The sequence below is a fragment of the Heterocephalus glaber genome, unplaced genomic scaffold (genome assembly GCF_053883595.1).
Source record: "Heterocephalus glaber isolate CG9 unplaced genomic scaffold, H.glaber_assembly_v1.0 deba00001150, whole genome shotgun sequence".
In the NCBI taxonomy this organism is placed as follows: domain Eukaryota; kingdom Metazoa; phylum Chordata; class Mammalia; order Rodentia; family Bathyergidae; genus Heterocephalus; species Heterocephalus glaber.
This window is the reverse complement of record NW_028258204.1, coordinates 2,513,684-2,585,772: the sequence shown is the minus strand read 5'-3', so window position 1 is coordinate 2,585,772 and position 72,089 is coordinate 2,513,684.

The following is a 72,089-nucleotide window of genomic DNA, read 5'->3' as shown; positions in this document are numbered from 1 at the left end:
AGATGTTAGGGGCCGGGGATTTAGCTCAGTTGTTTCTCCACCTGCTGCGCAAGTGCAAGAACCCAAGTTCAATCCCTGGTACCAAAAAAAAAAAAAAAGATATAGATGTTATTCTAGGTTCTATATGTTTTAAAATGTCTCTAAATCTTGGACCTTACATGAGTGGTTTGTGGAATTAAATATAATTTCAGAGTTGCAATTTGTGTGTCAGTTTACAGAGGAGGAAACTGAAGCTGGGGACGGGAAGCAGCAGCCACCTGGACTGAACCCCAAACCTGGGGGAGCTGAGATGAGAACCCAGGAGTCTCTCTCCAGACCATGCCCTCACAAATGTGACTGGCAGGATCACTGGGGGAGGGGGATCTTTGAAAGACACTGACCCTGACTCCACCACAGACACTCTGAATTAATTGCTCTGAGGTGAAGACAGGGCAGTGGGAAATCCCTGACAAATGCCCCTCCTGGCCCCATGCTCCTGGGCACCACACCTCAGGACTCAGTCATTCTGGATGCAGGAAGAAGTCAAGAAGGGGGCAAATGGGCATGAGGATGGAATCCATGGGTGGGGTGGGACTTTAAAGCATCTATGCTCAGGGGAGTCCATGGACATAAGCATCAACACAGGCATTACCAGGGACCTGGACTCTGAGCTTGTGGCCCTACTGAGGCAGAACCTGCCTGCTCCCTGTTTACCAAGCTCCCTTGGGATGCACCTGGCACTGGTTTGATTCATTTTCCTGTGGATCTGTGTGGGAGATGATGTCCAAAGGCAGAATCCCTGGCTGTTGGCTCTTCTCCTCTGATAGCCATGCTCTGTGACTCAGTGGACCGTGACCCTGTAGATGCTTGGATCACCTCAGGTCCTGGAAGCCTCCTTCTCTATTGAAAAAGCAAAATTCTGTCAGAGAGACTGGTTTTTGGGGAAAGAAAATTGTAGGTTTCTAGTAAGTTTTGATGAAAGAAAATGCAGAATGAGACACAAAGAGCAACTGCAATTCCAAATCCTCATGTTGCTACATGTGGTGAGCTTTGGCTTTGTTTATATTTTAAATGATTTATTTATTCCATTATGGTTATGAATCTAATGGATTCTACTGTAGAAAATAAGAGGAAGAGCCTGTTTTTATATTTGAGCATAATTCCCCAAAATGCCTCCCTTACACTGACCACACACTCTGCTGTCTGTGTCTGAGTGTTTTTGTCTCCATCTCAGCTGTCAGACCAGCCATGATGATCTGCCACTGGCTTTGTATCGCTGAGAGAAACAGTGATCTTTGGCTCATGTCATTTCTTCTTCCTCAGCCATCAGCCTGCTGGGTTGTTTCCTGAGTCCCCATGTTCTCAGGCAGCTGTGTTCTGGGCTATTTGTGCTTTCTTATTTTACCACTGCATTAAGCTTCCTGCAGGGGAGTTGATCATTGTGTCTCTGTTTTTCTCCTTGGACTCCAGTCTCAGAGGTGCAGACATAGATGCAAATGTTATAAATGATGTAAGAATGTTCATGTGCATGAAAGAATTGCTCAGGAACACTGCTCCTCATAAATGATTCTTGTGCACATCAACTTCCTGTTCTTGCCTCAGTTTCCCTGTGAATGTGGTCAATTATGTGATTATTCTGGCCTTCTAGAGTGGTTCCAACTTATCTACCTATGGACATTTGTTACAAAGTGGGTGAACTTTTCTGTTTCTCATTTCTATTTCTTTTATTATTACCATATTTGTCTTCAATGTGTCACACCCTGAGTACCTTCTGTCAAACCCTTGGCATGTGACACAGAGGGCTGGAGAGCACCCATCGGGCATTGGCACCAGCACCCATCACTGGAGGAGAAATCCAGAATGATGTGGGAATGGGGCACCTGCCTCAGAGCACTTCTGGACACAGCGGTCCTGTAGCTCCATATGCAGGCTCTCTCCCACTCATCTGCTTCTCCTGTGGGCACCCAGCCTGAAGGAACCTTGCTGTGCTGCTGAGTTCTTGAAATGGCACCTGTTTGGGAATTGGACAAAGCACCAGTGAGGTCAGGGGACTAAGACTAGGCTCTCAGGTTCTCAATTTTCAGTGTCTGTGATCATTTTAGCCCCTGAGCTGTGTGTTCCAGCAGCCTAGAGGCCTTGTGGCCAGAGTGCAGCAGGACAATGAGGAGAAAGTGGCAGCTCCAGGGGGGCAGAAGCTGAGCACTCTGGGAGGAGGGGACTCCCAATATAGAGAAGTTCACAGTAGAATTTGTTTCATGTTTGGGACTAAAATGGAAATTTACTCTGATTTTTCTCCAAACTGTCCATTATGTGTTCTACAACCAATTATTGAATAACCACTTTCCATAAATCAGTTTCTGATATCATAAAGAGCACGTTTATTTTAAAGAACACACAGCCATACTTATTAATGAACACTCTCTGGGTTTTCTATTTTATGCCCTATATCCACCTTCCTATTTTGATGTCTGTGATGTCCTATATTCCAGCATCATGTCATCATTAACTTCATGCATCTTCTAGGACTACCCTAACCTGTATTCTTTCTAAAGATTCCCCAAATTACACCCTGAGATTTGCTTGTGTACCTCACTCTTCTGAAAAGATGTTTTGGCCATGGGTACTTCCCTCATCCTACCAACTTCAACCTAGGTTAATGGGTTTGTTCAGGCAGTTATCCGAGATGCCTTTATTAGGATTGTGGTGCTGTCCAGAACCACAAGAAAGTATGAAAATATAAAATAAACAGGTCTTTATCATCTGCAAAATGAAGTCCTGAGCCTCACAATCTGTTTCACCCTGGCCCTAACCTGTCTTCCTAGTCACAGCTCCATGTAACTCAGTTCCAGCCACATTTCATCTGGGTTTTCTTTGCTCTCTGAGTCATTGTTCATGTTGCCTTGTTTTCAGAACTTCTCTCATTTCTGTTCTTTCAATTCTACATATTTTTCAAAGCAGCTAAAGAAATTCACTTCATCTTTAAGGGTTTCCCAAACTTCTACTACAATAAGCATACTTTTGTAGCTGTGGGATCTTTGACGCATGTTTAATTCTGTCCATCATTTTCTCAGTGACTGCAGTTCTGGTTCCCTGGCTGGGTCACCTGAGGGAAGATCCACCTTCAAATTCACTTACCAGATCCCTGCAGGGAGCCCTGTGTGTGATCCTTAGTCCAGGATGAGGGTCCAAGTCCACTCACTCTCTGTCATGACTGTCCTTACATTACAGAAAGCTCTCCTGGGAAGCCTCCTGGTCCTGGCCACATGCATAACTGCATACCATGATGATTGCATTTTTAGATTCTCAGAAGAACGTCTGAACAATTCCCATTATGGTAAGTCTTGGTTTCAGTGTGCATTATGTTACTGCAGCCTAGCAGATGGAAGCTGCTGGCAGATGGATATGTTTGAATCTTCCTGGGAAGAGAGGCAGTGAGATCCAGAAATGGAGTAAAATGAGGATCTCCACCATGGCTCAATTCTGTCTGGTTGAGAATTAACTAGAGAGTTTTTGAAATTTATGAATACCCAAGCTCCATCAAAGACCTGGTGAAGCAGAATTTCTGATTTCAGAGCTACATATTCTGTAGCTCCTTGATTGACTCAAGCAGTCAGGGTTGTGAACCTCTCAGCATCTAAAGAGGCATTGAGATATTGAGGTGCCCACCAAGCTCAGGGAGTGTTATAAACCTGAAGGTGCTGACTCAGAGAAGCTGGAGGCAGGTGTAAGAATGCATTTCCAGGGCAACCCAGGTGATGCTCAGCTTGTGAGTCCTGCTAGCACACTCGGACCTCAGCAGGCTCAGCAGCAGGTCTGAACCTTGGCTGAATGCTGGGATCACTTGAGGAGCATTCTAGTGTTCTAAACATTGGTATGATGGGTCCACAACCAGAGATACAGATCTTATAGTTCGGGGCAGGGGGAGGTAGGTGTAGGGACAGGTGTTTAATTTGCTTTGCATTGTTTTTGTTTGTTTCATTGAGTGCTGGGGATTAAATCTAGGGTTTTGTGCATTCTGAGCCTGTGATCTTCCACAGACCTTTTTTAGTATCCACAATCTTCACAGCAGCACACACAGTTGAGAGCCTCTGATGCAAAGCAAAACACACACAGGAATGCAACAATTACTCAGAGATGTTCCAGTAGGAAAAAGTGACAAGTGCCTTGTGGCTCCAATCATATTAAGAAGGAAGGCCAGTAGTATTAAGGAGGAATATGGAAATATATTATAGACAGATTTAAACTTTGTGTAGGGAAGTATTATAACTGACCTGAAATGCACAGTACTAGAATATAACCATGGAAGAATACAAGGTCTTACACATCTTTGAAACTGCTTATAATCACAGGCCAGGGACTGGCCTCAGTTTCATTAGAAACTTTTTTCAATTACTTGGGTTTTAACTCCATTAATAATGTCCTGTTTGCTGTTTTAGTATGCAGGGATGTTAATGGAAAGATCCGCATAAGGAATGCAAAGTGGATGACGGATAACTGTGAGAAGTGTTCTTGCCAACCAGGTGGAATTGAATGCTGCAAAACATGAGTCTTAGGCTTACATGGCCAAGAAGGATCTGACCGAGAAGGGCAGCTTCTCCCTTGCAGTATCTTTTCCTCTGGCTATTTCTCAGAGATTGTATTTTGTATCACAACTTTAGATACACAGCAAAGTTGAGCTAAGGTTTGCATAATTCCCAGCTGACCCTCCCACACTCTTGTCCAGCCTGCTGGACTGTCAACACATCCACCTCCAGCTCAGGGCACATTTACTACCCTTCACCAGCCTAGATCTACCCCTCATCATCACCCCCAGTCCAGAGCGTTCATTTTGTGTGGTGTGTGTGTGTGTGTGTGTGTGTGTGTGGTTAGTTTCTGTGTGTGTTTTCTACAGTCAATTACATTAGGTGCAGTCATACTGTTCTGCAATATCCACCACTCATTCTGAGTTTTTTCATTTGCACAACAAAAACTCAGCTCCCATTCAACCATCACTGCCCTCCCTTCACCCAGCTTTTGGCCACCATTGTTCTCCTCTCTGAATCTGCAAGGATCATTGCTCTAGGAGCCACAAAGAACTGTAACCAAGCAAGATTTAACACTCTGAGATTAGTTTACTGAGCTTAACATGGCATTCTCAAGGTTTATCAATGCTGCAGAGTGTGTTAGTGTGTGTCCTTCCTCTTCATGCTCCATAACCCTGCACTGAGTGGACAGGACAGGTTATGCTTACCCATTCACCCATGGATGGAATCCTAGCTTGCTTCCTTCTCAGTTTTATTTCTCTTTAGCTGTTTTTAAAACATGATCTGCAACTTAATTCTTTTTTTTTTTGACAGTGGCATAGGAAAAGACTTTATTTTTTATTATTTATTTTTATTTATATATATATTTATTGGTACATTTTCGGTATAAAATACATTTACATTTATCATTGTGTGTTTGTACTAGAACATGATGTATCTTAGTTCTTATTTTTTCTCCCATTACTTGTGCACCCTTCACCCCCTCCACCCTTCCCTACTTACACAGACTTTGATTCCATTTTTTTTCTTTCTCATAATTTTTCCTTTCCCTTCTTCCCTTTCCCCTTCCCCTCCAGCCATCCCCAAACTCTTGGACCTTTTCTTATTTCAAATTATCAATTATTCATTTTAATCATTTTCATCCTTATTTACATTTTCAATTTCTCACTCTAGAGAAACTATTTGGTATTTACACATGTGTGTCCTATTTATTTCACTTAAGAGTATGGCCTCAATATGCATCCATTTAGCTATAAATATCTCTAGTTTCTCATTCTTTATGGCTGAGTAGTACTCCACTTTATAAAAAAACCCCACATCTTCTTTATCTAGTTTCCAGTCTATGGGCACTTGGGCTGTTTCCAAGTTTTAGCTATTACAAACTGTGCTGCTATAAACATAGATGCATATGTATCACTGTGGTATGATTCTTTTAATTCTTTGGGGAAGATTCCCAGTAGGGAAATAGCTGGGTCAAATGGGACTTCCAGTCCTAGTTCTTTGAGGTATCTCCATACTGATTTCCACAGTAGTTGCACCAATCTACATTCCCACCAACAATGGAGAAGGGTTCCTTTCTCTCCACACCCCAGCCAGCATTTGTTATTGGTTGATTTCTTGATTGCAGCCATTCTTTGTGGGTGAGGTGGAATCTCAGTGTTTTCATCTGCATCTCTCGAATGACCAGTGATGTTGAACATTTTTTCATATATTTATTTGCTGTTTTTACTTCTTTGAGAAATGTCTGTTCATTTCAGATGCCCATTTTTGAATTGGGTCTTTGAATTTGGGGGGTCTGATTTTTTTCAGTTCTTTATATATTCTAGATAGTAGACCTTTGTTTGAGGTACAGCTGCTAAAAATTTCTTCCTACATTGTAGGTTGTCTCTTAGCTCTGTTGGTAGTTTCTCATGATGAGATTCCAGTTGTTGATTCTTTGTGCTAGCTCCCGTGCTACTGAAGATTTGTTCATAAAGTCTTTTCCTATGGCAATGTCATCAAGAGTTCTACCTAACTTATCTTCCAGCAAGTTTAGTATTTCTCTCTTAATATTTAGATCTTTAATCCATTTTGATCTTAGTTTAGTGCATGGTGGTAGGTATGGGTCTAGTTTTCATCTTTGGCAGGTTGAAATCCAGTTTTTGCAACACCATTTATTAAATAGGCTATCTTTCCTCCAATGAGGGTGGTTGGCTCCTTTGTCAAAGATGAGGTGGCTGAGTATGTCTGGAGTTGTTTCTGCATCTTCTAATCTATTCCACTGGTGTTTGGGGATGTTTGTTTGCCAGTAGCATGCTATTTTTATCACAGTAGCTTTGTAGTATAGTTTCAAGTTGGGGATTGTGATGCCCCCAGCCATGTCTCTGTTGCCTAGAATTGCTTTTGCTATTCTAGGTTTCTTCTGCTTCCAAATGAATTTTTGGATTGTTTTCTCTTGTTCTGTAAAGTATATTTTTGGAATTTCAATCAGCATTGCATTAAATCTATATAATAGTTTTGGAAGTATGGCCATTTTCTCTATATTGGTTCTTCCTACCCAGGAGCAAGGGATACCTTTCCATTTTCTTATATCCTCTTCGATCTCCTTCTTCAGCATGCTTTAGTTTTCAGTGTAGAGGTCTTTTGCTTTCTTTGTTAGGTTGATTCCTAGATATTTCATTTGTTTAGATGCTATTGTAAAAGGAATTATTTCCCGAATTTCTCTCTCAATCAGTTTGCTATTTGTGTATAAGAAAGGTATTGTTTCTGAGTGTTGACCTCATATCCAGCTACTCTACTGAATCTGTCAGTTAGGTCTAGAAGACTTTTGACTGAGTTTTTTGGATCTTCTATGTAAAGTATCATATCATCAGCAAATAATGGCAGTTTCACTTCTTCCTTTCCTATCTTTATTCCTTTTATTTCTTTCTCTTTTGTAATTGCTATGGCTAATGTTTCCAGAACAATATTGAACAGGAGTGGGGATAGTGGGCATCCTTGTCTTGTTCCTGACTTTAGCATGAAAGTTTTCAGTTTTTGACCATTCAGTATGATGTTGGCTGTTGGTTTGTCATAGATAGCCTTAATCAAGTTGAGATAAAGACCTTCTAACCCAATTTTCTGTAGGGTTTTTATCATGAATGGGTGTTGGATTTTGTCAAATAGTTTTTCTGCATCTATTGAGATGATCATATGGTTTTTGTCCTTGACTCTGATAATATAGTGTATTACATTTATTGATTTACGGATGTTGAAACATCCTTGCATCCCTGGGATAAATCCAACTTGGTCAGGGAGTATCATCTTCTTGATGACACTCTGTATTCTGTTTGCCAGTATCTTGTTGAGGATTTTTGCATCTATGTTCATTAGGGAGATTGGTCTGTAGTTCTCTTTTTGGGTGGGGTCTTTCCCTGGTTTTGGGATCAAAGTGACACTTGCTTCCAGGAATGAATTTGGAAGCCTTGCTTCCCTTGCAATTTCCTTGATGAGTTTAAAGAGTAATGGCAATAGTTCTTCTTTAAATGTCTTGTAGAATTCAGCAGTGAAGCCATCAGGACCTGGGCTTTTCTCTGTTGGTAAGTTTTTTATTACATTTTCAATTTCACTCATTATAATTGGGGTGTTTAGAATTTCATATCTTCATTTAATTTTGGCAATTCATATGTATCTAGGAATCTGTCCATTTCTTCTGTGTTTTCCATTTTATTAGAGTACAGGTTCTCAAAGTAGGTATCAATGGTTCTCTGGATTTCTGCTGGATTTGTTGTGGCTTCACCTTTTTCATTCTTAATTGCACTGATTTGAGCCTTTTCTTTCCTTTTTTGATAAGATTGGCTAAAGACTTATCGATTTTATTTATTCTTTCAAAAAACCAACTCTTTGATTCATTGATTTTTTGTATCATTCTCTTAGACTCTACTGCATTGATTTCTGCTCAGATCTTTATAATTTCCTTTCTTGTAGGAGCTTTGGGTTTCTTATGCTCTTCTTTTTTTTGGAGCTTGAGGTTCTGCATTAGGTTATTTAATTGAGTTCTCTCTGTTGTCCTAATATGCACATTCACTGATCTGCAACTTAATTCTGACATACCCATATGCACTTCGGTTCCTGAGGACAGGAAAGTGTATCCAAGGGAACTGATGCTTTTCTAGAATTTGATCTGAGAGTCACTGGAGCCTTCACCCTGGAGGTTTACCTGGACTCCTGTGCACACAGAGAGAAGAGGTGGAAGGTGTCAGGGATGATCTACAGTGCACTTTGTCCTGCAAACCCTGTGTTGTTTCATGCCTAGACTTGAACTCAGGGCAGGCAAAATTCATGCAGATGTTTTGGCTGGGTTTTTGTGGATGACAAAAATGTACCCATTGGGGAGATAGTTCAAGGATAGCTGCAGTCCCATGCCACCAGTCTCTGGCTTGTAATGTTTTCCAAGAAAAGGAGTAGCATTTGTTTTGTTGGATTGCTGATGAACCCAAGACCTCATGAATGGAAATGCTCTACCACCGAGCTGTATCTGTACTCAAAACGTGTGTCCTTGTTTCAGAAGCATTGATGTGCAGTAGTATTTATCAACTTTACCTCTGAATCTTTTTATAACCAGGAGTCTCAGAGTCTTATGTCAATCCCATAGGTAGAAGAGTGTGCAGGTGATTTAAAGAGAACACCTGAATCAGATGACAGGTAAAGTGCCTGGAAAGTCAGACTACATTGATTGAGAGGGCTAATGGTCAATGCACAGTGGATCAGAAGACAAGTCCCGTGTCTAGACTGGGGCATGGTGCAGTCTTCTAAGCATTGCAGTGGCCAGCTATTGCCTCTTACAACTGCATTGGTTTCCTGGAGCTGGCTATTTCACTGTGTCTTCATAGGAAGTGACAGTCTGACTCTGAGGTGTGGTTGTGTCCTGGCCAGAGTCAGAACTGACCGACCATTCCTTCCTCATAAAAGAGTGCTCCCTTGTTGTATCCAGAGCATATACTGCCCTTCAGTGCGGGGTCATCTCAACATGTCTGTAGGACCCTCCTCTGTGGTTCCTGGAGACTTGGGTTCAGAAGAGTAAGGGCTGATCCTAGTAGTGATGAGGAAAGAGGCTTGATGCTGGAGTCGCAGTGACCTGAATTTGAATTTTCTTTCCCTTTTATAGTCACTGTATGATCCAGGGGGAGTTTCTCAGCTTCTCTGGGCCTCACTTTCCTCATTTTGAGGTAGTCGTTATCAGATGGATGTGAGAACTGAGTGAGATTCTGCAGGTATCCATTCACCCAGTAAGAACATGACAGCTTCTCTGGGCTTGGTCTGTGGTTACATATCTAGGGTAGTGATTGGTATATGGTCAGGGTTCTAGGGGCACTTTTCTTCCTTTCTGCTGTATTTCCTGCCCCATGTGTCACACTGGTCCACCATGGAACAGGTGCTCATTTACCCCCAATATGAGAACTAGCTCCTGCTTCCCTGGATCTGCCTCAATTCTCGCCATGTCTGTTTTCTCATGATCTTTCATTTTTATTTTGGGTGTGGCACAGTACCCATCTAGCTCAGCTTCTGTGGGACAAGATTTGGCACCATGGCACCTCTGCAGGACACTGCCCAGATATCCATGTCATCAGAGTGTCAGCCCCAGGCTGGGGCTTTCTGGCCAGGGAAGGGAGGTGTCCTGGCCTCCATTGTGCCCAGGTCCAACCATGCCCAGACACAGCTCCCAGAGTACAGTGAGGGAGGCACAGGCTCAATTTCACCCAGCCTCATTTCTGAGCAGCTGACCATCTGGTGACTGTGATGTCCCTACTAAGTCTCTCCCAGCTATGTCCCCTTCCATGCTAGGTTAGGGTGGTGTTAAATTTGGATCCAGTGATGGCTCTGTGCCCCAGCAAGTTGGTCCTGAACACAGATGGCAGAATTATGCATTTTCATATCCTAAAAATAACTTGCAAATGTATTTTAATCATTTTGGAAATAAACTTACATTACATAAAATCTTCATTTTAACTATTTTTAAATCATAGAATTTAGTGAAATACAGTACATTCACACTATTTTGAAACGATCACCATTATTTTCCAATTTTTTTGAGTAGTATTTTTTGTTTTTGTTTTTATTTTTATTTTCACTGGTTCTCCTGCTTCTTGGTCTTGAATTTGCAACCTGCCTCCCTCAGCTTCCCAGGTAGCTGGGATTACAGACCTCCAGCACCTTGCCTGGCTTTGTCCTAATGTTTCTAATGACATCAGACCAAAACTTTCAGCCATGTAAAGTGTACTTTTCAATCCTTATTCCTGTCCACTGCTTTCCAATCTTTGGGGCTCTGTACTGAGAGTGGAACTGCTGGACCATATGGATCTATGGGGTTAACTTCTGAGGAATTGCTGGGGTGTTTTCCACATTGCATGCATCATTTCACCACCCCACCTGCACCCAAGCTTTTAAGGTTTAAAAATGAAATGACATTTTCTTCTATGTGTAAATGAAAACATACTAGGTATCAAACTACTAAAAAGTACAAACAACAGGGAAAACTTACTTATAATTTCACTGCATAAACATGAAAACCTTAACATTTCATCCTAATTTCTGCTTTTTTTCTACACTCATTTTCTTTTGTGTAGTGGATATGAAACATTGTATTGCCATTTGAGGTCGGATTTTTCCAGTTAATATTCCAGTATCATTACCATATGATCACATCATACTTCTTCAAAATATTTTTCAATGCAACTTAATCATACCGCAGTTGACTACATCAGAACCATAGAGCCCAGTAAATGATTAAAATTGCTGTGACTCACAAGACAATGATCCAAAGGTGGCTGCTGTGCTTGGTCCCCTACCTCAGTGCCCAGTATCCTGGTCCCTGGGAGCAGATGTTTGTGCCCTCCCATTACACCCCAACTGCTAAAAGTGTCATTGTCCAGGGGGACAGCAATTAGCATTGAGGAGACACTGCATAGGACAGCTGCAGAAGAGGAGTTACATAACACTGTCTTTTGTTTGAAAAAAAACAACAAAAGACAAATCCATGGCCATCTCATGGAAGGAAACATTTTCCCAAGTGGCTCTGTCCAAATAGGATGGTTGAAATCCAGGGCCATGAGATGGAAGCCTTAATCTGTGCTGTACTCAGTGTGCAGTTAATGGTCCTGAAAAAGTGACCCATGTTTTATTATCATCTCCCTGGATGCTGTGACCCTGGTGTGGGTGGCTCCTTGCTCCTGTTGGAGTTAGCTCCTCAGGTACCAGGCCTCCATGCCATTCACAGACAGCCCTTCCCTCCCACACTCCAGCTGCAGCAGTGCTGGACACTTTCTGAACAGGACAGGTGGGAAGGGCTGGGCTGGGCAAGGCTTCCCTGCCCTGGCAGTTGACTGACCTGCCAGTGCCCTGTCAGAGTGGCCCCTGCTTTCTGTGTATGCAGGGAGGAGTCTGGCATCCATGTGAGTGATGGCCTATGTGACTCTGTGGGATAGGTAAGTCTAGGAGGCCGGGATCTCACTCTTGGGGTGCCAATAAAGCAGTGTCCTAGATTGATGAATGGGATTCCAGCCAGGTGGCATGTTGGCTGCTTCCTGTACAGAGCTGGCTTGGCTACAAGATGGAGTTGCTGGTGTCTTCATCCTTCTAACAAGTCTTGATCTTGTCTCCATGATAGAGTTTACATACATGAGGATTATGACAAAGTCAAATGCCAAGCCATCTTCCACAAGGAGAGGTGTGTCTACACTGTGGTGGAATGCAATAACCCAGAAAAGAACTATCTTGTCCATGCCTGGATGATGTAGTGTTCTCCAGTGGGTCCAGTACACCCAGAGCCAGCCTCTTTCTCCTGTGGCTTCTAATAGTTTGTGACTGTGTATTCCTACCTAGCAGTAAATCATACTTGAGCAATCTTTTGATCATGTGTGTTCTTTACATTTCCTAATTATATTTGCACTGACTGCATATTACAAAGCTCACAGGCATTCAAAGGAAGAGTCAGAAATAAATATAAGTGAAAATTATAACATGTTTCCTGCATAGCAATCAATCATCATGCATCCTTTCCTAGGTACCATGGCCACCTTTGTCACTTCTCACACATCAGTCTGTGTCTTGCAACCTGGTGGACAAAATAAAAATAAGTGTTTCCCAATGATGAAATCAGATTCCCTTTTCAGTAGGTGGTGTTCATAATCATACCTCCTTCTCTCCTTCAGGCAGTGTCCTCTCTCCTCTGTCTCCACATATATTTGCATTTGACCAAAGTCAGAGCAGGACAGGCTGAAGGAGTTCCCACAGGATGTAATGCAGGTTTAGAGAATCGAGTCCAGGGATAGAGGGGATGGAGACCTGGGTGCAGGACTCTGAATACCTGTTGCTGCACACAGACCCCAACATGGGTGACTTCAGTGACTCATGTACCTTGCTTACAGTGCCTGTGGTGGAAAGTATGTGCTGGCATTATCAAATGCCCGAGATCCAGCAGTGAACAGAGGTCAGGCCTCTGGTGTCCTGAGGCTTAGAGCACTGTGTGTGCCTGTCAGGTCTCAAAGGAGCAATCAGTGGGCAGCTGATTCAGAGCTTCATTACTGCACCCAACCCTCTCTGTTCAAACTTCGCATGTGGCCCCTGAACAGTTCAGGCAGCCCCTTAGGGTTCATGGCCACCATGGGTGATAAAAACATGCTTGGGCCACCTTAAGATCCAAAAAATTTCATTGCAGATCTGCGTCTGCACTGAAGAGGGCCAGGGTAGACAGGAGAGTTAACTGCTGACACAACCCTGTCTCTTTCTGCCTGAGGAGGTTTGTTTCCTCCTGGGGCTGTTGTTGGCCTATGGGAGTCTCACTTCTGGTATTCTTTCTACTCACCTCCCTTCCCCTTAGAGGCTGTGACTGATCTTATAGCCTCAGTGTTTGAGTCTAGGTCCTGCACTCTGTGCTGGGGTTGCCACCCCACTGGAGGGGTGACTCTTGGGCTGAATTCATGACACCCTATCATGCTCTTCTCATTTGCTGAGAATTACAAGGAACCTGTTGGTGTGAGCATGGGGTCCCTCCATGCAAACCAAACTTAAATATTTGTCACTTGAAAGTCTGGTCAGCAGTAAATTGAAAAAAAATCTCAGGTGGGTATTACCACCTGGCTGGAGTACAAGGAAGCAATCTGAGTTCTCAGTGTTATTTACTCGATCCTGAAAACAAGTTGCAGCAGCCTATACTCACATATTTGCATCATGTAAATCAATGTGTACATGGGTAGTGCAGCCTCAAGCACATTGCCATGGCTGTGCAGCTGTCCTTGCCATCCTCATAGAACTTCCAGCACCTACAGTGAAGCCTTCTCCCTGTTAGTCACTCCCAAGATTCCCATTTCCCCAGACCAGCTGCCATCATTTTCTTCCTAGATGTTCCTCTTTTAAGGGGGTCCAGTTTGCAGGTGGGTGGAAGGAATGACTCTCGTGTCCCCCAGTATAGTGAGACAACTATGGTTGACACAAGTGATTAATATTTCACAGTAGCTAAGAGAGTTTATGTTCTGTGTTCTCAACACAGTGAAATGCTGCCCAGGGTGAAGGATATCCCAGTTATCCTGATCTGATCCTTACTCATTGGACAATTACATGTGTTGCAGTCCACATGAACCTACAAAATGCACAATTACTGTACCCTTAAAAATGTATTGGAAAAGATAATCTGACTATTGTATGTAGTGCATATCAGTGGAATCTATAATATATGGCATTTTGCATCTTAGGACATGTATTTTTCCATTCTGAGTAATAAAACTAAATGATATCTATCTTCTGATAATATCTGGTATGAAAGAATCACTTAGAATAATTCTCTGCAGTGTATTTGCCATCAAAAATATTTGCTTCATTTAATTTGATTTATTCAGTAGGTATGAATATGAAATTGAGCAAGAGCAGAAATATGAAATCAGTGTCTTCCCCCCCCCCCCCCCGCCGCCATTAAGTTTATTGGTACATTTTAGGTGTAGAGTACAGTTACATTCATCATTGGGATCTTGTACCTGCACATGATGTATCTTCTTTCTTATTTTTTCCCCATTCCCCTGCCCTCCCATCACATCCTCCATCCTTCCCTATTTGCAAAGACTTTGTTTCCAGTTTTTCCCTTTTCTCATATTTTTTCTTTTCCCTTCTTTCCTTTCCCCTGCCCATCCCACTTCCCCTGCTCCTTTGGACCTTTTCTACCTATGACACAATATCAATTATACATTTTAAAAATTACAATATCAAGATCTAGGAGACATTACCACAGATTTTACAGAATTTAAAAGGATATAGAAAGCATATTTCAAAATCTTTTTTGAAATAAATTTGACAACTTCTAAGAAGTACCTTGGAACACAAATTAATGAAACTGACTCTGGAGGAAATATAAAATTTGAAAAGCATCTATTAAAGAAAGTATATTCCTAGCTTGAAAACCTACCAACATGACAACAACAGGCTCATATATATTTTAAATGATAAATTATATAAAACATTTAAAGCAGAAAAAAAGGAACACTTCTCCCCTCATTTTAGGAAATCAACATTGTGCTAATCCTAAAACTGGATAAAGATAATAAAAGAAAAAAATATGAACATAGATAGAAGTTTGTTTAACAAAACAAACTATTAGAAGTCAGATCGGGCAGTATGTAGAAAGTGGTTTTATTATAGGGATGGTAGTGTTGGTTCAGCATTGGAAGATCCACCCCCCAAAGTCATTTTAACAGAGGAAAGGAAAAAGCCATATGATTCTGTCCCTAGTTGGAGAAAAAGTATTGGACTAAATTCCACAGCTGTTCATGGTAAAAGCTATCAGGAGACTAGGAGTAGAACAGAACCTTCTCAACAGATTAAACACATGTACTCCATACTTCCAGTGAGAACACATTATATGAATGGAGAAGATATAATGCTTTCTCCCTAAGGTGGGGAACAAGGGCAGATATGCCTCCTCTTCATCTGTCCATTAAACTTTGAAACATAGGCCTAAACCAAAATAGTCTGGCAATAAAATGACACAATTATGACAAGATTGGCAAGGTAGAAGCAAAATCTTCATATGTAGATGAAGCGATCATCTGCAGAGAAAATACTAAGAAATCTCTAGGAGCCCCTAGAACTTGTATTTGAATTTAGCAGGATTAGAAACACAAGGTATATATAAAAATTCAGGTCTGTGAATACTTGCTATAAATAAAGAATATGGAAATTTAAAAGTTATGTAGGAGTACAAAGGACCTAGAAAAGTAAAAAAAAAAAAAAGAAAGAAAGGAAAAAGAACAGTGTTGGAAGATGTTTAGTACCTCATTTTAAGACTTCTTCTAAAGCTACAGTAATCAAGGCAGTGTTGGTGTAAGGAAAGACATACAGATCATTGGAATAAAACAGAGAATCTAGAAAGAGAACCACACATATGGTTCACTGAGTTTTGAAAGATTATTTAACATTAACATTTTATAGAAAATAAACTCAATTCAAGAGCCGAGGAAAAGATAGTGTTTTCAGCAAACGGCACTAGAACACCTGGTATCCATATATAAAAAATTAACCTCAACCCTTTATTTCCATACATAAAAATAACTTGAAAGGATCTATGAACCTAAATATAAAAGCTTAAAAGTATAAGACTTTAAGAAGAAATTAAAAGGGAAAATATTTATGAATTTAGGGTAGGCAAGAACTTCCTAGGATACAAAAAACATGATGTATAAAAGAAAAAAATTGATAAATGAGATTCCATCAAAATGTAGAACTTTAAATAATATTGTTAAAATGAAAAGTAGTCCTTAAACAGACCATATTTACAATGCATATAACCTATGACCAGAATATATAAAGAACTCTTACAGCTCATTAATAGACAACCCAATTAAAAAGTAGACACAAGAAGATGATAAATAGCCAGTACAGCACAAGGAAAGGTGTGCAACCCTAGAATCAGAAAAATACTAATCAGTACAATAACAAGATTGAATTATACACTCATTAGGGAGATGAAGTTAAACGTTTTAAAAGCCTTGTCATGACTTTTTCTTTTTGTTGGATTCTCCCCCTTTGCATTTAATTTGTCAGGCCCAATGGATTCATTCTGCTGGGCTTCCTGGGGTTGTGATCCTCATTGTCTTTTCCTAGGATAGTGTCTAAAATTTTTTGGAGTGCTGGTTTGGTATACATGAAGTTCATAAGGTTCTCTTTATCATGAAAGTATCTTATTTCTCCATCAATTTTGAAAGATAGTTTTGCAGAGTACATCATTCTGTGTTGGAGGCTGTTTTCCTTTAGGGCTTGAAATACATCACTCCAAGCTCTTCTCTCCTTGAGGGTTTGCATTGAGAAATCTGCTGTGATTCCGATGGGCTTTTCTTTGTATGTGAGTTGCTTCTTTTCTCTCACTGCTTGTGGAATTTTGTTCTTCTGTTGGGTTTCTGGAATCCTAACTATGATATCCCTATGTGTAGATTTTTTTTGATCAAGGCTAGCTGGAGTCCTATATGCCTCACTTATCTGTATGTCACGTTCTTTTCCACTGCTTGGGAAGTTTTCTGCCGTCACTTCTTTGAACAGTTATTTTTTATGTCATCTGCACTCTCTCCTGTTTCTTCTTTGACTCCAATCAGTCTCATGTTATTCTTGTTTGTATCATCTAGCAGCTGGTGTATTAATTTCTTATGGTCCCTTACAATTTTAAAGCAGTTTTTCTTTTCCTGGTCACTAATTGCAATATTATCTTCTATATCTGAAATTCTGTCCTCACATTGGTTCATTCTGCTGCATAGACTTTCAATGGAGTTTTTAATCTCCTGGAAATCTGTTTGCATCTGTTTTATGGATTCCATTTGTTTCCTATGTTGGGATTCCATCATGCTCCTCAGATCCTCTATTTTTTTTTTTATCTGTGTCCTCTCTAGATTTATTGATCATGTCTTGCACTATGGGCACTATCTTTGCTGTTATCTGAGAAATTATTTCTGATTTCATTTTTCCCAGATCCTCTTTTGTTGCCAGTTCAGGGAGTCCAGGTGGTTGAGTATCAGATTGTTCAGTCTCGTTTCCCTCTGGGGTTGATATAGGTGATCTGGAAGTCTGGTTTTGAGGCTTGTTTATGGTCTTCTCTTTTCCACTGGGTGTGTGTGTGTGTGCTGCTGGTGCCTGTGTGGCTCACCTCCTCTGCCCTAGGAGTGGTTGTAATCAATGTCTTAATTTCCAGAGTGAGTGGAGGTTGTATTCAAGTAACACTTGTTTCATAGCCTAATGCCAGGCTACCGTGTGAATATCATTCAGCATACTGCATCTTCTTTTTCTTCTTTTCTTTTTTTAAATTAAGTTTATTGGTACATTTTAGGTATACAATATGATGACATTCATCATTGGTAGCTTGTACCCTTATATGACGTATCTTGGTCCTCATTTTTTCCCCATTCCTCTGCCCTCCCTTCAACCCTTCCACCTGTCCTTATTTACAGAGACTGGTTCCATTTTTTCCTTTTCTCATATTTTTTCCTTTCCCTTCTTCTTTTCCCCTACCCCTCCTACTTCCCTTACCCCTTTAGACCTTTTCTTTGTATTTCACATTATTAATTATACATAGTGATCCTTATTTAGATTTTCAATTTCTCACACCAGAGAAACTATTTGGTATTTACACATGTATGTCCTACTTATTTCACTTAAGAGTATTGCCTCAATGTGCATCCATTTAGGTATATATGTCTATAAATGTCTCATTCTTTATGACTGAGTAGTACTCCATTTTATTAAAAAACCACATCTCCAGTCTCCAGTTGATGGGCAATTGGGCTGTTTCCAAGTTTTAGCCATTACAAACTGTGCCGCTATAAACATGGGCATGCATATATTGCTGTGGTATGATTCTTTTAATTCTTTTGGGAAGATACTCAGTAGAAGACTAGCTGGGTCAAATGGGACCTCTGATCCTAGTTTTTTGAGGTATCTCCATATTGATTTCCACAGTGGTTGCACCAGTCTGCACTCCCACTAACAAGGGAGAAGGGTTTCTTTCTCCCCATAACCCCACCAACATTTGTTATTGGTTGATTTTCTGATAGTAGCCATTCTTTCTGGGGTGAGGTGGAATCTCTTGTTTTCACCTGCATGTCTTGAATAACCTGTGATGTTGAACATTTTTTGTAGGTTTATGTGTTGGTTTTACTTCTTTGTCTGAGAAATGTCTGTTCATTTCAGATGCCCATTTTTGATTTGGGTCTTTATATTTGGGGGGTCTGATTTTTTAACGTTCTTTATATATTCTAGACAGTAGTTATTTGTCTGAGGAACTGCTGATAAAAATTTTTTCCCACATTGTACATTGTCTCTTAATTCTGTTGGTGGTTTCTCTTGCATTGCAGAAGCTCTTTAGTGAGGTAGGATCCCAGTTGATTCTTTGTGCTGGTTCCCATGCTACTGAGGTTTTGTTCATAATGTCTTTTCCTATGCCAATGTCTTCAAGAGATTTACTTAAATTATCTTCCAGCTAGTTTAGAGTTTCTGTTTTAATATATGGATCGCTAGTCCACTTTGATTGTAGTTTAGTGCATCGTGAAAGACAGGGGTCTTGTTTTAATCTTTGGCAGGTTGAAATCCAGTTTTTCTAGTTCTATTTATTAAAGAGGCTATCATTCCTCCAGTGAGGATGGTTTGCACCTTTGTCAAAGATGATGTGGCTGAGTATGTCTGGAGTTGTTTCTGCATCTTCTAATCTAGTCCACTGACCCTTGGGTCTGTTTCTTTGCCAGTACCATGTTGTTTTTATCACAGTGGCTTTGTAGTATAGTTTCCAAGTTGGGGATTGTGACACACCCTGTCATGTCTTTTTTGCCTAGAGTTGCTTTTGCTATTCTAGGTCTCTTCTGGTTCCAATTGAATTTTTGAATTGTTTTCTCTAGTTCTGTGAAATATACTGATGGGATTTCAATTGGGATAGCACTGAATCTATATAGCAGTTTTGGAAGTATGGCCATTTTCACTATAATTTCTTCCTACCCAGGAACAAGAGATGACTTTCCATTTTCTTATATCCTCTGTGATCTCTTTTTTCAGACTGCTGTATTTTTCAATGTAGAGGTCTTTTACTTTCTTTGTTAGATTGATTCCTAGATATTTCATTATTTTGGATTCTATTGTGAAAAGAATTGCATCCCTAATTTCTCTCTCATTGAGTTTGTTATTTGTGTACAAGAAGGCTATTGATTTTTGAGTGTTGACCTTGTATCCAGCTATAGTAGAGGAAGTTTGAAAGGTGATATCTAAGGGTATAAAGATGAAAAACTGGGAAGGAAATGTAAATGGAAAGTGAGAAAAGTTTAAGAAAGTTGTATTCATTTGAAAAACTGGCAAATAAGCAATCTTATAAGGGAGAGGGAGAACCTGTGAGTTCAATGTAACACATTATTTAAAGAAATGAAAAATAGCATATGTGCAGTTGCATGTACATATACATCATACATATATACTTTAAAAGAAAGAAAAAAATGACAAAATTATAAAAATCAATTTTAATGATAGTATTTGTATACAGTATCAGAAAGAAAGGGTGAAAGGAGATTTGAAAGTGTGTGAGTGAAGATTTTATGGAAAGTAATAAAGGATAAAAGGAAACTGAGCAAATTAAAAACCTAAGAAAAAAATAACTTAGCAAATCTGATGAAACAGCTCTTAGTGTGGAAGAACCTGATGTGACATGGTAAGATACTGTAAGAAATAAAAATGGTAACTCACACGTGTATGCTTTTCGAATCCCCTACACACAGGGAGAGAAAGAGAGGGAGGGAGGGAGGGAGAGGGAGGGAGGGAGGGAGAGAGAGAGAGAGAGAGAATGAAAAACTCAGTCCAGTTTTTCTTCTGGAGACTGAATTAGATCAGATTGTTCTTCCACATCAGTTGCAGCAGAGGGAGAACTTGTAGCACTTGAACAGGTCTGAGCTCTACTCCTCTGGTTGTGGCTGGGAACTTTGGAAGATCAACTAGTTCTTCACCTCTTCCCTACCTGGGTGTAACAGGATGGAGGGCCCAGACATATTTCTAAGAGTGCCACTCACACCCTTTGTAGGTAGAGCTCCACAAAATTCCATTCTGCACTCCTAGGGGTGTGGTTGCCCAGTGATGCTGCTTGGTTTTCAGTGCAAGTGCCTTCAGGAGGATGGGAAGTGGGATGGGCAGGCAGTGACTTGCATGTTAGAGGACATTAATGTGGACCCTCTGCTGGTCCCTCCAAAAACTCCCCTTGGCTCAGACCCCTTCCCTCTTCAACATAATCTGTAGCCATGCTACTCTGCTGCTTTCCTGAACCTGTCCATTGTCTGTCAACACCATGAGGACTCTCCCAGCCCAGAGTTCTGTCTCCTGTAAGCCAGAAGGTTGGATCTTGCTTCTCCTCTTATGGTATGATGTTAGTTTATTGTGTCACATTCACTATTCATTAGGGCCCAGCATAATTATCAGGGCATGTAGCCACCTCCTCCTTGTACTGTGGTGGTGTGCCTTCAAGTTATAAAAAATGTAGCAGTTTTTCATGCATAGGCTAAGAGAGTTATTCAAGATGGTTTAATGCTCCAATTTTGACCTCTGGTTTTTATCCTGGGGCAATGAGGAGAGGGCAGACTTCTATTATGGCTTCTCCAAGTTATCCTGACTAAACCTGGGTGGGGGGGGGGGGGGGAGATGGGAAGATTCCTTTCCACTGAGCAGCCACTCATTCAACACCAGGAAGCATTGTTCCAGTTGAATTATTCTCTTTCTAACGACCAGTCTTTCTGGATTTTGCCTGTCTGCTATTTCTCTCAGCATGTGATCACATGATTGTGCTGGAATCTCTCCAAGCAACCACACACCTGCTGTTTTTGGTTGAGTATCCTGGAATAGTTCATGAGTATGGGCTGTCTCTAGTCAGCCATGTTTTTCACCTCAATGAGAATTTTTGGAGAATAAAGACTACACTTTATTGTCTTTTTTGCCATTATCTTATATAAGCTCAGTATATTTATCAAAATAAGAACAAAGGACATTGATAAACTCTTGACACAAATGTCAACAAGTATCTCCATGTTCTAGATTTGAATCCAATATCAAGCTATGAAATTTCTTCAGCCACTATTAATCAAAAAATATGAATCAGCTTTTTATAAACTTCTATGGCCTTGATTTTTTTCTTTATTTGTGGTACTGGAGACTATTCCTTTAACCTTTGGACTGTTATATATTCCTAGCTCCCCACTTCGATTTTTTTTTTTTGAGAAGCAGACTCAGTAAATCACTAAATTTCTCAGGCTAGGCTTGAACTTCCAGAACTCCTACCTCAAACTTTCAGATTACTGGGATTTCAGGTTTGTGTCACCATGCCTGGTTGATAGTCTTATATTTTTTAAGAATTTGGCTGATTATTTCATATAATATGTTCATCTTCCTTTTTCTTTATTTTCAGATTAAGCAATGCCCTTCATTTAAAAAATCAAGGTCATGAAAGAAGTGTGTGCTTCCTAGGGCACCATGAGGATCAGTTGGGCCCTATCATTGGTGATGGGCTTGAATTCCCTGGCTAATGTGGTATTCATTTCCACCATCTATTCACTGAGAGGCTATGAATAATCACTCTTTCTTTCTGTAATTAAAATGAAACTTGGAGGAGCTACTGGACTCTATAGAATGTTCTGTTCCTCACTAAACATCTAACCACTAGTTGTTGTAACACCCTGTACCTTTTAAAATACATCATCTTTGAGATATGATTTACACATAAAAGTATTTGTGGATTTTAAGTGACAGCTGGAAGAGCTTTGAAAACTGTGGAGCACTGTAGTCAACAGCACAATAAAACCTACCTTTCCATCACCCCAAAGAGGTTGAAAGCAGGCACTTTTAAATAATAGGTGACCACAAACTTGACCAGGGCATGTGTCATCTAATCTAAAGAAGCTGAGTTATTTCTATTTTGACCAAGCCTGAAACTCAAGATGACTGTCTCGGTGGAAACTCAAAACAAAAGCTCATGAAACCCAAAGTCAAGCACATGCTGCTCCCTGACCCAATGGATAGACCAGACTATGTCCTGAGTCATGAAGAACACATAAACACACCTGGACATGTTTCCATAAGTATCCATCCAACAGTTCCAACTTATTGGATGTCCTTTGTTCACAGACATCTGTACTTTTGCAATCATGAGCCCAACAGGAAGTAAGCACAGGCTCCCTTCCCCTGCTCAGATTCTGTCATTGCTCTGGGGTACCATTGCCTCCACCATCTCCTCTGGCACCCACCCAGATGGGGTCATGGACAAGGCAGGCAACTTTGTCAGGAGTCCAATTAAAGATGCACAGTAATGGTCTCTTTCTGACTCTCTCTTTTCCCCTGCCTGTGGAATTTTCATCTAGTCCTAATGGGCATTGAGGTGTTCTTCTACAGTTGGTGCACAGAATAAGAAGTGTATTAGCTGATGCCCCCAAAGGCTTTTTATGCTAAAGCTATATAGTCTTTTCCATGAGCTGCAGGAACCTATTTTCAAAACCAAAGCTGAAAATTGAGCTGCTTCTTTCTGAATTAGTGCAGGAAGCATCTTGCTTTTTGAGTCAGGAGCACCAGGAAGAAGAGGAGGTGAGGGAGATAACAAACTTCAGCAGTGAATATGTAAATACATTATTGAGCAGTAAATTTGGGGAAATAAACAGAGCCTCTTTATCTACCTTAAATGGTATCATTATTTATCTACCACAGTTACTCTTTGAATATGAGACAGTTTAAATATTTATTAAGTATTTATATTTAGTCACTCAATTTGCTTGTTGCAAAATTTCAATATCTATCTTCCTCTTTCCTCCTTTTAACTTTTTTAAAAAATATTATTTTATTGGTACATTTTAGGTATAGAATATAATGCAACATTGGAAATTTGCACCTTTACATAATCTTTCTTATCTGTGTCCTCTCTAGATATATTAATCATGTCTTGCACCATGAGCAAAATCTTTGCTGTTATCTGAGTAATTATTTCTGATTTCATTTTTCCCAGATCCTCTTTTGTTGCCAGTTCGGAGAGTCCAGGTGGTCGAGTATCAGATTGTTCCATCTCGTTTCCCTTTGGGGTTGCTGTAGGTGATCCAGAAGTCTGTTTTTGAGGCTTGTTTATGTGTCTTCTCATTTCCACGGGGTGGGGGGTGCTTCTGGTGCCCGTGCGGCTCACCTTCTCTGCCCTAGGAGCTTGGATGGCGGGGGGAGCTTCCTTCCAGGTGCTGGGACCAGCTCACTTTCTCTGCCCTAGGACCTTGGGATGGTGGCGGTGGAGCTTCCTTCCGGGTGCTGGGACTGGCTCAGCTTCTCTGCCCTAGGAGCTTGGGATAGTGGCAAGGGAGCTTCCTTCCGGGTGCTGCTACATAATCTTTCTTGGTTCTTATTTTTCCCCAATCCCCTACCCTCCATTAAACCCTTCCATCTCTGCCTATTTACAAAGACTTCATTTCCATTTTGTCATTTTCTCATATTAATTCCATTCCCTTTTTTCCTTTTCCCTACCCCTTCCACTTCCCCTTCCACTTTGCCCCTTTTCTTCCTATTTCACATTACCTATTATACATTTTAGTCCTTATTTACACTTTCAGTTTCTCACACTAGAGAAACTATTCAGTATTTACACTATTTATTTCACTTAAGAGTATCACCTGAATGTGCATCCATTTAGCTATAAATGTTTCTAATTTCTCATGTTTTATGGCTGAGTAGTACTCCATTTTATAAAAACCCACATTTTCTTGATCCAGTCTCCAGTTGATGGGCATTTGGGCTGTTTCCAAGTTTTAGCTATTACAAATTGTGCTGCTATGAACATGGGTGCACATATATCACTGTGGTATGATTGTTTAATTCTTTGGGGAAGACACCCAGCAGGGGAATAGCTGGGTTAAATGGGACTTCCAGTCCTAGTTTTTTGAGGTATCTCCATACTGATTTCCACAGTGGGGACACCAGTCTATATTCCCACCAGCAGTGGAGCAGGGTTCCTCTTTCCCCACAGCTCCGCCAGCATTTGTTATTGATTGATCTCATAATAGCAGTCATTCTTTCTGGAGTGAGGTGGAATCTCAGCATTGCTTTCATTTGCATCTCTCAAATGACCAGTCATGTTGAACATTTTTGTATATGTTTATTTGCTATTTCTATTTCTTTGTGTGAGAAATGTCTGTTCATTTCAGATGCCCATTTACAGATTGGGTATTTAAATTTGGGAGGTTTGATATTTTTTAAGTTCTCTATAGATTTGAGATAGTAGACCTTCGTCTGAAGAACAGCAGGTGAAGATTTTTTTCCTGCATTGTGGGTTGTCTCTTCACACTATTGGTGGTTGCTCTAGCTGTGCAGAAGCTTTTTAATTAGAAGAGATCCCACTTGTTGATTGTTTGTGCTAGTTCATGGGCAACTGAGGTTGTGTTCATAAAATCTTTTCCTACAGTAATGTCCTCAAGAGTTCTATCTAACCTCTGTTCCAGCCAATGCAGCGTTTCTATTTTAATATTTAGAACTTTAATCCATTTCAATTTTAGTTTAGTGCATGGTGAGAGATACAGGTCTGGTTTTAATCTTTGACAAGTTGAAACCCGATTTTTCAGCACCATTTATTAAAGAGGCTATCTTTTCTCCAATGAGAGTGTTTGGCTCCTTTGTTGAAGATGAGATGGCTGAGTGTGTCTGGAGTTGTTTCTGCATCTTCTAATCTGTTCCACTGGTCCTCAGGTCTGTTTCTTTGCCAGTACCATGCTGTTTTTATCACAGTAGCTTTGCAGTATAGTTTTAGGTTGGGGGTTGTAATATCCCCTGCCATGTCTCTGTTACCTAGAATTGCTTTTGCTATTCTGGGTCTCTTCTTGTTCCAAATGAATTTTTGGATTGTTTTCTCCAGGTCCATGAAGTATGCTGCTGGGATTTCAATTGGGATTGCATTAAATCTATATAGCAGTTTTGGAAGTATGGTCATTTTCACTATGTTGATCCTTCCTACCCAGGAGCAGGGGATGTCTGTCCATTTTCTGATATCATCTTCAATCTCTCTTTTAGGAGTGCTATAGTTTTCAGAGAAGAGGTCTTTGATTTCTTTTGTGTTAGGTTGATTCCTAGTTATTTTAGTTTTTTGAATGCTATTGTGAAAGGAATTGTTTGCCGTATTTCTCTCTCAGTGAGTCTGTTGTTCATATAGAGGAAAGCTATTGATTTTTGTGCATTGACCTTGTATCCAGCTACTCTACTGAATTTGGTTATTAAGTCTAGAAGACTTTTGGTGGAGTTCTTAGGATTTTCTATAAAGAGTATCATGTCAACTGCAAATAATGACAATTTGACTTCTTCGTTTTCTATCTTTATTTCTTTTATTTCTTTCTCTTGTCTAATTGCTGTGGCTAATGTTTCCAAAACTATACTGAACAGGAGTGGTGATAGTGGACATCCTTGTCTTGTTCCTGATTTTAGTGTGAAGGATTTCATTTTTTGACCATTTAGTATGGTATTGGCTGTTGGTTTTTCATAGGAAGCTTTTATCAGAGTGAGGTAGGGACCATCTATTCTAATTTTTTGTAGGGTTTTTATCATAAATGCATGTTGGATTTTGTCAAATGCTTTTTCCTGCATCTATTCAGATGATCGCATGTTTTTTGTCCTTGGCTCTATTGATATAGTGTATTATATTGATTGATTTGTATATGTTGAACCATCCCTGCATCCCTGGGATGAATCCCACTTGGTCAGGGTGTATGATCTTCTTGATGATCTTCTGCATTCTATTTGACAGTATCTTAGTAAGGATTTTTACATGTATGTTCATTAGTGAGATTGGCCTATAGTTCTCTCTTTCAGTTGGGTCTTTCTCTGCTTAGGGGATCTAGGTGATGCTTGCTTCCAGGAATGAATTTGGGAGTATTGCTTCCCTTTCAATTTCATTGAAGTGTTTAAACAGTAGTGGCAGCAGTTCCTCTCTAAATGTCTCGTAGAATTCAGCAGTGAAGCCATCAGGACCTGGGCCTTTCTTAGTTGGTAAGTTTTTAATTAGTTTGCAATTTTATTGATTGATATTGTGTCATTTAGAATTTTTAGGTCTTCGTTCAACTTTGGCAATTCATATGTATCTAAGAATCTGTCCATTTCTTCTGTGTTGTCCATCTTATTGGTGTATAGGTTCTGGAAGTAGGTATTGATGATCCTCTGGATTTCTGCTGGGCCTGTTGTAATTTCACCTTTTTCATTCCTAATTGCATGGATTTGAGCCTTTTCTTTCCTTTTTCTTATAAGTTTGGCTTAGATTTTGTCAATTTTGTTTATTCTTTTGAAAAACCAACTTTTGGCTTCATTATTTTTTTGTATTGTTCTCTTAGTCTCCATTGAATTGATTTCTGCTCTGGTTTTTACAATTTCCTCCCTTGCATGAGCTTTGGGTTTGTCCTGCTCTTCTTTTTCTAGAAGATTGAGGTGCAGCATCAGGTTGTTTAATTGGGCTTGCTCTGTTTTCCTAATATGCATTTACTGCTATGAATTTCCCTCGTAAGACTGCTTTCATTGTATCCCATAGATTCTGATATGATGTATTGTCACTGTCATTTAATTGAAGGAATTGTCTGATTTCTTCTTTAATTTCCTCTGTGACCCATTGGTTATTCAGAAGTGTGTTGTTCAATTTCCAAGTGTTTATGAATTTTTTTGAGTTTCTTTTGCTATGGATCTCCAATTTCATTGCACTATGGTCTGATAATATACAGGGGATAACTTCAATTCCTTTGCACTTACTTAAACATGTTCTATGTGTGAGTATGTGGTCTATTTTGGAGAATGACCCATGTGCAGCTGAGAAGAATGTGTATTCTGATTTTGTGGGGTGGGAGACTCTGTAAACATCTGTTAAGTTCGTTTGTTCAAGAGTTCGATTGAGTTCTAGTATTTCATTACTTATTTTTAGTCTAGTTGATCTATCTATTTGTGACAGTGGGGTATTGAGATCCCCTACTGCTATTGTATTAGTGCATATATGACTTTTCCTGTCCTTTAGTATTTGTTTTATATAGTTGGGTGCACTAGTGTTTGGGCCATAGTCATTTATGATTGTCATCTCTTCCTCTTGGATTGTTCCCTATACAAGGATGTAGTGTCCTTCTTCGTCTCTCTTAATCAGTGTTGCTTTGAAATCTACTTGATCTGCAAAGAGGATAGCTACTTCTGCTTTTTTGGGGGGTTGCTATTGCCTGGAGTATTGTTTCCCCCTTTAACTTTCAATCTATGAGATTCTTTTTTAATTAAATGTGTTTCTTGTATGCAGCATATTGTTGGATTTTGCTTTTTGACCCATTCTGCCAGTCTGTTTGTTTTGATTGGTGAATTGAGACCATTAACATTGATGGTTATAACTGATATGTATTGACTTATCATTGTCATGACTTTTTCTTTTTGTTGGATTCTCCCCCTTTACATTTAATTTCTTGTCACTCCCGATGGATTCATTCTGCTTTGCTTCCTGGGCTTGTGATCCTCATTGTCTGTACCTTGGATATTATCTAAAATTTTTTGGAGTACTTGTTTAGTATTAATGAAGTCCCTAAGGTGCTCTTTGTCATGAAAGTATCTCATTTCTCCATAAATTTTGAAAGATAGTTTTGCAGGGTACATCAACCTGTGTTGGAGGCTGTTTTCCTTTAGGGCTTGAAATACGTCACTCCAAGCTCGACTTGCATTGAGAAGTCTGCTGTGATTCTGATGGGCTTTCCTTTGCATGTGATTTGTTTCTTTTCTCTAGCTGCTTGTGGAACTTTGTTCTTCTGTTGGGTTTCTGGAATCCTAACTATTATATGCCTATGTGTAGAGTTTTTTTGATCAAGGGTATTTGGAGTCCTATATGCCTCATTTACCTGTACATCAAGTTCTTTTCCCCTGCTTGGGAAGTTTTCTTCCATTACTTCTGTGAACATTTTTTTATGTTATCTGCACTCTCTCCTGCTTCTTTGTTGGCTCTAATCAGTCTTATGTTATTCTTTGCATCGTCTAGCAGCTGCTGCATTGATTTCTCATGGTCCCTTACAATTTTGAAGCAATTTTTCTTTTCCTGGTCACTAATTGCAATCTTATCTTCTATATTTGAAATTTTGTCCTCACATTGGCTTATTCTCCTGTGTAGACTTTCAATGGAGTTTTTGATTTCCTGGAAATCTGTTTGCATCTGTTTTATGGATTCCATTTGTTTCCTATGTTGTGATTCCATCATGTTCCTCAGTTCCTCTAGGTTTTCATCTGTGTTCTCTCTAGATTTATTAATCATATCTTGCACTATGGGCACAATCTCTGCTGTTATCTGAGATTTCATTTTATCCAGATCCTCTTTTGTTGCCAGTCAGGTAGTCCAGGTGGTTGAGTATCAGAGTGTTCCATCTCATTTCCCTTTGGGGTTGCTTTAGGTGATCCGGAAGTCTGGTTTTGAGACTTCTTTACGTGTCTTCTCATTACAGCAGGGGTGGGATGCTATTGGTGCCCACATGGCTTACCTCCTCTGGGCTGGGAGTGGTGGAACAGTGGCCTGGAAGCCCCTGCCTCTGGGCTTGGAGCAGTGGAATGGTGGCTCAGAAGCCCCTTCCTCTGGGGTCAGAGCAGTGGAACAGTGGCCTGGAATCCCCTTCCTCTGGGCTGGGAGTGGTGGAACAGTGGCCCAGAAGCCCCTTTGTCTGTACTGGGAGTGGTGGAAAGGCAACCCCAAAGCCCCTTCCTCTGGGCTGTGAGTGGTGGAAAGGTGGCCTGGAAACCCCTACCTCTGGGCTGGAAGTGGTGGAACAGTGGCCTGGAAGCCCCTTCCTCTGGGCTGGAAGCAGTGGAAAGGCAGCCCAGGAGCCCCTACCTCTGGGCTGGGAGTGGTAAAAAGGTGGCCCAGAAGCCCCTTCCTCTGTGCTGGCAGCAGTGGAATACAGAGGTCTGGAAGCCCCTGCCTCTGTGCTGGGAGTGGTGGAATGGCAGCCTGGAAGCCCCTTCCTCTGGGCTGGGAGAGGTGGAAGGCAGCCCAGAAGCCCCTTCCTCTGGGCTGGGAGCATTGGAACAGTGGCCTGGAAGCCCCTTCCTCCTGGCTGGGAGTGGTCTTCCTCCTTTTAACTTTAAGTCAAAGCACATAAAGAAATGTCCTTATTTATCATTTTATTTCTCTTTTGTTACATGGCAAATGGGAAGGGGGATAAAGTTGACATCAGGATGGTGGGAAGAGCAATAGATGCTCAGCTCCTGGAAGGGGATGCGCTGTAGGCCTTGTAGATCAGTGTACCTGGACCCCAAGAGAAAGGGAAGGACTTTGCAAACCATAGAACATGGTGCAATTGCTTCCCCCAAAAGTGAGGTTCAAGTGGTGCTTTTAGTGAAAGAGTGGAACTTTTCCCTCTTTTTGACCCTCCTTTGGCACACAGTACATTTTTCATCTGGTGGCAAGTAATCTCCATGTTCAGGAGGCTGAGTGACTTGCCAAAGATGTAGGATCTTTTAGAAAATGTTCCCTCATGTCCTGGATCTTTATTGACCTTGAGGGGCTCGGGCCAAAATATTGGCTGTCCTCATAGCCCAGTTACCTTTTTAGTTTGTCTCCAAACTTTAGTTGTTGAATACCCAGAAGAGAAGATCAGTGACATAAGTATTTCAGTAGAAGCAGTGAACTGAGAGGCTCTATACATGGGTCCAAAGTAATGCCTAAGGGGACTTAACTGACCTTGATAGATAGCAAGAGGTTCATACTGATTGACACAGGTCTCACTTTAACGTGGTCTTAAACACCCAGCAGAAAAAAATAACAAAAAGACATATAAAATAATTCCATAGTAATAAAGCTAGATATAAAAAGGGGCTCCAATCGCTGACTCCTTCTGACAGTTTCTTGCTTCACTGGTAGCTGACTACAGTTATGGATCATTAGGACAAAATACAGTAAAATCTAGAAAAAATCAACTAGAGTTTTAAATTTCTTAGCTAAATTTGTCCTTCAAATTGTCTCTATCTTACAGCTAAGACTGGAGAGACTTGTGACAAAAATCAGACTTATAAAGCTGCTGCGACCGGCCCAGTGAAACAAGACAAGCAGCTTGAAGCTCCTGCAGCCGTCCCAGGCCATGCCCATGGCACGGTGAGGTCCGCTTAGCCACATGGGTGCCTCCCACACTCAGTCCCCCCCCACTCCCCCACGTGCGCCCCCTACCTTCTGGCTTTTTTGCTACCTGGCCCCACACTACAGAGGCACAGGAGATTATAATGACCCTTGTCCTGAGCTCCACAAGATAGAGCAGAAGTTAATAACAGAAAGAGGGCTTCTCAGGCTCCTCCAAGAAAACTGAAGCTCAGCAGAAAAGTAAAGAGAACCTCTACAATAAAGGCACATCAGACCACTGTACTTGGTCTGCTGCTGGCTTGCTAAGACTCATTGACTTGTATATGCACAGGCATTCCTACATTGCCTACAGTGACAGCAGAGACATACCCTGAAGGAGGCCCATAAATTCTATTGCTATTTGCAAAAAAGAAAAAAAAATTTTTCCCTTATTTTTAATTCTTAATTTTTACTTTTTTCTACTCTTCAAAGTTTTACTTTTCTTTCTTTTCTTTATTTTATCTTTTCTTTCCCTCTCTCTCACTCATTCTCTCACTGTCTCACATTGCTCCTCATCTCCCCATTTGTTCCTTTTTGCACTGAATTCAGATTTCTCCCTTACTGTTCTTTTCTTCTCTTTATCCTTCTCTTGATTATCATTAGGTTTAAAGGAAAGTAAATTTGGTATCTAGCCTCCCTGTTGCTGTTAGGTGATTCTATTCACATCTTTGTTCTTTCATTCTGCCATTTTTTCTTGCCTTTAACAACTTCTTAGAGTTTGTTTGATCTTTCTGTGTCTTCTGGTCTCACTGCTAATCTTACCTGTTCTTTCTACCTGTCCCTCCCTCCCCAACTCCTTTTAACTCCCTACCCCAAAGGGGAAAGATGCTATATTGAAGAGGTTATTCATTATAAACTTATGTTGGGTTGGTCCTCAGTTTTAATTTAACTCACATAGTTAAAAGTGATAGATTAATAACTACCGCAAATTGTTATTTTCTAAACTGTGCTTGATGCTATGGCATTGCTAACTATGTCATTTGGGCTAACATGTTGTGATTGATCTAATTAGTTTTCCTTCCTGGTATAAGAAAATTATAATAGTTTCAGAATCATTAGAGTCTCAAAACCCAAATACAAGCTATATCTGGAAGACACTTTTGAAAAGCAATCATTCCACAAGGGTTTTAAACACAAGCAACAAAGATACCTACATTAAGCAATCTTGAAATATCAACCCAGGAATTAAATCAAGGACAGTACCAAAAACAAAAATGAGAAGATACTTAAGCAAGGCACAAACGCAGGCTTCCATGCCACAAAAAGAAAATTCTGGGGGAAATGAGGTGGAAAAGTCTGATAAGCAACTACTTGGACACCCTGAACTGATAGCACAGGAAGTAACAAAGCAGATGCATGAGGCTCTAGAAAATTTCAAAACAGAAATGATCTCCCACATAAATACAGACATGGTGAGCAGAGTGAAAGACATGATTAGAAGCTCTAGAGCAGAAACTGATAAGAAAATAGATGAGAAGAAAATCATGCTAGAAGCCATGAATGCCGAGCATAAGAAAGAAATGGAAAACATGAAACAGATTCAAACATATATTCAGGAGATTAAAAACTCTATTGAAAGCATGCAGGGCAGACTATCAGATATAGGAGACAGGATAGTAGTTAAGGACCATGAAAACAGAGATTTCTTAAAGATAGTAAGGGACCATGAGAAATCAATCCAACAGCTGCTAGATGATGCAAAGAAGAATAACATAAGACTCATAGGAGTCCACAAAAAAACAGGAGAAAGTACAATTGACATAAAAAAACTGTTCACAGAAGTAATAGTAGAAAACTTCCCAGACAGAGGTAGAGAATTGGACACACAGATAAGTGAGGCATGTAGAATTCCAACTAGCCATGACCAAAAAAAATCTACACCTAGACATATAATAGTCAAGATCCCAGAAACCCAACAGAAGAACAAAATTCTACAGGCAGTTAGAGAAAAGAAACAAATGACCTACGAAGGAAAGCCCATCAAAATCACAGCAGATTTCTCAACACAAACCCTCAAATCAAGGAGAGATTGGAGTGAAGTATTTCAAGCCCTAAAATAAAATAACTTCTAACCTAGACTGTTGTATCTGGCAAAATTATCTTTCAAAATGATGGGGAAATTAGATACTTCCATGGCAAAGAACACCTGAGAAATTTCGTGAACACCAAACCAGCACTCCAAACAATGTTAAGCAATATCCTAGAAAAAGGCAATGAAGGTCACAACTCCATGAGGCCCAGCAGAGAGAAGGCACCATGCAAGGTAAGACACTAATGTAAAAGGGAGGAAAATAAGAAATAAAAGAGCCAACAAGTGTAAAACATCATGACAAGGGTGAGTCAATATCCTTGATGTAATGATAGTTATAACTATCAATGTTAATGGCCTCAATTCACCAATCAAAAGATATAGACAGGCAGAATGGATTAAGAAGCAAAACACAGCAATATGCTGTATACAAGAAACACACCTAACTCAAAAGGAAATCCATAGACTGAAAGTAAAAGGATGGAAAACAGGTCTCCACATGACAGGAACCCAGAAAAAAGCAGGCATAGCAATCTTATTTGCAGACAAAGTAGATTTCAAACCAAAACTAATTAAGAGAGACAAAGATGGTCACTACATCCTTGTGAAAGGAACAATCCAAGAGGAAGAGATGACAATCCTAAATATATATGTACCAAATACAAATGCCCCCAACTATACAAAACAAATATTAATGGACATGAAAAACCAAATAAGCACTAATACAATTGTAGTGGGGGACCTCAACACCCCTGTATCACAAATAGACAGATCAACTAGAAAAAAAATTAACAATGAATTTCTAGAACTAAATGAAGCTATTGAACAAATGGACTTAATAGATGTTTATAGAGTGTTCCACCTCACAAAATCAGAATACACATTCTTTTCAGCTGCACACAGGTCATTCTCCAAATTAGATCACATCCTAGCTCATAGGACATATCTAAGTAAATGTAAAAGAATCAAAGTTATCCCCTGTATATTATCAGACCATAGTGCAATAAAATTGGAGATCAATAACATAAGAAACCGCAAAACACTCACAAACACATGGAAATTGAACAACACCCTCCTGAACAACCAATGAGTGATAGAGGAAATTAAGAAATTAGACAGTTTCTACAAGTAGATGATAATGCCAGTACAACATACAGGAATCTGTGGGACACAATGAAAGCAGTTCTACATGGGAAATTCATAGCAGTGAATGCCCATATTAGGACAACAGAGAGAACTCAGTTGAATAACTTAATGCAGAACCTCAAGCTCCTAGAAAAAGAAGAGCATAAGAAACCCAAAGCTCCTACAAGAAAAGAAATTATAAAGATCTGAGCAGAAATCAATGCAATGGAGACTAAGAGAATGATTCAAAAACTCAGTGAATTGAAGAGCTGGTGTTTTGAAAGAATAAATAAAATCGGCAAACCTTTAGCCAACCTTATCAAAAAAGGAAAGAAAAGGCTCAAATCAGTGCAATTAAGAATGAAAAAGGTGAAGCCACAACAAATCCAGCAGAAATCCAGAGAACCATCAATACCTACTTTGAGAACCTGTACTCTAATAAAATGGAAAACACAGAAGAAATGGACAGATTCCTAGATACATATGAATTGCCAAAATTAAATGAAGAAGATATAGAAATTCTGAACACCCCAATTACAATGAGTGAAATTGAAAATGTAATAAAAAACTTACCAACAAAGAAAAGCCCAGGTCCTGATGGCTTCACTGCTGAATTCTACAAGACATTTAAAGAAGAACTATTGCCATTACTCTTTAAACTCATCAAGGAAATTGCAAGGGAAGCAAGGCTTCCAAATTCATTCCTGGAAGCAAGTGTTACTTTGATCTCAAAACTAGGGAAAGACCCAACCCAAAAAGAGAACTACAGACCAATCTCCCTAATGAACATAGATGCAAAAATCCTCAACAAGATACTGGCAAATAGAAAACAGAGGGTCATCAAGAAGATCATATACCCTGACCGAGTTGAATTTATCCCAGGGATGCAAGGATGGTTCAACATCCGTAAATCAATAAATGTAATACACTATATTATCAGAGTCAAGGACAAAAACCATATGATCATCTCAATAGACGCAGAAAAAGCATTCAACAAAATCCAACACCCATTCATGGTAAAAACCCTACAGAAAATTGGATTAGAAGGTCTTTATTTCAACTTGATTAAGGCTATCTATGAAAAACCAACAGCCAACATCATACTGAATGGTCAAAAACTGAAAACTTTCATGCTAAAGTCAGGAACAAGACAAGGATGCCCACTATCACCACTCCTGTTCAATAATTTTCTGGAAGCACTAGCCATAGCAATTAAAAAAGAGAAAGGCATAAAAGGAATAAAGATAGGAAAGGAAGAAGTGAAACTGTCATTATTTGCTGATGATATGATACTTTACATAGAAGATCCAAAAAACTCAGTCAAAAGTCTTCTAGACCTAATTGACAGATTCAGTAGAGTAGCTGGATACAAGGTCAACACTCAAAAACAATAGCCTTCTTATACACAAATAGCAGACCCATTGAGAGAGAAATTCGGGAAATAATTCCTTTTACAATAGCATCTAAACAAATGAAATATCTAGGAATCAACCTAACAAAGGAAGCAAAAGACCTCTACACTGAAAACTACAGCACCCTGAAAAAAGGAGATCAAGGAGGATATAAGAAAATGGAAAGACATCCCTCGTTCCTGTTTAGGAAGAATCAATATAGTGAAAATGGCCATACTTCCAAAACTGCTATACAGATTTAATGCAATGCTGATTGAAATTCCAACAATATACTTCACAGAACTAGAGAAAACAATCCAAAAATTCATTTGGAAGCAGAAGAAACCTAGAATAGCAAAAGCAATTCTAGGCAACAGAGACATGGCTGGGGGCATCACAATCCCCAACTTGAAACTATACTACAAAGCTACTGTGATAAAAACAGCATGCTACTGGCAAAGAAACAGACCCAAAGATCAGTGGAATAGATTATGAGATGCAGAACCAACTCCAGACATACTCAGTCACTTCATCTTTGAAAAAGGAGCCAACCACCCTCATTGGAGGAAAGATAGCCTATTTAATAAATGATGTTGGAAAAACTGCATTTCAACCTGTCAGAGATTAAAATTAGACCCATACCTATCACCCTGCACTAAACTAAGATTGAAGTGGATTAAAGATCTAAATATTAAGTCAGAAACACTAAATTTGCTGGAAGATAAGTTAGGTAGAACTCTTGATTACATTGGCATAGGAAAGGACTTTATGAACAAAACCTCAGTAGCACAGGAACTAGCACAAAGAATCAACAACTGGGATCTCATCATATTAAAAAGCTTCTGCACTGCAAGAGAAACTACCAACAGAGTTAAGAGACAACCTACCATGTGGGAAGAAATATTTAGCAGCTGTAGCTCAGACAAAGGTCTACTATTAAGAATATATAAAGAACTGAAAAAAATCATTCCTCCCAAATTCAAAGACCCAATTCAAAAATGGGCATCCAAAATCAACAAACGTTTCTTAGACAAAGAAATAGAAACAGCAAATAAATCTATGAAAAAGTGTTCATCGTCACTGGTCATTTGAGAGATGCAGATGAAAACAACACTGAGATTCCACCTCACCCACAAAGAATGGCTGCTATCAAGAAATCAACCAATAACAAATGCTGGTGGGGGTGTGGAGAGAAAGGAACCCTTCTCCATTGTTGGTGGGAATGTAGATTGGTGCAACTACTGTGGAAATCAGTATGGAGATACCTCAAAGAGCTAAGACTACAGGTCCCATTTGACCCAGCTACTCCCCTACTGGGAATTTTCCCTAAAGAATTCAAAGAATCATACCACAGCGATATATGTGCACCTATGTTTATAGCGGCACAGTTTGTAATAGCTAAACCTTGGAAACACCCCAAGTGCCCATCGACTGGAAACTGGATAAAGATGTGTTTTTTTTTTAATAAAATGGAATACTACTCAGCCATAAAGAGTGAGAAACTAGAGACATTTACAGCTAAATGGATGCATATTGAGGCGATACTCTTAAGTGAAATAACACACACATGTGTAAATACTGAATAGTTTCTCTGGTGTGAGAAATTGAAAGTGTAAATAAGGATGAAAATGATTAAAATGAATAAATGATAATTTGAAATAAGAAAAGGTCCAAGGGTTTGGCGATGGTGGAAGGGAAAGGGGAAAGGGAAGAAGGGAAAGAAAAAATTATGAGAAAAAAAAAGGGAATGAAACTCTGTGTAAATAGGGAAGGGTGGAGGGGGTGAAGGGTGCACAGGAAATGGGAGAAAAAATAAAAGCTAAGATGCATCATGTTCTGGTATAAACACCCTATGATAAATGTAAATGTATTTTATACCTAAAATGTACCAATAAATATATATGTTTTAAAAATCAGACTTATAGATAACCTCCATCAATAAGAGTCTAAGAACTAACAGGTTGCAATCACTATTTCAGTTTCTAAGTGTGACTCTTTCCCCAGCCTGTCTTTCCATTCTAGTGATCATGCTTAGATTATACATGGTCTAATTTCTCTAAAATTTTGTTTATTCTTGCCTAGAGGCTGCCAGACTTCAAATGGTCATACAAGTGGAAACAAAGACAAATGTGCTAGACTTCTTTTACTGGGATTTACCAGATTGATCTTATAAAAAGTTCACAACTGCTAAACTGCAATATGACTTCTATATTGGAGTCTCAAGTCCCCTGGACATTCTCCTTGTCCTCTTTGTGGAAGGCTATTACTAGCTCTTCCTGGTGAAAACACTTGTTTGCTGTATTTATAACAACCCTGGTGACATTATTATTTAGCCCATGTATTCTTAACTGTTTCTTTGGCTTTGTCTCCTCCAAACTTAAAGCTATGAGGCTACCCAAGATGACAATGCCTGGTCCCTATCAAGGGCCTTTAGATAGACTCTCTATAGAGTAACTCTGACTGCTGATCACAACTACAACCCTCTTCAGCCGGAAGTAGTCAGAATGGTCTTCACTCCTTCCCCCTCACAGCAGTTAGGGGTTCTTCTTCAGAGGGGGGGAATATTGTAGATAGGTAAGTTAATTAGATACCTTGTGGGCAGTTAGACAGGAAACCTCTCAAGGCACCAGCCCTCAAGGCCCCTAGTCTCAAGGTTCCAGGTCTCCAAGAGCCAACACAGTGAGGAGCCAACATGGAGAACAATTGAGGCACATTCACTGGTTAGCATTATAAAAAGAAGAGGTGCTACTTCCCCTAGAGATAGATAGCAGTGATTGATATCTTAAATGGAAAATTCCTTGTATGTGACTCGTTTTCCCATTTGATACCCATTTAATCAATATTACCTGGTTGACTGTACTTGTAATCTTACTGGCTGGTCATGGTTTTGTCCCACCTCATGCCCACCTTTTAAATTTCTATTGTGTCTTATAGGTTTGTCCCACTTTGTACCCACCTCACCACATGACTTTGCTGTACAAAACATCTTTGAAAAGTGAGGTGGGTGGGTAATCCACTTTCTGCTCTCCTTTCTGTCTCTCTTAGACAGAAGCTATCTTTCTCTCAATACATTTTCCTACTCTTAAAAAAGTGGGGTTCACAGAGGAGAAAGGGGCTGTGTCCTTATCCTGAACTGAACACACCTGTGAGAACTGCACAGCAGACACAATGAACAGGAGTTGACTTGAATCAGAGAATTTTTTCTTTCTAGCACCATTGTTATTTCTTCTAGAAAGGTTTGGATTGTTTCTCAGGGCCCATCTGAGATGTTAGGAGTGTTAAATAGTTTAGATGTGTCTGTCAAGCTTCTGTCTGTCACTGTGACACAATAGGTGAGATTCAACTTGAAAGCTGAAATATTTTATTTTGAAAATTTAATTTAAATTATTTTATTTATACATAAAAGCTGCATACAGTAAATGGGGTTCCCTGTGATGTTTTAATACATGTTTACATTATTTAGATGTTTAATGTTTAATGATGTAAATGATTTTTAATGAGGTTAAATTATTGTCTCAGTTACTTTTCTCTTTGCTGAGAAAAAATACCCAACACTCACAAGTTAAGGAGGGAAAAGTTTATTTAGCTCACAGTTTGTAGAAGTTTCAGCCCATAATTGGCTGGCTTCAAGGAAGGGTGGCATAGTAGGCAGGCATTGAAGGGGAGAAACAGTTCATTGTGGGCAGAAGGTAACAAAGCAACAAGAGACAACCACAATTCTTTCTGTCCCTTACATTTTATCCAGACTACTTAGGGTGAGTAACACTCACACTCTTAATTCTAGTGCCCTTGAACTAGCATGGCACCATGAATCAATTCCAGCTTCACACACTGTAGATCCATCCACCCCTGAAAATGCCCCACTTATGGCTGCATGAGGCTTTGGGGGGACATTGAGACACAAGCCATAACAATTACCTATCTCCTCAAATGTTTATCATTTCCTTATAGTAAATTCATTCAACATATTACCTTCTGCCTTTGGGAATGTATAATGGGTTATTATTATGTATTATGTTATTATTATTATTATGTATGGGTTATTATCATGGTACATAATAATATTGCCATAGCCCAGCAGCCCTCCTCATTCCCATCTAACTGGAACTCACCGGGGACTTTTGGCCTCTCCTGACTCTACCCTGACTCCAGATGATGGGATATTTTGGCATGAGAATGGGGGAATGAGACTGTATTAAACATTGCAAGACATACAGTTTTGTATAAGCAAAGCTTTATTTGGGGATGGGGTTATGTTGATTTTGGGGCTTAATTTAAAGGAAGTCAGCAGCAGTCAAAAAAGGGACCAAGCTCCTCAGGGAAAAAAAATGAAAGAAAGCAGTGTGCTGTTATGCACTTGCTGGTGTTGTCTAAATTCAGTGGTTTCCAGTGGCCAGGAGCAAGTTTGCAAAATATTTTTTCCTGTTGGTGGAGGCAGGGACCAGTATGTGGTCATAGACAACTTCTAGCAATTGCTGGGTTACTTTTGTAGCTGGCACAATTATCCTGTAATAATACTCTGGGTTTGTAGTTTTTTCTAGTCCTTCTGACATGGCTGAAGGAGTTTAGGTTCTCAGGTTAAATTTAATGAGGTTAAATTAATGAAGAATCAGCAAGTGAGGACAGAAAAGAGAGGGAGAGATAAAGGAAAACAAAGCACATAGCAGCTTGAATGGGCATTACTCTAAAATAATCCTGTATTAGAATTTTGGGCAAATCATTTGTAAATGTAGATTATGTCTGCATTTAGAGCTGAGTAGAATCAGACAAGAAGTCTATGGTGGCAAAGGGGCCAGAACCAACATGAAAACAATATACCAAGCCTTGTAACACATTTTGGTCACCCATCAAATTTTTCTGGTTTCAAGTGCAGAGTCAACATATGCAGCAAAAGCAGCTTATAGGTTTTGCAAATGAGCCTAGGCCACTGTCATGATGACCCACACATCTCATATATTGTCTACATCGAAGCAGATGGGATTCTAACAGTTTATCACCCAGCTATGGGACCCCCCCCCAATTAGTGATTATTAAATTTAGTGAAATAAAATGAAGCAGAGGGTTGACTTAGGGTTTTCTTTCTTAAAAATGTCCTCATTTTCTGTGAACATTTTGCTTTTGTGGTTTTATCAGTATTTCATGAGGTTTCTGTTGCAAAGAGCACAGGGTAGAGGAACAATATGTCATGCTGCAAAAATGTAATAGTTTATCCTGCTTTGTATTCCTCTGTGGTGGGCCCCACCTACCTCAGTCCCTCCTGAGATATTATATCTTTCTGCTTAAGAAGTCAGGTTAGAAAGTTGTTTCTTTTAGGGCTTCTGTACACTGACAAATGGACCTATGCCCCACTGATCTTTGGTGGTTACAAAAATCTTTCATTGTCTGATCTAAAGTGGACAGTAGTAGTGGGATCCTCTCTTGGTTTAGAAAGGTTTTAAATTGCTGATAAAACATCAGCTTTACTGAAATTGGTACAGCTTCAGAGAAGCAAATTTAAAAGTAAAACGAAAACAGGACAAAATTATGATATCCATATGAGAAAGGCAACTGAGGACAGAAAGTTCTGGAAAGATTATAACTTCAATTATTTTATTCATACCGGTTGTTGTATACCTTGTCTTTCATGATCCCTGCCCTGTAAAGTGCCATTTATATTAGTATCTTACAAAATGAATTATCAATGACACCTCTGTCTAGATCAGGTTCAAATTAGCTCAGGACAACTTTTTCTTTTGTTAGAGCCTTTGTAATAGTCATCATCAGGCACTCTTGCATAAGAACTCTTCCTTCACCACCTTCAGGCTCTAGTTATTTTTTGGTATGATGACACAAGTGACTTGATGTGATTTTGAGAACTCTTTTGCTGTCCTATATTCCCTCTTGCCTTCCTGAGATCCTCTCTGAAGACATCACTGATCAACCATCCTGTAGTTACATTTTTATTGTCCCTCCTTCCTGGTACCCATCGTGTTTGTGGGTTTCCTCTGATCCAGCATTGGAGGGGAAGTGATTGATGATTGGGAGTTGGTGGCATAACCCTTTAAGCCATATTGAGTTGTGCAGAGGATTAGACAAATGGCCTCTTGGGCTAAACTTACCCAGTGACCCTCATTAAGTTTAGTCTTCTCTGTTCTGCAGGTTCTGTCTAGCATCTCAAAACACTAGATCAGATTAATTTGTTAGGAGTTGTACTTCTATAGAGTTTTGAGATGCACAGTTATAAAACTTTAAAACAAACCAAAACCAATAACTACAAAATAGATATACATAGTTTGGAGCCAATAAATATAACTTTTAGCCATACAAATTTTTTCAGAGATAAAGTAAATCCAACTTTTCTGTAATATTTGCAAAAGATTTTCCCATGAATCTAGCTGGAAATAGTCTAGAACAGAATCTGAACTGGGCATGAAAAAGATTTGGAACAGCCATGTTAGCATTTTTGATGAAAGTTTAACAACTGAAAAATCATTAGGTCATTTTGCACTGTATACAGCATTTAAAAATAACAATCATTACTGATGTCATTAAAAAGGCCTATCTTTTTTTATTAGTTTTATTAGTTCTTTTATAGCAGCACCATGTACTGCATGTTAGTATAAAACAATAGTTGTTTATTTAAGCTTAATAAAACAGGAATAATAAGGTTATAAAATGACCATTAAAAAACGTTAATGCAAGCAAAAGTTCAAGCAAACCTTAAGTTTTTAAGACTTAGATTCCCCAAATAATAAAAAACCCAAATAAAGATAGCAGAAAATAAGGAATTATCTAAATGAAGAAAAAAATTTCCTGTGTTTTCTTGGTCAGAATTTTTACATTATCCCAAAAGCAAGGCACTATTTTGTAAAAACATACTTCCTTTAACATAGAGGATTCAAATTTGGTTATATATGAATGTGAAATTTTTTTGAAAACTATTACATATTTTTAAACACAATAATTATCTTCCTACCCATGAAAATTTCCTTTTGTGAGGTTCACTCTCACAAAAATCCTCTGTCTTACTCTAGCTCTCTATGGGTTTCTTTAGCAACCCACTTTCCCATTCTGGAAGGGTCTGATCTTACCAACATATTCTTATATGAAAATATTCTAATTTATTTTTCTCTCTGTTTAACAAAAAATATCTCATAGCCCTGTCATATTTTGTATCTTCTGATTACTTTTTTCTGTTTTAATGTTTCTTAAATTTACATTTTCCATCAATTTCTACAAAATTTTTGAATTACTTTGTTAATGCAAAAATAAAAATGTTTTATGCTTCTTTATGTTTTTTAGCAAAACACATTTAATTCTTTCTTTGGAATCTGGAAATATATTTGCTAATAAGAGTTTTAATCTTAAGGATCTTACATTTTGCTGAAGACCCAGGAAGAAAGAAATGTTGAACTTTTTAATTGGCAGGTATAAATCAAACAAATATGAAACACATTTCATACTCAGAAACCCAAGATCCATGAATGTTTGCCTTTTTATAGGATTTAAGAAGCAAGCATACACTGAAGCCCCCAAAGTTGTAGGGGTTACCTTCCTAGAGCACCTATGAATTGTGAAAAAATGAATTTCAGATACCTATTTCAGAAAAATGCCTATTAATGCCTATTTTTATAGTTTAAACCCTAAATATGCTATGTCTCCCATAGCTATAGAATGTAATTTAATAAAATACTGTCTTAATAAAGCCTTGGAAGGTTCAGGACATTTTGGCTGCATCTTCGGGATCTTAGAGCTTTAATAAGAACAAAACCAAGAACACTGGAGACAGCTACACAAAGCGCGGTAACCTATCATGATGCGGGGATGCTGGTTCATCTGTCCAAAATGGGTTACAGCCAATCAGCAGCAAGAACTGAATAACGCTCTCAGATCGGCTACTTGCAAACCTCCCACCGAAAAGGACAATTGCAGAGGATATTTGCAGTTTCCATGAAATTGCGGAGGTTTCCATGAACAATTATTAGTTAGGTTCTAAGGAAAAACCTATGAAGAGCTGAGGTTGCAAACTCTGAACTGCAACTTTGTGGGAATATACTGTACTTGAACTGAATTTATTTAATTGAATTTATTGACAAAAGCCTCAGTATTTTATGTTTAACGTATAGCTTCTAGACTTTAAATTACATGAGACTATACTTAGAAATATTTATCCCATCTACATTTACAGTGTTTAATAGTTGTAGAGTGCTTGTAAAAGCTGAGTCCACAGACAAGCAGTCATGATTTTGTATTGTTTCCTTGTCAAAGGAAAACCTCAAAAGTCAATTTCCTTTATGTCAATCATAGAAAATAAATACATACAACCTTCATGATAAAATTCTAATTTTGGCACAGTAATATACTAAAATATTTTATTAGTTTATGAAACATGATAAAATCCAAATTGTATTTCTGACAAAGGAAAGACATCAGGGGACCTTACAACCAGGCTAACCTCTGAGGTTTCTTTCTATGGTAGGTTGTATAGCCACTTGGATTTTTAAAATCCTCTTTGGCCTTCTTTTCCCCTTACTATGCTCCAATAGTTAACTCAAGAATTTTCATTTCCAGTAGGACTTAGTGAAACAAACTTCCAAGTCAACTTGAATAACAAAATGATCTTAGTTCAAGCAGAAATCAGCAGAAGAGGAAAGTAGATAGACTGCCAAAAATCTTCATGTTAACCTTCAACTGTAGTTAAACAGCTATTTTAAAATTTTTGACAAGAAATGCTTCCCACGAGGCATGTCAATTACCTGTCACATGGAGAGTGATCCAATGCTCCCTGATCTGATGTCTGTCTGGGCTCCTGGGGCCTTGTGGGCAGCTGGGCCCCATCATTGCATGGTGGGAATCGTTCTTAGAGAGGACAGGTGACTCTTTGCTTGGTTTCCGTGGTAGGGATAATCAGGGATTCCTGTTGCCATGGCCTCCTTGGATCAGAAGGAGCATAGATTCAGTCTCAAGGGCTACGTCAGGAGGCTCCAAATATCTGGGAGGGCTCTTGCTTAGGGTCACTTAGAGGGACAAATCAGCCAAAATCTGTGTCTTTTCAGCCAATCCTATATTCTTTTTACCTCCCTTCTCCATCTCTACCATTGAACACCTGACAGCCTCATCAACCAGAGGGGCCAACTGGCCTTGTGTTCCTGTTTTAGATGGCATGATTTTTCATTTTGTCTGGGCCCAGTGTGTCTTGATAATGGGCCATAAGGCTATGCCCATAAGCAACTTCTCCCATTTTACTTGTCTTTTTCAGGAGGAATCTACATGGAAAACAGTGTGGAACTTAGGAAGCCATTGAGAGACCCAGTTTCTGTTTGTGAAAAGCATATTGATACAAGCTGTTGCAAAAGAAGCATTATCCACATACAGCATTTTAATTAATAATAAATGTTTATAATATGCAATTATTGCATTCATCATTAGGAATCAGTACATATAAAGATTGCATCTTTGCTTTTTATTTTCTGTTCTCCTTTCTCTCTCCTTTGCCTCTATCTCTAGATCCCCTTCGCATCCTCAAAAGGTCTAATACCCTGTTTCCTATTATCTATCTTTTATTTTTCCATTTACATTATTTATACATTAGATTTCTCATAGTAGAGAAACCATGCCATATCTTACCTTCTGTGTCTGATTTATTTTTATCTAATATTATGGGCTCAAGATTCATCTGTTGTCCTAAAAATGAGTAAAATTTCTCCTTTATGGCTATGTAGTATTCCAATACCACATTTTCTTTAGTTATCCATCTGTTGATTGGCACATGGATTACTTCCATAATTTAGGTATTATGTGAATTATGCTGTTGTAAATATGAGTAGGCATTTATCACTGACACATGATGACTTTAACTCTTTTTGGAAAGATACCCTGAAGAGGTATAACTGGTATAAATGGAATTTCTGTATTAAGTTTTTTGAGGAATCCACATACTGATTTCCATGGTGGCTGCACTAGTTTACATTACCAATTACAGTGTAGAAGTGTTCTTTATTCCCCAGAACCTTGCCAACATTTATTTGTGTTCGTGTGTTCTTTAGGTTGCTATTCTTTCTGGAAAAAGATGGAATCTGTGTTGTTTTGATTTGCATTTCTCTAATGTCCAAAAATGCTGACTATTTTCCCTATACATATTGACTGTACTCTGTCTTTCAAGAAGCTTCTATTAATTTCATTTGCCCATTTTTAATTCGATCTTTTACTTTTTTAACAAATTTTAAGTGTTTTTTAGTCTGGCTATTACACATCTCTCCAAGGAATGACTAGTGAAATATTTTTCCTGTTCAATAGATAATTTCTTTATTCTTTTTTTAAATTATAGAAGTATAAAGGAGATTTTATTTCAGTCATCAAATAAAGTTATATTTTTTCTGTATCAGTATTTATTCCAGTGGTTCAAAATCCTATCCAAGTTAATAACTGTGAGAATCTTCATGTGATTTGGAGGAGATAATATCATCACTACACACAGTTATAAAGAAAAAAATCCTAAAGTTAAGGACTGTTGGCTTCCACAGAGTCCTGTAGCTTTTCTGAAGGAGAATTTCTAGCTTTTGTATGTTGACCCTTTTTCTCTAATAGCCACAATATAGACAACGTTCATGCTTATGTGGTCAATGCAGAAGGCTCCCAAAATGTTTTAATTTATTAGCAAAATCTATATATTTCAGTAGAATTTAATGATTTTTATTTTTGGTGGAGCTAGCATTGAACCAACGACCTCATACATGATCAACACAAGCTGTATTACTGCATTAAACCCTTAGATCTCATTAATAAAATAAAGTGCAATAGAGTTTTAATCTACCTGTGTTTTAAACATAAATCTGTCTCAGGAATTAAGCTGTCCATAATTGTTTTTGATATTACTCTTGATCTTTCAGAGCAGGATAAAACTAGGATTTAGTAAATAATAATAATTCTAACAAGGGCTTTTTACCCTCTTAACAACATGAACTTTTTTCATTTTAATGAAATTGCAGAAAAAGGAATCAACAGGCATGATAATACCAAGGAAATATTTAAAGAAGTATGCATCTAAACATTTTCTAATCACACTCAGAACTGAATAGAAATATGAAATATTAGGACTTTTTTATTCTGTGAATAAAGCTTTTGATATTTTCATAAGAATTGTATAACATCTATGTATCATTTTTAGTAATATGACCACTTTGAAATATTAGTTTTCTTGCTCAGGAAAGGACCGTGTTTTCCAGTTTTCAATGTCATCTTCACTTTCTTTTTAAAATTTAGTTTATTGGTACATTTTAGGCATACATTATGATCACATTCATCATTGGGAATTTGTACCTGTACATGATGTATCTTGGTTCTTCATTTTTTCCCCATTCCCCTTCCCTCCCTTCCATCCCTCCACCCCTCCCTATTTACAAAAAACTTTGTTTCCATTTTTCCTTCTTCTCTTATAATTTTTCTTTCCCTTCTTTCCTTCCCCCAATTCCCCTTTCCCTTTAGAACTTTTCTTCCTATTTCATATTATTCATTTATTTATTTTTTGTACTGGAGATTGAACTCAGGGCCTTGCACTTGTGAGGCAGGCTGTGGAACCACTGAGCTAAATCCCCGACCCTCACATTATTTATTATTATACATTGTTTTCATTATAGAGAACTTTTACTTTCTTGCACATGTTAATTATTAAGTATTTAGTTTTTTGAAGCCACTGTGAATGTAATTTCTTTCTCACTGGGTCCATTGTTGGTGTACATTATCTACATTGATTTTTGTGGATTGATTTTGTGTACTGTAACTTTCTTGAATTTCTTTTGGTGGCTTGGGGTCTTTTCTGTAAAGGAGCATGTCATCTGTAAATAATGATAATCTGACTTCTTTCCGATACACATACCCTCCCACTCTGACCGATGGGTGTAGTTTTGAGTCCTATACTGAACAGGAGCGGGAGAATGGATAGTCTGTCCTATTGCTGATTTGAGGGAGAAGTTTTCACTTTTTTCCCATCTAGCTGGATGCTGACAGTGGGTTTGTTATAAACTGCATTTGTTGGTTCAATATAAGATCATTTAATGCCTATTTTTTCATTTTGAATTATGAATGAATGTTGGATTTTGTCATAGACCTTTCCTACACCTATTGAGATGATCATGTGATCTTTATCCTTCTCTTTTCTGTAGTGTACTACATTTATTTTATTTTTTTTAAATTTTACTTTATTGGTACATTTTAGGTATACAAGATAATGACATTCATCATTGGAAATTTGCACCTTTACATAATCTCTCTTGGCTCTTATTTTACCCCGTTCCCCTACCCTCCCATTCCTCCCGATTCACAAAGACTTTGTTTCCATTTTCTCATAATAATTCCATTCCTTTCTTTCCTTTCCCCCACCCCCCCACTTCCCCTTCCCCTTTGCCCCCTTTCTTCCTATTTTACAGTATCTATTATACCTTTTAGTCCTTACTTAAACTTTCAGTTTCTCACACTAGAGAAACTATTAGGTATTTACACATGTGTGTCCTATTTATTTCACTTAAGATTATTGCCTCAATGTGTGTCCATTTAGCTATCAATATCTCTAATTTCTCATTTTTTATGGATAAGCAGTACTCCATTTTATTAAAAAATCCACATTTTCTTTATCAGGTCTCCAGTTGATGGGCAGTTGGGTTGTTTCCAAGTTTTAGCTATTACAAATTGTGTTGCTATGAACATGGGTGCACATATATCACTCTGGTATGATTCTTTTAATTCTTTGGGAAAGATACCTAGCAGGGGAATAGCTGGCTCAAATGGGACTTCCAGTCCTAGTTCTTTGAGGTATCTCCATACTGATTTCCACAGTGGTTGCACACATTCCCATCAGCAGTGGAGCAGGGTTCCTCTTTCCCCACAGCCCCACCAGCATTTGTTATTGGTTGATTTCATGATAGCAGCCATTGTTTCTGGAGTGAGGTGGAATCTCAACATTGTTTTCATTTGCATCTCTCAAATGACCGATGATGTGGAACATTTTTTCATATGTTTATTTGCTATTTCTACTTCTTTGAGAAATATCTGTTCATTTCAGATGCCCATTTTCAGATTGGGTCTTTAAATTTGGGAGTTCTGATTCTTTTAAATTCTTTATAGATTTGAAATAGCAGACCTTTGTCTGAGGAAGAGCAGGTGAAGATTTTTCCCCACATTGTGGGTTGTCTCTTCACACTGTTGATGGTTTCTCTTTTTGTGCAGAAGCTTTTTAATAAGAAAATATACCACTTGTTTATTGTTTGTGCTAGTTCACGGGCAACTGAGGTTTTGTTCATAAAATCTTTTCCTATACCAATGTCTTCAAGGGTTTTGCCTAACCTCTGTTCCAGCCAATTCACCGTTTCTATTTTAATATTTAGATCTTTAATCCATTTCAATAAAACTTGTAGAATGAAAGAAATTATAAAGACCACAGTGGAAATCAATGACATTAAGACAATAAACCAATACAACTGTTAAATGAATAAAGAGATAAAATGAAAGCAAAAAATGATTAATAAACTCATCAAGAAAAAGAAAGAACTCATACTAATGCAATAAGAAATGAAAAATGCAAAATCAAAATGGCCACTGACAAAATCTAGAGTATTGCAAGAAATTATTTCAAAAATTTATACTCCAGAAGATGGAGTAAATGGAACCTCTAGTTTTAGTTTATTGAGGAATATCATACTCATTTCTATAGTGGTTGTAACAGTTTACACTCCCACCAGCAATAGAGAAGGGTTCCTTTGTCCCCACAGTCCCTCCAGCATTGGTTATTGGTTGGTTTCTCGATGACAGCCATTCTTTCAAGAAGTGGGATGGAATCTAAGAGTTGTTTTAATTTGCATATCTCGAATGGCCAGTGATGTTGAGCATTGCTTCATATACTTATTTGCTGTTTATACTTCTGAGAAGTGTCTATTCATTTCAGCTGCCAATTTTTGGATTGGGTCTTTAAATTTGAGGGGTCTGTTTTTTTAGTTCTTTATGTATTCTAGATATTAGTCCTTTAAGGAATATCTGGTAAAAATCATTTCCCATTCTGTGCATTCTCTTCATTCTGTTGGTAGTTTCTTTTGTTATGCAAAAGCTTTTTAATGTTTTGAGATCCCAGTTGTTGATTCTTTGTAATATTTCCTTGTGATCAAGGTTTGGTTCATACACTCTTAACTTAAAAGTATGGTCTCAAGATTCATCCATTGACCTAAAAATGTCTTGTTTATCCTTCTTTATATTGGAACAGTACTCCATTGTATATAAAAACCACATTTTCTTTATCCATTCATCCATTGATGGGCATCTAGGCTGTTTCAAAGATTCGCCAGGTATTGGTGTGGTATGATGCTTTTAACTCTTTTGGGAAGATACCCAGAATTAAAATAAAGTCTTTATCTCAATCTGATAAAAGCTATCTATGACAAGCCATCTTCTGACATCATATTAAATGATCAAATATTAAAAATTTTCACTCTAAAATCAGGAATAAGACAAGAATGCCCATTATCACTACTCCTGTCAGTATAGTTCTGGAAACATTAAGCAGAGCAATTAGACAAGAGAAAGGAACAAAAGGAATATGGAAAGGAAAGGAAGAAATTAAAATACCATTATTTGCAGATGACATGATACTCTATGTAGAAGATGCCCCAAAATTCCACCAAGAGACTCCTAGAATTAATAACCAAATTTAGCAGCATAGTGGGATACAAAGTATACATTTGAAAAACAGGAACATCCCTGTACATGAATAACAAACTCAATGAGAAATTAGGGAAACCACACCCTTCACAACGGCATCAAGAAAAATGAAGAGGTCTGTGGATGCCCTACCGAGGTTGCGAGTCACGTAGAACACGCTGAATCAGTCTGCATCCCAGCAGCAATCCACTGGACACCCGCACCAGCTCCTCTGTACAGCCACCTGATTCCACACTACAAAGACGCAGAGCACACTGGACCACCAGACCACGGTACTGGGTCCTGTCACTCCTGGCCCAGAAGTAGGGGCTTCTGAGCTGCAGTCCCACTGCTCCTGGTCCAGAGGAAGGGGCTTCCTGGCCACCATCCCTCCTGTTGCTCCCAGCCCAGAGGAAAGGGCTTTTGGGCTGCCTTCTGTCCTGGTGCTCCCAGCCCAGAGGAAGGGGCTTCTGGGCCACCATCCCTCCTGCCGCTCCTGGCCCAGAGGTATGAGAAACTGAAAGTATAAATTAAGACTAAATGTATAATAGGTAATGTGAAATAGGAAGTAAAAGGGTGAAAGGGGAAGGAAGTGGGAGGGATAGGGGAAAGGATAGAAGGGAATGGGATTAATATGAGAAAATGGAAAAATAGGAACAAAATCTTTGTAAATAGGGAGGAATGGAGGGGTTGAAGGGAGGGCTGGGCAAGGGTGAAAAATAAGAACCAAGAGAGATTATGCAAAGGTGCAAATTTCCAATGATGAATGTCATTATATTGTATACCTAAAATGTATCATTGATTAGAATGAATAATTGATACTGCAAAATAGGAAGAAAAGGTCCAAAGGGGTAGCGGTACTGGGAGGGGCAGGGGAAAGGAAAGAAGGGAAAGGAAAAATGCTGAGAAATGGATAAAATGGAAATAAAGTCTTTGTAAATAGGGAAGGGTGGAGGGGGTGAAGGCAAGGCTAGGAATGGGGAAAAAATAAGAACCAAGATGCATTGTGTAAAGGTACCATTCCCAATGAGAAATGTAATTGTGTTGTATACCTAAAATGTACCAGTAAAAGAATTTAACAACAACAAAAGAAGAAAAATGAAATACTTAGAATTCAACCTAACAAAGGACTCAAAAGACTTATACATTACTCTGAAAAAAGGGGATTGAAAGGGATATTAGAAAATGGAAAGATATCCCTGTTTCTTGGATAGGCAGAACCAATGTAGTCAAAATGGCCATACTTCCCAAACTGTTTTACAGATCTAATGCAATCTCAATCAAAATACCAAGAGTGTACTTCACAAAACTAGAGAAAACAATTCTAAATTCATATGGAACAAGAAGAGACCTAGACTAACAAAAGCAATTCTGGGCAACAAAGGCAAGGCAAGAGGCATCATAATTTCCAATTTGAAGTCATATTACAATGATACTGTGATAAAAGCAGCATGATACTGGCAAAAATTTGACCTGAAGATCAGTGGAACAGAATAGAAGATTTAGAGACATCTCCAAGCACACTCAACTATCTTATATTTGACAAAGGGACCAAATACTTTCACTGAAAGAAAGATAGCCTCTTTAATAAATGCTATTGGAAAAACTGGCTTTCCACATGACAAAGATTCTATGTCAGCCCATGTCTCCCATCATACATTAAACTTAAATCAAAATGGATCAAAGATCTAAATATTAAAACAGAAATACTTAATCTGCTGGAAGATAAAATAGGTAAAATTCTTGGAGACATAGGTGCAAGCAAAGAGCTTTGGATCAGATTGCCCTTGGGATACATTGTTGGCTATTTCCTTGAGATTGCTCTATTTTTTAAAGGTGGGCACTCACAGTTACAAAGCTCCTTCTTAGAACTACTTTCATCATGTGTTATAGGTTTTGGTATGTTGTGCTGCCATTGTCAATTCATTCTATGAATTTTCACATTTCTTTCTTGATATCTTCTGCCATCCACTGATTATTTGAAAGTGTAGAATGTAAGCTCCATGTCTTTGCAGAGTTTCTGCGATTGATTTCTAGTTTAATTACACTTGGATTGTTAATACACAAGAGATTATTTCAATTCTTTTATATTTATTTTATCCTGTTTTATTAAGATATAGTCTATTTGGAAAAAGTTCTGTGTATTCTCTTGTTTGATGAAACATTGTAATACATGTTAAATCCATTTGTTCTACACTGCGGTTCAACTTTGATATTTGCTGATTTTATTGTCTGGTTGACTTATCTGTTTGTGACAGTAGGGTACTAAAGCCCTAGGTAAGTCTTTTTGTGTCTATATGCCCTTTTATGTCCAGTAGTTTTTGTTATGAAATTGCATGTACCAACAAAGTGGATATATATTTTCTATTATCTCTTCCATTTTGAAATGGTACTTTTACCACTTTAATGGTTTGCTTTGTCTCTTTAAACCAGTTTTGACTTGAAGCTTACTTTGTGTGAAAATAGGATAGCTATTCCCACTTGCTTTTGGGCTCTCATTGCATGGAGTATCATTTTCCATCCTTGTATCTTCAATCTCTGGGTTTCTTTGTGGATAAACTGTCCCTTGCAGACAATATAACGCTCAGTTTTGTTTCTTGACCCAATCTATCAGTCTTCCCCATTAAGTTTATTGGTACATTTCAGGTATAAAATACAGTTACATTCATCATTGGAATCTTGTGCCATTACATGAGTATCATGGTTTTTATTTTTTCCCCTTCCCCAGCCCTCCCATTAACCCCTCCACCCATCCCTATTTGCAAAGACTTTGTTTCCATTTTTTTCCTTTTCTCATATTTTTTCTTTTCCCTTCTTTCCTTTCCCCTACCCCTCCCATTTCCCCTGCTCCTCTAGACCTTTTCTTCCTATTATGCAATATCAATTATACATTTTTAAAATTACAATATGAAGATATAGGAGACATGGCCACAGATTTTGCAGAATTCAAAAGGATATAGAAAGCATATTACAAAAATCCTTTTTGAAATAAATTCGAAAACTTCTAAGAAGTACCTTGGAAGACAAATTAATGAAACTAACTCTGGAAGAAATATAAAATTTGAATAGCACCTATTAAAGAAAATATATTCCTAGCTTGAAAACCTACCTATATGACAACAACAGGCTCATATACATTTTAACTGATAAATTATATAAAACATTAAAAGCAGAAAAATGAAGGAACATTTCTCCTCATATTTTAGGAACTCAACATTGTGTTAATCCTAACACTAGATAAAGATATTAGAAGAAAAATGTATGAGCATAGATAGAAATTTGTTTAATAAAACAAACTATTAGAAGTCAGATCTGGCAGTATGTAGAAAGTGGTTTTTTAAAAAATTCTTTTATTGATACATTGTAGGTAAACAACGCAATTACATTTCCATTGGGAATTGTAGCTTTACACAATGCATCTTGGTTCTTATTTTTTTCCCATTCCTAGCCCTCCCTTGACTCCCTCCACCCTTCCCTATTTACAAAGACTTTATTTCCATTTTTTCCATTTCTCAGCATTTTTCCTTTCCCTTCTTTCCTTTCCCCTGTCCCTCCCACTACCCCTACCCCTTTGGACCTTTTCTTTCTATTTTGCATTATCGATTATTCATTCTAATCATTGATACATTTTAGGTATACAATATAGTGACATTAATCATTGGAAATTTGCACCTTTACATAATCTCTCTTGGTTCTTATTTTTCACCCTTGCCCAGCCCTCCCTTCAACCCCTCCATTCTTCCCTATTTACAAAGATTTTGTTCCTATTTTTCCATTTTCTCATATTAATCCCATTCCCTTCTATCCTTTCCCCTATCCCTCCCACTTCTTTCCCCTTTGCCCCTTTTCTTCCTATTTCACATTACCTATTATACATTTAGTCTTAATTTACACTTTCAGTTTCTCACACCAGAGAAACTATTAGGTATTTATACATGTGTGTCCTATTTATTTCACTTAAGAGTATCGCCTCAATGTGCATCCATTTAGCTATAAATGTCTCTTAATTTCTCATTTTTTATGGCTGAGTAGTACTCCATTTTATAAAAAAACACATTTTCTTTATCCAGTCTCCAATTGATGGACATTTGGGCTGTTTCCAAGTTTTACCTATCACAAACTGTGCTGCTATGAATGTGGGTGCACATATATCACTGTGGTATGACTCTTTTAATTCTTTGGGGAAGATCCCCAGCAGTGGAATAGCAGGGTCAAATGGGACTTCCAGTCCTAGTTCTTTGAGGTATCTCCATACTGATTTCCACAGTGCTTGCACCAGTCTACACTCCCACCAGCAGTGGAGCAGGGTTCCTCTTTCCGCACAGCCACACAAGCATTTGTTATTGGTTGATTTTATGATAGCAGCCACTGTTTCTGGAGTGAGGTGGAATCTCAGCATTGTTTTCATTTGCATCTCTCGAATGACCAGTGATATTGAATGTTTTCTCATTTATTTATTTGCTATTTCTACTTCTTCATCTGGGAAATGTCTGTTCACTTCAGATGCCCATTTTCGGATTGGGTCTTTAAATTTGGGAGGTCTGATCTTTTTAAGTTCTTTACAGATTTGAGATAGTAAACCTTTGTCTGAGGAAGAGCAGGTGAAGATTTTTTCCCACATTGTGGGTTGTCTCTTCATACTGCTGGTGGTTTGTCTTGCTGTGCAGAAGCCTTTTAATAAGAAGAGATCCCACTTGTTGACTGTTTGTGCTAGTTCATGGGTAACTGAGGTTTTGTTCATAAAATCTTTTCCTACACCAATGTCTTCAAGGGTTCTACCTAACCTCTGTTCCAACTGGTTCAGAGTTTCTATTTTAATATTTAGATCTTTAATTCATTTTTATTTTAGTTTAGTGCATGGTGAGAGATACAGGTCTAGTTTTAATCTTTAGCAAGTTGAAGCCCAGTTTTTCCAGCACCATTTATTAAAGAGGCTATCTTTCCTCCAGTGAGGGTGTTTGGCTCCTTTATTGAAGATGAGATGGCTGAGTGTGTCTGGCATTGTTTCTGCATCTTCTAATCTGTTCCATTGGTCCTCAGATCTGTTTCTTTGCCAGTACCATACTGTTTTTATCACAGTAGCTTTGTATTATAGTTGCAAGTTGGGGATTGTGATACCTCCTGCCATGTCTCTGTTACCTAGAATTGCTTTTGCTATTCTGGGTCTCTTCTTGCTCCAAATGAAGTTTTGGATTGTTTTCTCAAGGTCCATGAAGTATGCTGCTGGGATCTCAATTGGAATTGCATTAAATCTATACAGCAGTTTTGGAAGTATGGCCATTTTCACTATATTAATCCTTCCTACCCAGGAGGAGGGGATGTCTGTCCATTTTCTGATATCATCTTCAATCTCTCTTTTCAGAGTGCCATAGTTTTCTGAGAAGAGATCTTTTATTTCTTTCATTAGGCTGACTCCTAGGCATTTCAGTTTTTTGGATGGTATTGTGAAAGGAATTGTTTGCCGTATTTCTCTCTCAGTGAGTTTGTCATTCATGTAGAGGAAAGCTATTGATTTTTGTGTGTTGACCTTGTAACCAGCTACTTGACTGAATTTGGTTATTAAGTCTAGAAGACTTTTGGTGGAGTTCTTGGGGTCTTCTATATAGAGTATCATGTCATCTGCAAATAATGACAATTTGACTTCTTCATTTCCTATCTTTATTCCTTTTATTTCTTTCTCTTGTCTAATCGCCATGGCTAATGTTTCCAGAACTATATTGAACAAGAGTGGTGATGGTGGACATTCTTGTCTTGCTCCTGATTTTAGTGTGAAGGATTTCAGTTTTTGACCATTTAGTATGATATTGGCTGTTGGTTTTTCATAGATGGCTTCTATCAGTTTGAGGTAGAGACCATCTATTCCAATTGTTTGTAGGGTTTTTATGATAAATGCATGTTGGATTTTGTCAAATGCTTTTTCTGCATCTATGGAGATAATCATATGGTTTTTGTCCTTGGCTCTATTGATATAGTGTATTACATTGATTGATTTTCATATATTGAAACATCCCTGAAACGCTGGGATGAATCTCACTTTATCAGGGTGTGTGATCTTCTTGATGATCTTCTACATTCTGTTTGCCATTATCTTATTAAGGATTTTTGCATCTATGTTCATTAGTGAGATTGGCCTATAGTTCTCCTTTTCAGTTGGGTCTTTCTATGCTTTGGGGATCAAGGTGATGCTTGCTTCCAGGAATGAATTTGGGAATATTGTTTCCCTTTCAATTGCATTGAAGAGTTTAAACAGTAGTGGCAGCAGTTCCTCTCTAAATGTCTTGTAGAATTCAGCAGTGAAGCCAGCAGGGCCTGGGCTTTTCTTAGTTGGTACGTTTTTAATTACATTTTCAATTTCTTTGGTTGATATTGGGTTGTTCAGAATTTTTAGGTCTTCTTTGTTCAACTTTGGTAATTCATAGTATCTAGGAATCTGTCCATTTCTTCTGTGTTGTCCATCTTATTGGCATATATGTCGTGGAAGTAGGTATTGATGGTCCTCTGGATTTCTGCTGGGTCTCTTTAAATTTCACCGTAGAAAGTGGTTTTATTATAGGGATGGTAGTGTTGGCTCAGCAGTGGAAGATCCACCCCCAGAAGTCATCATTTTAACAGAGAAAAAGAAAAAGCCATATGATCCTGTCACTAGTTTTAGGAAAAGTATTGAACTAAATTCCACAGCTGTTCATGTTAAATGCTATCAGGAGACTAGAAGTAGAACAGAACCTTCTCAACAGATTAAAGACATGTACTCCATATTTCCCACAAAAACACCTTATATGAATGGAGGAGATACAATGCTTTCTCCCTAAGGTGGGGAACAAGGGCAGATATGCCTACTCTTCATCTGTCCATTAAACTTTGAAACATAGGCCTAAACCAAAATAGTCTGGTAATAAAAAGAAACAAGTAGCATAGGATTGGCAAGGTAGAAGCAAAATCTGTATATGTAGATAAAATGACCATCTACAGAGAAAATACTAAGAAATCTCTAGGAGCCCATAGAACTTGTATTTGAATTTAGCACTATTAGAAACACAAGGTATATATAAAAATTCAGGTCTGTATATACTTGCTAGAAATGAAGAATTGGATATTGAAATTTAAAAGTTATGCAGGAGTACAAAGGAATTAGAGAAGTAAAAAGAAAGAAAGAAAGAAAAAAGAACAGTGTTGGAAGACATTTAGTACCTAATTTTAAGACTTCCTCTAAAGCTACAGTAATCAAGGCAGTGTTGGTGTAAGGAAAGACATATAGATCATTGCAGTAAAATAGAGAATCTATAAATAGAACCACACTGAATATATGGTCCACTGAATTTTGAAAGATTATTTAACAGTAACATTTTATAGAATATAAACTCAATTCAAGAGCAGAGGATTCAGCAAATGGCACTAGAACACCTGGTATCCGTATATAAAAAAATTAACCTCAACCCTTTATTTCCATACATAAAAATAACTTGAAAGGATCTATGAACCTAAATATGAAAGCTTAAAAGTATAAAACTTTAAGAAGATATTACAAGGGAAAATGTTTATGAATTTAGGATAGGCAAGAACTTCCTAGGATACAATAAACATGATGTATAAAAGAAAAAAATTGATAAATGAGATTCCATCAAAATGTAGAACTTTAAATGATATTGTTAAAATGAAAAGTAGTCCTTAAACAGACCATATTTACAATGCATATAACCTATAACCAGAATATATAAAGAACTCTTACAGCTCATTAATAGACAACCCAATTAAAAAATAGACACAAGAAGATGATAAATAGCTAGTACAGCACCAAGATAGGTGTGCAACACTAGAATCAGAAAAATACTAATCAATACAGTAACAAGATTGAATTATACACTCAGGGAGATGAAGTTCAAAGTTTTAAAAGCCTTGTCATGACTTTTTATTTTTGTTGAATTCTTCCCTTTTGCATTTAATTTGTCATGCCCAACAGATTCATTCTGCTTGGCTTCCTGGGGTTGTTGTCCTCATTGTCTTTTCCTAGGATATTGTCTAAAATTTTTTGGAGTGCTGGTTTGCTATTCATGAAGTTCCTAAGGTGCTCTTTGTCATGGAAGTATCTTATTTCTCCATCAATTTTGAAAGATAGTTTTGCAGGGTACATCAACCTGTGTTGGAGGCTGTTTTCCTTTAGGGCTTGAGATATATCACTCCAAGCTCTTCTTGCCTTGAGGGTTTGCATTAAGAAGTCTGCTGTGATTCTGATGGGCTTTCCTTTGTATGTGATTTGTTTCTTTTCTCTCACTGCTTGTCGAATTTTCTTCTTCTGTTGGGTTTTTGGAATCTTAATAATTATATGCCCATATGTAGGGTTTTTTTATTCAAGTCTATTTGGAGTCCTATATACTTCCCTTATCTGTATGTCAAGTTCTTTTCCCTGGCTTGGGAAATTTTCTGCCATCACTTCTGTGAAACGTTTTTTAAAATGTCATCTGCACTCTCTCCTGTTTTTTCATTGATTCCAATCAGTCTTATGTTATTCTTCTTTGCATTGTCTAGCAGCTGCTGGATTGATTTCTTGTGGTCCCTTAAAATTTTAAAGCAATTTTTCTTTTCCTGGTCACTAATTGCAATCTTATTTTTTATATCTGAAATTCTGTCCTCACATTGGTTTATTCTGCTGTGTAGACTTTCAATGGAGTTTTTAATCTCCTGGAAATCTGTTTGTATCTGTTTTATGGATTCCATTTTTTCCTATGTTGGGATTCCATCATGTTTCTCAGTGCCTCTATTTTTTTTGTCTGTGTCCTGTCTAGATTTATTAATCATGTCTTGCACTATGGTCCCAATCTTTGCTGTTATCTGAGAAATTCTTTCTGATTTCATTTTTTCCAGATCCTCTTTTATTGCCAGTTCAGCGAGTCCAGGTGGTTGGGTATCAGATTGTTCTATCTTGTTTCCCTTTGGGGTTGCTTTATGTGATCTGGAAGTCTTTTTTTTTCTTTTTTCGCTCAGGGGATCAAACTTGGGACCTTGCGCTTGCGAGGCTGGCGCCGGAACCACTGAGCTAAATCCCAGAGCCTGGAAGTCTGTTTTTGAGGCCTGTTTACATGTCTTCTCATTTCCACTGGGCGGGGGGGGGGGTGGGGAGTGCTGCTGGTGCCTGCCCAGCTCACCTCCTCTGCTCTGGGATTGGTGGAATGACAGCCGGGGAGCCTCCTCCTGGGCACTGGGATTGGCTTACCTCTTCTACCCTGGGAGCCGTGGAATGGTGGCCTGGGAGAGCAGTCTGTGTCTTTTGATGGGGGAGTTAAGACTGTTTACATTGAGTATTACTGTTGAAAAGTACTCACTGGATTCTGTCATTGCATTATTTTTCCAGTGTTGATTCCTTCATTATTCCCTTTTGTTTAGTTGCTCTCACAATGGTTGTATTGTTTCCTTTGAGATTTTTCTTGGTGGTGGTGGCCTCATTGTCTCCATCTAGAATAATCTTGAGTAATTCCACAATGCTAGTTTGGTAGTCATGACTTTATGTAGATTTGCTTTGTTGTGTGAAGTCTTTATTTCTCTGTCAATTATTTTGATGATAATTTTGAAGTATATAGTAATCTCAATTGGCAGGTGGTTTCTTTTAGATCTTGAAAAATCTTTTGTCTAAACTGTCCTGGCCTTTAATGTTTGTGCTTAGAAACCTGCTGTCATTCTGATATGCTTGGCTTTTTTAGATTGCTTCCTGTCTTTTTCTAACAGATTTGAGTAATCTATAATTGTGCTGAGTTTCTAGAATTTTGACTGTGATGTGTCATGAAGTTCTTTCCTGGCCATGGATGTTTGCATATTAGAAAGCAACAGAATTAACATCACACAACCCATGTGTGGATAGGTGGATCTTGCAAATACAGATATCTCACTTACATTGTCAGAATAGGAGTTCAAGAGACTGTCTTGCCCAAAGGCAAGATCAAAATGTGGGGAAAGCATCAGCCTCCTCACAATATTCAAGAGAGAAAAGGAGCCAATGCGAGGGAGACAATGGTTTGGTGCACTCTTGCTCTCTCATACCAGACCCCAAGGGGAATGCCTTCTGGACCTCAGCTCAGGCACATAGAGGGTAACTAATTTCACATTTGGACTATTCTATGGTTTCACAAAAGCAGCTTCAGAATCTGGCTTTGAAGACTGGCATTCAAATATGGGATTTTTTGTAGGTTATATCAAGAAAGAATATGTCATATACCTACCAATCTGCATAGTATAGCGTTAGGGTCACAAAGAACCATTCCTTTCATTTCATCTTTCTAAATTCAAGGGAAATACATATCATAGTTGTGGACCAGGGTAAACACATAATTGCCTGTAGATTTGATATATGAAAAACTCATAAATTGTCTGCAAACACAGTTTCCAGCTAATAAACAGCTCACTGTAAACATTCAGTGTCTTCTTGGCCAGTTATCTTTACAAAAAGTCAAATGTGTGGTGTCCCTCTGCTGCATAAATAAATGCTTAGTGTTTCTGCTCCTGGGTGCATCTGCCTGGAAGGAATCCTGCTTTTCACAATGGTAGGTAACTGACTTGAGGTGTAGCTCAAAGACACAGCATCTGCTTCACAGTCAGAGGCAAATAGTTTTATACACAGAGGCCAGAAAAGAGAAAAAGAATATGTATTCCTTTTTCTGTGTGGTGTGATGTTCATACTTCTGCATAGCATTTATTGGTAAATGCAATAATGTTTTGAATCTTTTGTATATTGCTTGGAATTCAATGTGTAGAACAGAATGAAAGTCTGGGAAATGGAAAAATCATAATGAAATTAGCACTAGTTTAATTATCTGAGATGCAGATGGTTTCTGCAATTCAATGCGGTTTCATATTTTCTCTGCATAAACAGCAAGTCACGAGAGACTTGTGAAATTAAATAGGATTTCAGAGGAGAAATTAAGAATAATTTTACAGACAAGAAAACAGAGGCTGCTGAAGGGAAGGGCCTACTGTGCACTTTCAATCACAATACTGGGGAAGCTGACAATATCCTAGGCCTGCCTCTGTCCAGGTTAGTGGTTCCCAATTTAACCTTTCTGGTGGAGTCAGCGGGGTGACACCAGACTCCTCTACAACCACTCTAATTTAACTGATCTGTGGTGGGGTCAGAGAAATCGGAGTAAGAGCTAGACTGGTAATTTTGTTGTCTGCAGTTTCAGAACCAATTTCCCAAGCCCTTTTTGCTGCATCCTTTTAAAGGAAGAAATGTTTCTGAATCTATGAAAACCCATGCAGGCCTCCTCTTGGTATTTAATTCACATTCTGTCTTTCTTAAAATATGTTTGTCTCCAGCCAGCCAAGCCATGTCTTGTGCTGTTCTGAGGCCTGAAAATGGGGAGAAAAAGGAAAAGCTGCTGGACAGGATAATTTTGGCAGTCAGAGAGGGTCCATAGGAAGGGACCGGGGAGCATAAGACCCTTCTGGGGTAGTAATATACCTAATAAAACAGAATTCCCAGGGCAGCCTCACTACAAGGCTGGACATGAGGCCATGCTACTTAGAAAGGGCTAGCAAATGCTCCTCCTGCCTGCATTTTCCCAGATAGCAAACATCAGTGTTCAAGGTCTAAGATAAAGGAAGAAATAAGGGAGGCAAGTGGGTGACAGGAAGGAATCCAGGGTAGGGAAGGGATTTTGGAGCCTCTCTACTCAGGTAGGCAGCCTCTACAGCAGCATGATCAGGGGTCTGGGGTCTGAGCCTGTAGAAGACTGAGGCAGAACTTCTCAGCACTGTATTTACCAAGCTCCTCATCCCCATGCTAAAACAGTCTTGGTTTGGTCAGTTTTCCTGTGAATCTCTCCTGAGAGATGAGGCCAAGACACAGGGGTGCCTGCCATGTCTGTCTGCAGGGCACCAGTATTGGATCCCCGTGGAATTTGATGCCCATCCAGGGAGGAGACAATTTTATTTTCAGGCAAGAAACTGAACTTCACAGAAAGAAGGGAAATTAAAGAGAAGCAGAGACAGAGGAAAGAAATAAAGGCAGGGGAACAGGGCAGGTTACTGGTGAGATATTGTCAAATGGGTAATTTCAAAAGAATAATTTTCTCTCACCTATTAGCAAGTTTGGATTTCATCTCTTAGTCACTGAACTGTGTCTCTCCTCCTCAGCACTCAGAGCCCCAGTGATCAAATTTCCCTTTCTCTATGTCGGGAGCAGAAATTCTGAAAGCAAACCTGAGCATTTGGGAAGATTAGAGTTCTATTTTGCTTTGAACTGAGAATTATACAAAAGGAAGTGTCACAGGGAGTAAATGCAATTCCAAGTTCTGCTCTTGCTAAATGTAATGAGATTTTGTTTTGTTTTAATGTTTAATGATTCATTTATTCCTTTATGGTTATGAATCTAATGCATTTCATTGTAGAAAATTAAGAGGAAGAGCCCAAAGCTGTCATAATTTCACCTCCCCCAAATGCCTTCTCCAAACTTGCTCCAAGCCCTGTAGTCTGTATATGAACATCTTTGTCTTCACACAAGTCACACTACCTGGGCTGATTTGCAGCTGGCTCTGTGTCACTGCATGAAATGTGGAAGATCCTTGGCTCGTGTGGTTTCTCCTTCCCTGCCTGTTATCCTCCCGGATTGTTTCCTGGGTCCCAATATTCTCAGTCACCTGTGTCCTGGTATATTATAGTTTCCCATTTTCCACCACATTGGGCATCTCCAGATGGGGAGTTTATCTTTGTGTCTCTGCCTTTCTCCTTGGGATTCAGTCTCAGAAGTACAAACATGCATGGAAAAGTTATCAGTTGTGTAACAATATTCACATACAGGAAATAACTGCTCTCCAGGAACACTGCTCCTCATAAATGATTTGTGCACATCACTTCCCTTATGTACCTCTGGTTCTCTCTGAGTGGGGTAAATGTCAAGATGTTCTGGCCATTGAATTGGTTTCATATCATCTACACATGGACACTTTTGTCACAATTTAGGTGAACTTTCCTGTTTGTCATTTCTATTTCTGGTCTTCTGTTTGTGTGAAATGCCCCTTTATTTCCCTTGCTTTTTTCTGTACAGATATTTCTTTCGCTGTTGGTGTATAGAAACTCTTCATACAGTGATATTGTTTTCCAAATCTGATATCTTTTTAAATTTTTTCATTTAAGTTGTAACAACCTTTACAAAGTAAAACCTATTTTTAATTCTCTGAATAATAACCTTACCCAAATATTCTATGATTATCTTATGATACAATCTTGAAAACCCTTTCCAAAGTTTCTGCATTCTTTTATTACTACGCATGAGTCTTCCCCTTGTAACACCCTGAGTAACCTCTGTCCAAAACTCTGCACATGGTACTGAGGACTGGAAAACCTCCTATATGGGCACCAGCACCCACAGCCCTGAACAGGCCCAGGACAGCTTAGCAGAGGTGCAGCTGCTTCTACAAAGGCTATAGGAATAGCAGTGACTTCAGACACAGTCTCTGTCCACCTGAGACCTCTCCAACTAAGGCTGCTCAGCTCCAGGAAGACTGGCTGCAGTGTTAGTGTCCTTGGAGTGGTACTGAGTTGGGAGCTGGAGGTAAAACAAGTGAGGTCAGGGGCAAGGACTCCAGACCCCCAGGCTCCCAGCTCTCACTGCCATTGGTGTTTTCAGTCCCAGTGTAGGACATGGTGGATCCAGCACCTGAGAGGTCTCCTGGCCGGAGAGGGGGGAAAAAGAATGGAGATTTGGTGACAGTTCTAGCAGCTGAGTGGATATGGCATGAAAGACACCCAATACAGAGGAAAACCTAGTGGAATTCATTTCTTGGTGGAGACTGAAAGAGAAATTTAATCTGTTTCTTCCCAAGTCATCCACTGTTTATTGAATAATCACTTCCCATAGATAACATCCTGGGTTCTAAAAGACTACGTTTGTTGTATAAAGCACACATCCATATTCATTGATAAACACTCTGTGGGCTTACTATTTCCTCCTCTGTGTCTGTCTTTCTGCTCTTACATCAGTGGTGTCCTACTGCAGGCAGCTTCATTTCATTACTAACATCAAGCATCTTTCTGAACTGTCCTGATACCATCTTCCTTTCTAAACGATTCCTCAAAGCACCACACTGAGATTTGTCTGTGCATTTCACTCACAGCAACAAGATAATAATGCAGCAATGTGCTAGTTCCCTTGTCCTCCAGTTTCACCTTTGATGAACTGTGTGTTCTGGCAGCCATCAGGGAGGCCTTTATCAGTGCAGGGGTGTAGCACAGTGGTGGAATGCTTATCTCCCATGCCTGAAGCCCTGGATTTGATACTCACAACCATAAAAAGTTTGAAATTGAAAAATCACAAAGGCCTTTACCATCTGCAAAATGAAATCCTGAGCCTTGTGGTCTGTGTTTCAAGATGACACTCAGCTGTCTTCCCAGTCACATCTCCAGCTAACATAGTTTCAGGAAGCCTCCAAATAAATTTTCTTTGTCTCTGTATGTTTGTCCATGTTGCATTGATTTTACAACCTTTCTTTTCTTCTTTCATTTCTGTCCTTTGTATTCTATGTATTCTGCAAAACACCCCAGAACTCACCTAATCCCTGAGGTTTCCTAAACTCCCTATATAATAAGAAAGCACATGGTCATTGTGGCTCTGGATTCTTGACACACATTTAGTTTTGTTCATGGTCTTCTCAGTGATGGTGTTGTTCTGGTTGCCTGGCTGGGTCATCAGCTGGAAGAAACTACATTCAGAACCACTTTCTAGGACACTTCAGGAAGCCCTGTGTGTGACCATCAGTCCAGGATGACAGTCTCAATGCATTCACTCTGCACCCTGACTTTCCATACATTATAGACTTTCCTTGGCAGCCTCCTGGTCCTGGCCACCTTCATAGGTGCCTGCAATGCTGAATGCTATTTCCTACCTGTGGAGAAAAGTCTAGATGGTTCACCTACTCTTAAGTTCAGGTTTTCACATTTCTTATGTACTGCAGCCTGAGGGAGAGCAACTTTTTGCAGGTGAAAAACTTAAAATTGACAGGGGAAGGAAAGAGAGGGCAGATATAGAAACAAAGTCAAATGAGAGTCTTCTGGTACCATCTGAGACCCAACAACTCAGAATATTTGGGGTCAGAGCTATACATTCAGTGGCTCCTTGACTGACTCCCAGCTCTATTCAGGGTTGAGAAACATTGCTTAGTCCATAAAGGTATTCAGACTTTGAAGTGCTTTCCAAGCCCAGGGGAGTTGTGTTAACCCACAGGTGCTGATTCAGGGGATCTGAATGAAGTGTAGAGGTGAGTGTCCAGGGCAGCTAAAGTGATACTGACAGGGAGTCCAGACAGCACATGGGGGCCCCAGAGTCTCAGCAAAGGTTCTCATCCTTAGTTGAACACTTGAGTCACTTGAGGAGTGTTCTGAAAACATGGTTTCATGGGCCCATGCCAGAGATACTGATTCTAGTGTCCTGGGCTGGGGTTCACCATACATTTTGTTTGTTTGTTCTGCTTTTTTTGTATGTTTTCTTGTTCTGCTGTTGTGGGTTGAGCTCAGAGCCTCCTGTGTAATGACCATGAGATCTTGTTCTCAGCTGCACTTGTCCACTAAACATTTTTTTAAAACGCCCCAAGATGTTCAAAAGCACTCCCAGAATTGAGAACTTCTGATGATAATCAAAACAAGCAATGGAATGAGGTGTTTATTATGCAGAGATACTGCACAAGAAAGATGGAACCTTGTACTATGAGGCCCTAATAATTAAGCAGGAAGGCCTCAGTAGCTCCCTACTATCTGTTCTGAAATAAAATCTGGGAGGTTTTGAGCTCGCTTTTGTAAATGTTACCAGGGTCATGGACTACACAGTGCTGGAATTCAGCTGGGGGTGACTAGAGAAGCACTAATTTAGATGCATTATAGAAGGTCTATTAAAAGGGCAGTGCACTCCCAGGCTTGTTACTATTGCTTTGTTTCAGAATGTAAGGATCTTGATGGACTCACACACACCCGGTGAACTCAAGTTGGAAGAATGCACACTGTGAGGAGTGTACCTGTGGAGAAACTGAAATGAGCTGCTGCAGCATGTGAGTTGGAAGCCAGTGGTGGCCAAGAGGGACCTGGCTGTCTCTGAAGAGCAGCCTCTCCTTCATTAAAAATCCTATGCTTGAATTTTCTCATACTTGGTATTTTGTGCATCTGTTTTAGACTGACATCAAAATAGAACTGAGATCCACATATTGTCTGTCCCCTCCCTGCTCATGCACAGGCTGCCCATATTCAACACCTACAGCAGAGGGCACATTTACTTCCCTTCATCAGGCTGCATCCCCTCCTCATCATCACCAAATCCAGTTTCCATGAGGCTCACTCTGGATGAGGTTGAGGGTAGGGCTATTTTGCAGTCCTGTATCTGATACATAAAAACCTTTCAAACTTTAGCCAATTTAAGTTTATAGTTTGACTCGAGAAATACATGCATATTGGTGTGAAACACCCCGTACTCACCCCCAACTCCTTCATCCTGCACAACTGGAAGTCAGCACCCACCTATCTGTCACCCCACCCTGTGTCCCCACACCCTGAGCACCACCACTCTACTTTCTGCATCTACAAGCACCACTGCTCTACAGTTGCATGTGCCTGCATCCATGGAGCATTTGGCCTGTTGAGATGACTTTACTGAACCTAGCACAATGCCCTCAAGGTTACCTGTGCTGTAGAATTAGAATGTGCTTCCTCCTTGGGGTCTGATAATACTGCTCTGTATGGAGAGAACACATTGTACTATTCCTTCACCTGTGGATGGGCACTTGGCTGGCTTCCACCTCATTTTATTTCTCTTAGGTACTTTCAAAACCTAGTCAATATTTTCACTGTGAAATACCCATAGGCACATAGGTTCCTGAAGAAAGGAAAGCATATGCGATGATGTGATGCTATTGTACAAGTTGGTCTGATGGTCAACATAGTCTTGAGTTGGAGCTTTGCCAGAATAGGAATTGTGTGAACATGGGCAGAGGAAAAAGGGGGAGGTGGCTGGGATGGTGTGCAGGGTGCCTCGTCCTGTAATCCTTTGTTGCTTCATGGTTCAAGTTGAAATCAAGGCAGCCCAAGGGTTCTGCTGATGGTTTCTGCTGAGTTTCCATGGATGCCAAAGGAGTAACCATTGAGTGAACAAAGGATAGATATCAGCACACTCATTCATAGCAGTCACCCCACTCCCACCCCACATCCATCTGAAGTCTTCCTCTCAGTCAGCCCTGACTTGCAGCATATTCCAAGGACAGGAATTGTGTTTGTTTTATTTGTTTTGCTTTTGGAGTGCTGGGGATGAACCCAGAATTCATGGCTGTGAGGCAAGTTCTCCTACCACTGTGCTTCATCCCCACCCAACAGGAGCGTGTTTGCTGACAGGAGCAGAGCTGTGAAGTAGCCTTGCCCTTCCTTGACTCTGAATCTGAGTGTAACCAAGAGCCTTGGAGTCTCATCTCATCCCAGTGAGTGGAGGAGTAGAGAGAGACTTAATGAGATGCCAAGTGTTGGGAAGTTCTGTCCACAGTGACAGACAGGCCTCCTGGTTAGTGTGCAGGGCAGCAAAAGGAGAGTCTGATGGCCAGACTGGGGTCATGCCCAGAGCTGTCTCACAGGCACTGCATGGTTGACTGCTGCCTGTTAACAGCTTCATCTTTTTTTCTTTTTTACCACCATTAAGTTTATTGGTACATTTTAGGTATAAAATGGATTTACATACATCACTGGGATCTTGTACCATTACATGAGTATCTTGGTTCTTATTTCTTTTCCCCTTTCCCCTGCCCTCCCCTCACCCCCTCCACCCCTCCTCACTTGGAAAGATCCCGTTTCCATTTTTTTCCCTTTCTCATATTTTTTCCCCTCTTTCTCCTCCCCCCTCCCCCACCCCCAGATCTTTACTTCCTATTACACAATATCAATTACATATTTTTAAAATTAAAATAAAATTAAAATTAAAATATCAAGAGCTAGGAGACATTACCACAGATTTTACAGAATTTAAAAGGATATAGAAAGCATATTACAAAAATCTTTTTTGAAATAAATTCGACAACTTCTAAGAAGTACCTTGGAACACAAATTAATGAAACTAACTCTGGAAGAAATATAAAATTTGAATAGCACCTATTAAAGAAAGTATATTCCTAGCTTGAAAATCTGCCTATATGACAACAACAGGCTCATATATATTTTAACTGATAAATTATATAAAACATATACAGCAGAACGGAAAGGAACACTTCTCCCCATATTTTAGGAAATCAACATTGTTCTAATCCTAAAACTGGATAAAGATAATAGAAGAGAAAAGTATGAACATAGATAGAAATTTATTTAACAAAACAAAATATTAGATCTGGCAGTATGTAGAAAGTGGTTTTGTTATAGGGATGGCAGTGTTGGTTCAGCATTGGAAGATCCACCCTCAAAAGTCATCATTTTAACAGAGGAAAGGAAAAAGCCATATGATCCTGTCACTAGTTGGAGAAAAAGTATTGGACTAAATTCTACAGCTGTTCGTGGTAAAAGCTATCAGATGGCTAGAAGTAGAACAGAACCTTCTCAACAGATTAAAGACATGTACTCCATACTTCCAGTGAGAATGCCTTATATGAATGGAGAAGATACAATGCTTTCTCCCTAAGGTGGGGAACAAGGGCAGATATGCTTACTCTTTATCTGTCCATTAAACTTTGAAACCTAGTCCCCACCAAAATAGTCTGGCAATAAAATGACACAATTATGACAGGATTGGCAGAGTAGAAGCAAAATCTTTATATGTAGATGAAATGATCATCTGCAGAAAAAATACTAAGAAATCTCTAGGAGCCCCTAGAACTTGTATTTGAATTTAGCAGCATTAGAAACACAAGGAATATATAAAAATTCTGGTCTGTGTATACTTGCTATAAATTAAGAATTGGATATGGAAATTTAAAAGTTATGTAGGAGTACAAAGTACCTAGAAAAGTTTAAAAAAAACAATATTGGAAGACATTTAATACTTCATTTTAAGACTTCTTCTAAAGCTACAGTAATCAAGGCAGTGTTGGTGTAAGGAAAGACATATAGATCATTTGAATAAAACAGAGAATATAGAAATAGAACCACACATATATGGTTCACTGAGTTTTTAAAGATTATTTAACATTAGCATTTTATAGAATATAAACTCAGTTCGAGAGCCAAGGAAAAAATAGTGTTTTCAGCAAATGGCACTAGAACACCTGGTATCTGTATATAAAAAATTAACCTCAATCCTTTATTTCCATACATAAAAATAACTTGAAGGGATCTATGAACCTAAATATGAAAGTCTAAAAGTATAAAACTTTAAGAAGAAATTTTAAGGGAAAATGTTGGTGAATTTAGGGTAGGCAAGAACTGCCTAGGATACAAAAAACATGATGTATAAAAGAAAAAGATTGATAAATGAGATTCCATCAAAATTTAGAACTTTAAATGACATCATTAAAATGAAAAGTAGTCCTTAAAGAGACCATATTTACAAGGCATATAACCTATGACCAGAATATAGAAAGAACTCTTACAGCTTATTAATAGACAACCCAATTAAAAAGTAGACATAAGATGATAAATAGCCAATACAGCACAAGGAAAGGTGTGCAACTCTAGAATCAGAAAAATACTAATCAGTACAGTAACAAGATTGAATTATACACTCATTAGGGAGATGAAGTCAAAAGTTGTAAAAGCCTTGTCATGACGTTTTATTTTTGTTGAATTTTTCCCTTTTGCATTTAATTTGTCATGCCCAACAGATTCATTCTGATGGGCTTCCTGGCGTTTTGATCCTCATAGTCTTTTCTTAGTGCATTGTCTAAAATCTTTTGGAGTGGTGGTTTGGTATTCATGAAGTTCCTGAGGTGCTGTTTATCATGAAAGTATCTTATTTCTCCATCAATTTTGAAAGATAGTTTTGCAGGGTACATCAATCTGTGTTGGAGGCTGTTTTCCTTTAGGGCTTGAAATACATCACTCCAAGATCTTCTTGCCTTGAGGGTTTGCACTAAGAAGTCTGCTGTGATTCTGATGGGCTTTCCTTTGTATGTGATTTGTTTCTTTTCTCTCACTGCTTGTAGAATTTTCTTCTTCTATTGGATTTCTGAAATCCTAACTATGATATGCCTATGTATAGATTTTTTTGATCAATGCTAGCTGGAATCCTATATGCCTCACTTATCTGTATGTCATGTTCTTTTCCGCTGCTTGGGAAGTTTTCTGCCATCACTTCTGTGAAGAGTTTTTTTATGTCATATGCACTCTCTCCTCTTTCTTCATTGACTCCAATCAGTCTTATGTTATTCTTCTTTGCATCATCTAGCAGCTGCTGGATTGATTTCTCATGTTCCCTTACAATTTTAAAGCAATTTTTCTTTCCCTAGTCACTAATTGCAATCTTATCTTCTACATCTGAAATTCTATCCTCACATTGGTTCATTCTACTGTGAAGACTTTTGATGGAGTTTTTAATCTCTTGGAAATCTGTTTGTATCTGTTTTATGGATTCCATTTGTTTCCTATGTTGGGATTCCATCATGTTCCTCAGATCCTCTATTTTTTTATCTGTGTCCTCTCTAGATTTATTAATCATGTCTTGCACCATGAGCACAATCTTTTCAGTTATCTGAGTAATTATTTCTGATTTCATTTTTCCCAGATCCTCTTTTGTTGCCAGGTCAGAGAGTCCAGGTTTCTGAGTATCAGATTGTTCCATCTTGTTTCTCTTTGGGGTTCATTTATGTGATCTGGAAGTCTGTTTTTGAGGCTTGTTTATGTGTCTTCTCATTTCCACGGGGCAAGCGGCGTGCTTCTGGCACCCGCGCGGCTCACCTTCTCTGCCCTAGGAGTGTGGAATGGCAGCGGTGGAGCTTCTTTCTGGATGCTGGGACTGGCTCACTTTCTCTCAACAGCTTCATCTTCATTTCATGGCTGGAACAATGTGTGCTTGGAACAGGTCATAGCACGACTCTGGAGTATGGTCATGTTTCAGCCAGGTTCAGGGCTATTCAATCGTTCCTTCCTCACAAAGTGGTGCCCCTGCTGAGTGGCTAACCTGTCCTCTGCCCGTCAGTGCTGGTCCATCCCAGATGTCCTTGGAAGCCTCCTCTGTGACTCCTGGGCACCAAGGTTTAAAGAGCCAGGGCTGCTCCTGGTCATGACGTGGGAGGAACCTGCATGGTGGAGTCACAGTGACCTAAGTCTGAATCTCTCTCCCTTGTATTGTAGCTGTGAGTTCTGGGGACATCTCTCAGCCTTTCTGAGCCTCATTTTCCTTGCTGTAAACTAGGAATCATCAGGTGGATGTGAGAACTAAGTGAGATTCTGCAGTTAGTTATTCTAAGTAGGGATATAATAGCTGCTCTCAGCCTGGTCTCTGGCCTCAAGTCTAGGACAGGTATGGGCACAAAGTCGAGGTGTCCAGGTGCCCTTTTCTTCCTTGCTGTCATGTGGCCAGTCCCATGTCACATACTGCTTACCCTGGTGGCAATTGTTCATTTCTGTCTACTGTCAGAACCAGTTCCTGCTTCCCTGGACTTGCCTCACCTCGTACCACATCTGATTTCCTCATGATTTTTCATTTCTGTTTTTGGGACAGCACCACAGTGCTTTGGTTCAGCATCTCTGAACATATTTAGACCCATGACCTGCTCTACAGAACACTGCCCAGATGTGTAGGTGCTCAGTGTCTGCAGGCCCAGGCCAAGGCTCTCTGGGAAGTGCAGGGAGGTGTCCTGGCCTCTGCTCTACCCAAGACCAGCCCCGCCAGGCCCAGTTCCCAAACTGCAGTGAGGGAGGTACAGGGCCAAGGTCATCCAGCCTCCACCTCTGGATGTCAGGTCACCTGATTTAGTGATATCACTGCTCAGCCTCCTTTGGCTGTTCTCTCTCTCATGCCAGGACTGGGTGGAATTCAAGTTGCATCCAGTGATGAAGCTTGCATCCCAGCAACTTGGTCCTGCACAGAGATGGTACAATTATGTGTGTTTATTTCCTAAATAAAAGTTATAAATATTTGATATCCTTAAGCAAGCACTACTTTATTTTGAATAATTTTCTATTGCAGCAAAATGTATATTACATAAAATTTTCATTTTAACCATTTGAAATTGTACAGTTCAGTGGCAATGAATACATTAAAATATTATGGAACTGTCACCATTATCTCCCAATTGTTTTATTTTTCATTAGTATGTGTTTGAATACATTCATTGTGAAGAGTTGGTACACATACATATCTCATCTTAGTCCTCTTTATTTTTCCCTCTCTC